The sequence below is a fragment of the Leguminivora glycinivorella genome, chromosome 13 (assembly GCF_023078275.1).
Source record: "Leguminivora glycinivorella isolate SPB_JAAS2020 chromosome 13, LegGlyc_1.1, whole genome shotgun sequence".
Taxonomy (NCBI): Eukaryota; Metazoa; Arthropoda; class Insecta; order Lepidoptera; family Tortricidae; genus Leguminivora; species Leguminivora glycinivorella.
Window position 1 is genome coordinate 8920196 of NC_062983.1, and position 72089 is coordinate 8992284.

At 38.8% G+C, this 72089-nt stretch overlaps 2 protein-coding genes and 5 non-coding genes across 8 annotated transcripts; 2 read left to right on the forward strand and 5 right to left on the reverse strand.

The window, feature by feature from the left end:
• Window positions 1–13406: 13406 nt before the first annotated feature.
• LOC125233022 lies at window positions 13407–13525 on the reverse strand. Its single transcript, XR_007177818.1, has one exon. It is a non-coding gene; the product is annotated as a 5S ribosomal RNA (ribosomal RNA).
• Window positions 13526–13860: 335 nt separating this feature from the next.
• On the reverse strand, window positions 13861–13979 carry LOC125233014. Its single transcript, XR_007177813.1, has one exon. It is a non-coding gene; the product is annotated as a 5S ribosomal RNA (ribosomal RNA).
• Window positions 13980–14618: 639 nt separating this feature from the next.
• LOC125233018 lies at window positions 14619–14737 on the reverse strand. Its single transcript, XR_007177815.1, has one exon. It is a non-coding gene; the product is annotated as a 5S ribosomal RNA (ribosomal RNA).
• Window positions 14738–15773: 1036 nt separating this feature from the next.
• LOC125233019 lies at window positions 15774–15892 on the reverse strand. Its single transcript, XR_007177816.1, has one exon. It is a non-coding gene; the product is annotated as a 5S ribosomal RNA (ribosomal RNA).
• A 537-nt stretch (window positions 15893–16429) lies between these two features.
• Window positions 16430–16548, forward strand: LOC125233020. Its single transcript, XR_007177817.1, has one exon. It is a non-coding gene; the product is annotated as a 5S ribosomal RNA (ribosomal RNA).
• A 12333-nt stretch (window positions 16549–28881) lies between these two features.
• Window positions 28882–54483, reverse strand: LOC125232858 (chromosome-associated kinesin KIF4-like). 2 transcript variants are annotated; one of them, XM_048138659.1, is made up of 20 exons: window positions 54364–54483; window positions 53833–54216; window positions 53109–53210; window positions 52252–52443; window positions 51160–51319; window positions 50494–50705; window positions 48210–48372; window positions 46636–47146; window positions 45869–46057; window positions 45045–45218; window positions 41399–41602; window positions 40117–40271; window positions 39270–39418; window positions 38604–38848; window positions 37615–37737; window positions 36342–36536; window positions 31923–32195; window positions 31303–31349; window positions 30068–30137; window positions 28882–29042 (listed from the first exon to the last, which is right to left on the reverse strand). In XM_048138659.1, exons 2-19 carry the CDS (start codon window positions 54074–54076, stop codon window positions 30068–30070), a joined length of 3408 nt encoding a protein of 1135 aa, XP_047994616.1. In that variant the 5' UTR covers window positions 54077–54216; window positions 54364–54483; the 3' UTR covers window positions 28882–29042. The 2 variants fall into 2 exon arrangements, with proteins under 2 accessions (XP_047994616.1, XP_047994615.1); XM_048138658.1 differs by lacking the exons at window positions 28882–29042; window positions 30068–30137 and adding exons at window positions 30310–30427; window positions 31131–31235.
• Window positions 54484–54928: 445 nt separating this feature from the next.
• Window positions 54929–59171, forward strand: LOC125232848 (nucleolar protein dao-5-like). Its single transcript, XM_048138641.1, has 3 exons — window positions 54929–57633; window positions 58262–58462; window positions 58962–59171. Exons 1-3 carry the CDS (start codon window positions 55102–55104, stop codon window positions 59040–59042), a joined length of 2814 nt encoding a protein of 937 aa, XP_047994598.1. The 5' UTR covers window positions 54929–55101; the 3' UTR covers window positions 59043–59171.
• Window positions 59172–72089: the final 12918 nt, after the last annotated feature.

Genomic DNA, 72089 nt, shown 5'->3' on the forward strand with positions numbered 1-72089 from the left:
TCTACCAATCAACAACCATTTTGCCTTTGACAACCTTTGGTATGCTCCCATCCAATCAAAAATTTGTCATAATGGTACTAATTAGATACTAACTTAGTAATCATGATACATAGATTTTGAAGCTTGACGACCGGTCTGGCTCAGTCGGTAGTGACCCTGCCTGCTATGCCGTGATCCTGGGTTCGAATCCCGGTAAGGGCATTTATTTGTGTGAGTCATGGATGTTTTCTATGTATATAAGTATGTATTTATCTATTTAAGTATGTAAATCGTCGCTTAGCACCCATAGTACAAGATTTGCTTAGTTTGGGGCTAAGTTGATCTGTGTAAGGTGTCCCCAATATTTATTTATTTTATTTTATTTAATATACTTATAATATGTAACGAAACATTTTTAAATTCACAACTTTTCTTTGCTATTTCCACAACTCAAATTGAAAGACTAAATATTTTAGCAAGTTAGTTGGTATTTTAGCAAGGTAGTAGATACTCAACTCAACTAAAGTATTAACAAGATGTATGAAGTAAAGTTTTTGTCGTATTTGAAGAGAATGAAACAGGACATGCGTGGAAAATGCCATGGATTTCAAAGCTTCAAGATCGATTCAAGATCGACAAAAAAGAGCAAAGACTAGTCTAACTCTGCACGCACTCGACTGTTTTTCTAAGAAACATCTTAATGCCATAGGCTTTCTTTTAGTTGAGACAAGTCGATGATTTATTATTTATTAGCTTTTGCCCGCGGCTTCACTCGCGTTAGAAAGAGACAAAAAGTAGCCTATATCACTCTTCATCCCCTCAACTATCTCCACTTAAAAAATCACGTCAATACGTCGCTCCGTTTTGCCGTGAAAGATTTTAAATCTCTCAATGTCTCAACTCTTGGTTTAAAAAGATTACAGTGAGCTGGAAATATAATACATGCAGGAAGTGATTTCCTTTTACATGTTCTACCGTTTATCATGTTTTTAAATAAAGGCAGCCTCCCAAATGTGGCATTTTCGAGTAAGGTGAGGCTGACGTCAGTTTACAAATTGAGAAAGGCAGAGCGTATCTTAAGACGCTACAGGAGCGAAAATGCTAAAATGGAAAGGAGCCCCCCTTTCAATTTGGTAATTTTAGTTAAATATACTAGTGTTATTAACTAGATTTATCGAAAAATAATATCCATTCAGAACAACTCGGTTAAAACATATTGTGAAAAAATCGAGGTTCCGCTCTCGACTGTTTCTTCCTTCAACACTTAATCAATCGTATCAAAATATGAGAATTTGAATAATAATGAAATAATCTGTGTCGGACCGTTTAGTTTTTTTTGAATAATTTGTTACTAATTTTGAATACCACACCTTTTTGGGCCATAATCAATAAGGCCGTTTTTGGAAATTTTTGATGGGATCTGACTCATCTAGCGTCTTTTAAAATAAGAATATCAAAAAAATCAAAACGGTCAAACACAGATAAAAATAATAATAATCTGTGTTGAAAAATTCGTTGCTCTATCTTCAAAAACCGGGGAGGAAATAGTCGAGAGCGTTTGTATGGAGAATTGACCCCTCCTGTATCGTCTTAAGGTGCCAAGTCTCAGGTAATAAACGTAGTAAATGGCCTTAGCCTTTTGGAATCATCTAAAGCTTTGCATGGATTTATGTGGGTTTGACTTTAACATGGTTAATATTTCTCGATCCAACAATGATTGATGTCTTCGAGTCTTACCTTTTCTTAGTTAATAATCTGGTTCGTATAATAAAGTGGTATTAAATAGAAAGTATAATATAATATCGACTTATAAGTACTTAGTTATGTTATAATTTTATTATACGGATCATAAAATTTAAAAGCAGAGGCAAACAACAGATGGTATTATTTCTAAAAATATGGTATTTGAGACAACCTTTACCGGTACGAGTATATTTCAATAATTTCAGATATGTTATGGAATTTATGGATAACTTTATTGGTCCATCATTGAACCTATTTAGAATCGACATTAAAGTAGGGGGCATTGATATATAAATTAGGTTTATTAACCTACATAAACTTATGTAAATCGTAATCAATTACTTATATCCCTCTCTCTTTTAGTGCCTCTCACTTAGGGTAATAAAAAGCGATGGTAAATAAATACATAGGAACACTCTTCAAAAACATCATAATTCAATATTATTATTGTAAACAGGTAAAATTAAATGGGCAGTAATGCCAGTAATGTAACTCTACCTTCGCCACATAACTTCAGATCTTCGTGGTAAGTAGTTACTTAGCATCCCAAGTTCTAAAGTAGAGGTTGTATTACAAATATTACAAGAGCTAAACATAGCAAACGATCAAAACTTAAAGTACTTAATTAAAATAAACTAAAATACATGCGTACCTATTTGTGATGTTTGTATATTGTGATGCCTCCGATATTGGTCAAAGTGAAGCGTTGAACTCTATTACACCGCGGCTCGCATCGCCCGAAGTTTTTTACCAAAACCTTTTCAAACTAACGGCTCCCTAACAACACAAGGTCCATCCACAAACTTTGAGTCATATAACTGGAGTACCGAATCAGTGGCTTTTAAAAATGGAACGCAGCAAAAGCACTTAAAAATCCTGGAGTTCACTCACAAACAAAACACTACACTACCGGGAACGCGTGCGAAGCGTGGCTCGAATACGGCGCGGGCCGCGAGACTGGCGCGACCGGTCTCTGGCAGAGATTTCTCCCCGTAAACATCGAAAGCGAGCCTTTCCTCGACTCGTGGCGAAACGCAGGTGTGAGCGGTACTATGGGTACTCGATTGGGAGGTAAGAAAAGGTTAAGGTGAGACCACGTGAGAAGACGGAGTCTGTACAAAGAAATGTACCTAGAGTTTTGATTCCAGCAAGTATGTTTGACTTCTGTTTATACATGGGCATGTATGTATTATTTGAGTGTACGTGTATATTTGTTGGTGCTGCGTACGCAGTAGTTTCTTAATATTATCTCATCTGTAACTCACTACCTCTCTCTCACCCTAACATTATGGTTCACTGTGAGGACAAAATAGAATAGAATTTTTATAAAGCGTAACTGAAAAGGTGTCAGCTTCATGTTAAGGGACCCTGACACTGGTCTTCTATTTCTTTATCAGTGCCTCTTTTTCTTTGTAATCCCATGGTTGTCGTGATAATGCCAATCCATAGGGGATTATTGACCCCGTTTTCATTGAGTAGTTAGAAATTGGATAAATGAGAAATCAATCAAACTAATTTTTATTTGTAGATAAAACATAATACAATGCATGCAAGCATAGTTGTATGGAACATTACATCACTGGTAATGTCAAAATAATAATTAATAATTTTTAAGAAAAAAAAACCGCCGCCTTTGGGGTTCTGGTGAAAGCTACTTGCGAATGTTGGATTACATATTTCGGTTCTGACCATCACCAACAGTTCCACTGCACCAAATGTCACTATTCTGGACGTAAGTGCATGCTGTTCTTATAAAAATACCAAAGTCACTATAAACGTGCCGTTCAGATTTGAGGAGTTCGGTTCTGACCATCATCAGCACCTCCACTGCACCAAATGTCGCTGTTCTGGACGTAAGTGCATGCTGTTCTTATAAAAATACCAAAGTCACTATAAGCGTGCCGTTCAGATTTGAGGAGTTCCGTTCTGATCATCATCAGGAGTTCCACTGCACCAAATGTCACTGTTCTGGACGTAAGGGCATGCTGTTCTTATAAAAATACCAAAGTCACTATAAGCGTGCCGTTCAGATTTGTGGAGTTCCGTTCTGACCGTCATCAGGAGTTCCACTGCACCAAATGTCACTGTTCCATACGTAAATTCATGCTGTTCCTTTAAAAATACAAAAATCACCATATGTATGCCTTTCAGATTTGAGGAGTTCCCTCGATTTCTCCAGGATCCCATCATCAGAACTGGATTCTTAGAAAAATGGGACCAATCTGTATGCATACACATTCAATCAAAAAAAAAATTTCAAAATCGGTCCAGTAACGACGGAGATATCGAGGAACAAACATTAAAAAAAAAAACATACAGACGACTTGATAACCGTCCTTCTTAAGACATATGAGGCGACGGTTAATAATAATTTTTAAGAAAAAAAAACCGTCGCCTTTCGGGTTCTGGTGAAAGTTACTTGCGAATGTTGGATTATGTAGAAATGTGTAGGTATTTTTTAAAACTGCTTTTAATGCTTTAATTATTAGATGGCAACATAAATGAATATACGTATAACGTTAAGGTTTGAGGAGTTTCCTCAATTCCTCATGAATCCGATTTTTTTTTTTTTTTTGGAAAGCAAACAGAAATAAACGAGCAGGAGACAATGTTTCAAACACACAGTAAAACGTTCGCTTATTTCCTAAACAGCTCTCACTAAAAACATTTAAGTATAATGGAACTACTACACTTACTAAACTTAGGGTAACTAATTACTAACATTAAATGCTAAACTTTTACAAGAAGAAACAAAGAACTAACTACAACTATGCAAAATACATATAATAAAGTGTTAAATGTAATAAAGTGTGCCTATCTTAGAGAGTAGAGTCGATAATGTAGATTATATTATGCATCTCATATTAATTATCCATTGCCAATTTCAGTACATTTTTCTTAAATTGACTTTTACTGTCATTAAATATGTCGACTGAAACCCAAAGTTTATTGTACTCATCACAAATTCGGTGTAAAGGTGCGCGCAAGCCAGCGTGGCTCGAGGACAGCGGGACGGCGAACGAGAGGCAAGGGATCGCAGTGAGCGCACACCGCGTGTAGGGACTCTAAAATTCAATTGTTCAAGAAGTTCAGAACTGTTGTAACAACCCGTACAAATATTAAACAGCGTTGTCGCGTCAGCCAGTTTACGCCGAGCCTCAAGGGTTGGAAGGTTATACGTTTTAAGAAGACCCATATATGTCATCTTTTTACCTGTCAATCTACGGTGCATTGACCGTAGGAACCGCTTTTGCACCATTTCGATAGCGTTGGAGTATTTTTTATATTTCGGATTCCATATTACAGAAGCGTATTCAAGGTATGGTCTTACGAGTGCCTTATATAACATTAGATAAGACGAGGCAGTCTTAAAAGGTTTTGTGGAACGAAGAACAAATCCCAGCATACGCATTGCTTTGGAGACAATATTATCAACATGCACATCAAAATGAAGCTTATCGTCATATAGTACGCCCAAATCACGACATTGGTTTACCCTCTTAATGGTACTGTTCCCAATATTGTAATTAGATTTGACAATATTTTTGCAGTTCTTAGTGAAGGTTATTTGCATGCATATGTCAACTGCAAGTTGTAATTTGTTACGCTGACAGTAGTTGAAAAATGAGTTTAAATCACTTTGCAACGCTGAGGAATCATTTTTACTTTTGATGGCTTTATAAATTTTTAAGTCATCAGCAAACAAAACAAAGCTACTATTTTGGAAGCAAAGAGAGATATCATTGATGAATATATATTATATTATAAGAAATCGAAGCTTGACAAACTTTGACTTGAAAACTCAATATGCTTAACAAACATAACTAAATAAATAAATGTCACTGTTCTGAACTTAAATGCATGCTTTTCTTGCAAAAATACCAAAGTCACTTATGAGTGTGCCGTTCAGATTTGAGGAGTACGGTTCTGACTATCATCAGCAGTTCCACTGCACCAAATGTCACTGTTCTGGACGCAAGTGCATGCTGTTCTTATAAAAATACCAAAGTCACTATAAGCGTGCCGTTCAGATTTGAGGAGTTCGGTTCTGACCATCAGCAGTTCCACTGTACCAAATGTCACTGTTCTAGACGTAAGCGCATGCTGTTCTTATAAAAATGGCAAAGTCACTATAAGCGTGCCGTTCAGATTTGAGGAGTTCGGTTCTGACCATCATCAGCAATTCCGCTGCACCAAATGTCACTGTTCTGGATGAAAGTGCATGCTGTTCTTATAAAAATACCAAAGTCACTATAAGCGTGCCGTTCAGATTTGAAGAGTTCTATTCTGGCCATCATCAGCAGTTCCACTGCACCAAATGTCACTGTTCCGTACCTAAATGCATGCTGTTCCTTTAAAAACACAAAAATCACTATATGTATGCCTTTCAGATTCGAGGAGTTCCCTCGATTTCTCCAGGATCCCATCATCAGAACTGGGTTCTGAGAAAAATGGGACCAATCTGTATGCATATACATTCAATTAAAAAAAAAAATTTCAAAATCGGTCCAGTAACGACGGAGATATCGAGGAACAAACATTAAAAAAAATAAAATAAAAAAAAAAAAACATACAGACGACTTGATAACCGTCCTTCTTGAGATATGAGGCGACGGTTAAGACTCCTTATTCCTTAGAGCGCTCATCAATTTCACGAAACGGCCATCGATAGATGGCGTTGGCGCTCGGTACGCGAGCACCTGCAACTCAACGCGCGTTTCAACGCCGACACAAATAATCTTGATAGTTTTGAATTAAATTGGTAATAACATAATTTTCAATTTTATACGGGGAATTTCCTGTTCATGGTATGGTAGTAGTAAATAAGGTGTATGAATGTAGTAAAAGTATAGTAGTCTACATATACATATATAAATACAGGTTTCCTAATTGATTGATTCAACAACCAACACCGCTGAGCCGAAACTACGAAAGCTAGAAAGTCGAAATTTGTATAGATTGCATTAACAAAATTTCGAAGAGATAAGAATCGATTATGAAAATTTACACCCCTAGTAGAGGGAAAAAGGGGGTGAAAGTTTGTATCGGGATCAATTTGTTTTTTTTTTATTAGGAAAATTCTAGTTAGGAACTTGAAATTAGAGAATAGTTTAATAGTGATTTCTGTTTTTTATTGAATGTATATGCATACTGATTGGTCCCATTTTTATCAGAACCCAGTTCTGATGATGGGATCCTGGAGAAATCCAGGGAACTCCTCAAGTCTGAAAGGCATACATATAGCGATTTTTGTGTTTTTATATGAATAGCATGCATTTACGTACGGAACAATGACATTTGGTGCAGTGGAACTGTTGATGATGGTCAGACCGGAACTCCCTAAATCTAAACGGCACAGTTATAGTGACTTTCATATTTTTATAAGAACAGCATGCACTTACGTCCAGAATAGTGACATTTGGTGCAGTACGAGTAAGTAGCTTTCATCAGAACCCAAAAGGCGGCGGTTTTTTTTTCTTAAAAATTATTAAACGTTTTTTTGGGATAGGAGGCAAACGAGCAGACAAGTTGCCTGATGGTAAGCGATCACTGCCGGCTATGGACACCCGAAGCACCAGAAGTGTTGGTGCGTTGCCGACCTTTAAGATGGATGTACGTTCTTTTCTTGAAGGTTTGAAGGTCGCATCGGTCCGGAAATACCGCTGGCAACAATTCATTCCACAGTTTAACTGTGCATGACGTGACCTGTGCAAAACATTGCGTCTTAGAAACATTTGAAAGGGTGAAAATCAAATTATGTACATGTTCGTTCTAAAAGTAGCTGATCAAACATCGTCGGTTTGGAAAACCTGCGGTTAAATTTTTGCTCCTTCCTTACTATACATATTTTATTTAGAGGGTTTTGAGATTTAGGTAATAAAACAACGCTTCATTAGGTTTAATAGCATTATGTAAAGTATAATGTCAATGTAAGTGCAAGCAGTCTTATGAATAGAATAGCAGTTCTGTTGACCACCTCCTGACTCCATCATGAGACCTTGGACCTCATCTAGTTCGATGGTGCTCGTCGGCCCAAATCTAATGAGCCCAAACATGATGGGGTTATAATGAGGAGAATAGCAGTTCTGTTGACCACCTCCTGACTCCATCATGAGACCTTGGACTTCGTCTAGATCGATGGTGCTCGTCAGCCCAAATCTAATGAGCCCAAACATGATGGGGTTATGATGAGGAGAATAGCAGTTCTGTTGACCACCTCCTGACTCCATCATGAGACCTTGGACCTCATCTAGTTCGATGGTGCTCGTCGGCCCAAATCTAATGAGCCCAAACATGATGGGGTTATGATGAGGAGAATAGCAGTTCTGTTGACCACCTCCTGACTCCATCATGAGACCTTGGACTTCGTCTAGATCGATGGTGCTCGTCGGCCCAAATCTAATGAGCCCAAACATGATGTGGTTATGATGAGGAGAATAGCAGTTCTGTTGACCACCTCCTGACTCCATCATGAGACCTTGGACCTCATCTAGTTCGATGGTGCTCGTCGGCCCAAATCTAATGAGCCTAAACATGATGGGGTTATGATGAGGAGAATAGCAGTTCTGTTGACCACCTCCTGACTCCATCATGAGACCTTGGACCTCATCTAGTTCGATGGTGCTCGTCGGCCCAAATCTAATGAGCCCAAACATGGTGGAGTTATGATAAGTAGAATAGCAGTTCTGTTGAACATCTCCTGCCTGACTCCATCATCATGAGAACCAGAACCTCATCCTGGTCCCAAAATATAATAATAATTCAAACTCTCAACAAACTTCACGTATAACTTAAAATCCAAAATCATATCGAATGCTAAAATTGCATAAGGTGTAAAAAGGATCAAGATTTGTTTAGTCGCAGTTTACGGCACTTCTCGGAACTATCGCGCTGCTTACGAAAGCTAGGTGCGCCGGACGATCAAACGCAGATCCGTTGTCTTCGAGCGCTCGGCGCAGACTGAGCGGGCTCGCGTTAGCACAGTGTCTTTTATTCGAATTTTAGGTGTTTTAAAAACATATCTATCGACAGAAAGGTATGTCTTATATGTATGATTTTTTTCTTATAGGTCAATAAGAAGTTCTAGTTTAGGATAATATTATTTAAGAGTTACAAAAAATGCAGGAATCGCAGGAAAAATACATAATGTAAACCTCTTTTTATCGAAAAAATGGGGAGGATACGGAAGGTTATTTATCCACCATTTCAAGTAAATCTTAAAATGTCAAAGTATTAGCTAACTCGTACAGGATATAACAAATAGGATTGTGATCATTTATTACCCCAAATAACATTTTTAACAGCACAATCACGATTCTAAACGAGCTATTCCACTACGAAATTTGAAAACGTCTTCCGAAAAAACTGATTTTTCGGAAGTATAAAAAGACATATTTTAAAGTAGTACCAATTGACTTTCTAGCTTAAGATATGTACTTTTAGGAACATTATCATTTTTTTAATAATCATTTATAGTTTCTTTATAATTTTGAATGAAAAAGGTTCTATTTTGCAAAAAACGCTCGTCTTTAGGAATAAGGCCTCTTAAAAATAGAAATTAGTCATCATAACTATTTTTATTGTTATATCTACCCAAGAATTGAGAAAATAACACGGGGACGAAACAGGTTCATTAGCGGTAAACGCCAACAGTAAAAACTAAACAATATAATTGTTTTATGGCTCCTCTTAGCATCCATTGTGTTTAGAGTGCTGTTTTTCAAATTTCTTCGAACTTAATTCTTGACTAAAGTGCGGCAACCATTAAGGAATATTCGGAAGATCTCGTTCGAATTCTTATAATTAAATTATATTAAGATAAGGCTAATTTTAAAGAACCGAATTATCAATTCTTAGCCTATTTAAACTTATACAATACGGTCTATAGTATGTCCTTCAAATGTATCAAGTATTGAGATAAAACATAATTTAGGGTCAAATAACAATATATACAAAAATTACAATCCCAACATTAAAATAAAAACGGTACCTACTTAACACTATTCCCCAATGAGGATATCCGCGACAGGCTTAGTCATATTCATATGTAAAATAATAACTCTAAGCTAAGTAAAACCGACCTGAATCGTACCTGGTTCAAATGTCCCCATCACAACGGCAGCATTACCACGTTAAATAGCCAATGAGATCTGTTGGACCAGACCCTTTAGCACAATTTGCCTTGTCGCGCGCGAGTCCATACATCAAGCGCGACTTCAAGTATGGACACGACAAGGTAAGTTATGCTAGAGGGGCAGGTACGATCCGGCCCGAGGGTCACACCCCTTGTCCCTTAGCCGCCGACCTAAATCCCTTATAAACTCCTTATTATAAAGATTATAATTATAATACAGAGTGTAACAAAGATGGTGGTGATCCGTTTAAGGGCGTACTCAGTATCGTATTCTTATCAGGGTGGCTAGCCGAATGGCACAATCGCTCACGAAACGCTCACGAAACGAAGCGCTAGTAGATATCTATCTCTATCGCGCTTGCGTATTGGCGCGACAGAGCCAGCGGCGTATCGCTTTCGTTTGGCGTCGGAGAAATGCCATTCGGCTACGGGGCCAGGAAAAAGTAGAAGAAAATTTTTTTTTCGCTAAAAAAATTTTCACTTTTGTATGAGCCGGGCCGCGCGAATCGGTCGAATCTCCATAGTCCATACAAAGATAAAAAAAATTTTTGCGAAAAAAAATTTTTATCCTACTTTTTCCTGATGAGAATACGATACTGAATACGCCCTTAAACGGATCACCACCATTTTTGTTACACCCTGTATGTACTACATACTTATAATATGTATACAATTGTCACTGTCATGATTGTCTTCCTTCCTAACGTATACCATTTTCGTCTTCTCACTTTCACAGAGTTGAAGGTTCGTTTCTTCTTCATTGTTCGATATCACCATCTGTATTTCTTGGTGAATTGTTATGACAATTATGGAGATTAGCTATTGACATTTGCCGACCCACTAAGGGTTAAAGTCAACTTTGGTATCGACATACGTGCGAGAACCGGTGGTAACATTGTTTGGGGCTTTCGTTTGACTCACATAGCGTTCGATGACGCTGGGCAGGATGTTCGCAATCGGTCAAGGTGGGCTTTTAAAGGACTGACGCAAAAAAAACACTATGCGAGTGACATAGAATGCATCTCGGAATTCCTATTGATCGTTGGGAAACTTTGATTTATTCTGGTGCAATGCCGGATGGCGTCCGGTTCGAAGGACCACTTAAATGGTTGAAGTATTAGAGTAAAATAAATAAATAAAAAGGGACACCTTACACAGATCAACTTAGCCCCAAACTAAGCAAAGCTTGTACTATGGGTGCTAAGCGACGATATACATACTTAAATAGATAAATACACGCTTATATACATAGAAAACATCCATGACTCAGGAACAAATATCTGTGTTCATCAATCTCACAAATAGAGGTATATGCCCTTACCGGGATTCGAACCTAGGACCGCGGCTTAGCAGGCAGGGTCACTATCACTACCGACTGAGCCAGACCAGTCGTCCAGATTATATGTGGGTAAGCCTTCTTGACGACTGTTTTTTTGAAGGCTTACAAAAAAAAAAAACAGTCGTCATATGCAAGCTGGACCCGTCGTCAAAGTGGTAAATGGTAAACTGGTCATACGCTTACACTACGTGGCGAACTATGTACCTATACGCGACTCTCTCTATCGCTTTTTAGGGTTCCGTACCAAAATGGTACAAAAGGAACCCTTATGGTGCGATTCTGTTCCTCTGTCACAATACTAATTGTCTCGATAACTACATACTTATGCTATCGATTTGATCTGTATGTAGTGTGCGAAAGAGAATAATGGCTATCCTTGCCACTTGTCTTTGGACAGTACAGTACGGACTCTGTTTGAAATAATAAAACGCTAGGCAAATTTTTAGAACTAAACTAAAAAAAATGTAGAATCTCAAAACATAAAGTTGTCATCAAAAAGGTTGTAATTTGTAATATATTTAATTTTTTCTGCATTAATGACTGGTTTTTAAAGGACAAATATAACCCCAGGTACTTTATAAATAAAAGCAGGTAGAGTCAGATCAAGCTAAGTTGGCCACGATTCTGACAGCCCCGCCTGTGCAAGGGTTAAGTAAACGTCATAACCAGAAGTTTGATGCTTAAAAAAAATCATAAGGTGTTACATTAAAATAATGAACATATTTACATATATGTTTTTTTGTTCAGGTATGCTATCCATACTAATATTATAAATGGGAAAGTGAGTGTGTCTGTTTGTTTGTCCGTTTTTCACGGCAAAACGACGAATTGACGTGATTTTTTAAATGGAGATAGTTGTAGGGATGGAGAGTGACATAGGCTACATTTTGTCTCTTTCTAACGCGAGCGAAGCTGCGGGCAAAAGCTAGTTGATAACAATACATAATAGACTAACTGGATTTTTAAAGGATCAGTTACTATCAAGGATTATTTATCTAGGATTTACAATCTTCATACTAAGAATCGTACCTCCATTTTTTAGCGCCACCTATTAAATACTACATTGATGATGCCTAAAAATTTATATTTTTCAAAATTTGTATTGACATGATATCATGATATTAAAATAAAGAAATATGTCATTTGTTCTTGTAAAAACACGCAAAAATATTTAGGAAAAATATGATTTTGGCCACTTCCAGGCTGCGAAAGAGCGCCATCTAGTTTTAAGCCTAAAAAGCCCATATATTTCAGCGGTACGCTTTTTTGTTGTATAAGCTTTGTCAGTCCCGTATTAAATCGTTCTTGGTCACTATACTCGAAATGGTCCCGTGACATGACCATAATTGTGCAATTTCCGTTTAGTTTGTACATTTGGATCACGTCTCCGATTTTGATAAAAATTGGTAGGCTGATAGAGTCCATGATGCTGAGCAAGATCCACTAGGTTTCCCAAAATGTCCTATGTAGTTTGTATGAAACCTTCCTTTTTTGTTACCAGATTTCTATACATTTTCGGTAACAAAAAAGGAAAGTTTCATACAATCGACCTAGGACATTTTGGGAAACCTAGTGGATCTTGCTCAGCATCATGGACTCTATCAGCCTACCAATTTATAATTATCAATTGCTTAATTATCAATTTCGCAACCTTTGAAACAATATTGTTAGCTTTAATGAAACACTACACTGTAAAGTAAACCACAACATAAGCACATGCCTTACGAATTGTTTCAACAATGTTTAGTAACCGACTATCGAAGTGAATGCGTAAGCATTCGGAAACAATCATGTGACATTTTTGAGATGAAGAGCATTGCTTGTAAACACGATTGTAATCTCAATCTGTAATGGAATTTCAACTCGGTCCAATGTAAAATTATGAAATTTATAAAACAAAGTCTATAGATATTCGATATTTTTTTTATAGATACTCGCGATAAATTCAAAAACTACTGCAACACAGCTATTACAGTTTGTAGTATATTCATGAATGCACTAAGGTTATGACAGACGGCGCCACCTTATTAGTCTATTGCACAGATAAAGAATTTCATACGTGAGAGCGAGATGATATATTTTTTTTCTATCTCACACATGAATGACAGTGATATGCCTAGGCACTTGCACAGGCTCCGCCTGGCGGATTAAAATATCAGGGAGTCCAGGAATTCCGGGAGCAAAAGTTGTGACAAAAGGAAGTAAAAAAAAAGCCAATGACACGAGGTGTTCCCAGGCGGTCACCCATCCAAGTACTGACCTCGCCCGACATTGCTTAACTTCGGTGATCGGACGAGAACCGGTGTATTCAATGTGGTATGGACGTTGGCGACTGAGACAGCAAATAATACATCCATAAATAAAACGAAAGTTCCTTCTTACCTAACCCTTTAGCGCGCGAGTTCATACTTGAAGCCGCGCTTGATGTAGTATGGACTATGGACTCGCACGCGACAAGGAAAGTTGTGCTAAAGGGGCAGATGTCACTACGCAACAACTGCTGCTTTGCTTGCTGAAAGTTGCTGAAAGTAAGAATTAATAATATTATGAGTCATTCGTAAATATTAAACTAGTGAATGCCCCGACAATTCTGGTTTCTCATTTTGTATAGAAAAAAAAATCGAAATCCAGTATTCTGTCACTCATGTCCAAAAAAAGCAAAATAAGCCAACGACACGAGGTGTTCCCAGGCGGTCACCCATCCAAGTACTGACCTCGCCCGACGTTGCTTAACTTCGGTGATCGGACGAGAACCGGTGTATTCAACGTGGTATGGACGTTGGCGACTAATTCAGCAAATAATCCATTCACAAATTATACGTGTCGTGTGCGGTACGGCTCAGCCACGACATTGGTCTAAGCGCGACAGCGGTAAGCGGCGGTCATACATTGGAGCGAGACACAACGATGGGACTTTTCATTCGCACGTATGGCTGCCGCTCACCGCTGCCGCGCTTAGACCAATGTCGTGGCTGGGCCTGTACAATGACCGCACATACAGAATAGTTGTTGCGTCACTGACACTGCTGATTGTAATGAATACAACCGAAATACTAAAATTATGTGGTAAGTCAGGTTGTTCAAGATTGTTCAATGTTCGTCAGATTTTACAGTATTATCATTGAATGCCTGACAGCCGAACAACTGTACGATTTTTTTTGCTCCTAAAGAAAATAATTTAGCCTCAAATCTCAATAAGGTGGCAACATAGATTTAGAGATGGTGGCAACGATATGTCGTCAATATTATTTTCACTACACCAACTGGCAAAGGTTCTCTTGATTGCTCGAAAAACTGTGTAAAGTGCAAACTTGCAAAGTAACGTGATACAAATTTTTACTTGATGTCTTAAACTGTTGGACTTTACCTAAAAATTATGATTTTGAATCATAAATATTTAATCTTTGTGACAAAAAAGCAAAAAGCCAACGACACGAGGTGTTCCCAGGCGGTCACCCATCCAAGTACTGACCTCGCCCGACGTTGCTTAACTTCGGTGATCGGACGAGAACCGGTGTATTCAACGTGGTATGGACGTTGGCGACCAAGAGTACAAAAATTGTGATTATTTAAAAAAAGTGCAGAAAATTTTATGACGTCAAACACGTAACATCTACCAACCAACATATACTCAATTATCATAGTCATCACTTTGAATAACTTGCAAAAAAAAAACTGTAAAATGCTACATATATTACTTTGTCGTTCTATGGCGATAACATTTATCTATTGTACGATCGGTTTGGTAGCGTAAAGTTATAAAAGCAGATTTGACACAAGCTAAGTAACCCAATGTAATGTAACGATTGATTAAGAGGGCTTTCGTGTTAAAAATAGTGAAATCGCAACCGAGCGCTCGATCATACCGTGTGTGGTATCAAATTAAAGGGCTTTGCGAGTAGTTTATAAATATATATCACATTATAGGACTTTTCTACTTGGTCTAACAAAATATGAGAAAATGTCCAAAAGTGGTAATAATTGTACCGGTGAAGGCTCGTTTTCAAAAAATTGGCAAAAATCAATAATAGCAATGTATAATCACTAAGGCATAACAGCAATTGAAGTAAACGTTGCAGATTAATTTAGTACAAAACTTACTTCGATGTGATGTAGATTTTCAAAGAAATTGTCACTTAATTTTAGGTAATTTCTGAAAAAAATTGAATTCGCCTTAGGCTAGTTTACTCTTTTTCAAAAACTTAAAATAAAAATCTAGTCTGAAATGATTGTGGTACAGGATATACGAATTATAAATTTACCCGTTTTAATATTCAAAATTGTCCAAATTTTACAAATAAGATCGACTGATTCAGCTCTATACGTGCGTTTTTCTAAACGTGCATTAGAGAAAAATTCATAATTAATTTAGTGAGTTAGTTTTCAAAAATCCAGTCTTATAAAAATCAAGATAATAAGATGCTCTAACTGGAACTTGAATTAAATAAATCTATTGGATAACGGAAAGTGTAGTATTTCACCGACTAAAAATATCAATTTTACATTATTTTGACGTTTTTTTTGAAAGCAGCCTTAAGTAAAACAAAGAAATAGTATATTCACATAAAAGAAGCAAAAAGCCAACGACACGAGGTGTTCCCAGGCGGTCACCCATCCAAGTACTGACCTCGCCCGACGTTGCTTAACTTCGGTGATCGGACGAGAACCGGTGTATTCAACGTGGTATGGACGTTGGCAAACATGTGTGTAAAATTACTGTTCGGTAGCGTTTAAATTTCTATTGTGATGCACCATTTACACAGATGTCGCCACTGATACTCTACTTCGTAATCATGTGAAGAAGCCATCTAGCAGCCTTTCCTGGTACTATCAATAAACGCGGGAAGAACACTGTCTGCTTTTGTGATAAGTTTGTACAACGTGACATAGATGGCGCTTTAGTGTACACTGCAACCGCTCTTGGTCTGCCCCATAAGAGTGTATTGTTAGTATTGTTTTTATAACAATAAGTTTAATATAGGTTTATTCTAACCCTTTTAATATAATTATAATTAAATCTTGCGATTTTTTATGTCCTTGATCTGGAAATATAAGTACGTACTTATATGCAAATGACATGAGATGAGAATTAGACGCAGATAAGTGGTTGCTGTTGTTAAATAACAACATGGATGATATCTTGGAAAAGTACAGTCAGCAATAAAAGCATGTGTATGTAAATATCATGTTTATAATTTTAGAACTTTCAGAACACACTTTTTGGCCTCTTGATCGCCAACGTCCATACCACGTTGAATACACCGGTTCTCGTCCGATCACCGAAGTTAAGCAACGTCGGGCGAGGTCAGTACTTGGATGGGTGACCGCCTGGGAACACCTCGTGTCGTTGGCTTTTTTGCTTTTGGAACCAGTCAAATATAACCATACAGTACGATTTACTCCATTAGCCGTTTCTGCGCGGAAGGCACGCCTGACGTGTCATCAGGGTTTCATACGTGTGGCGTATGATGCGCCAGGCGTTTCATTTTAATGGCGCTCGGTACGCGAGCACCGGCAACTCAACGCGCGTTTCAACGCAGACACGAATAATCTTGATAGTTTTGAATTAAATTGCTAATAACATAATTTTCAATTTTATATGGGGACTCTTTATTTAATTTCATATTCATGGTATGGTAGTAGTAAATAAGGTATAGGAATGTAGTAAAAGTATAGTATTAGTCTACATGTACATATATAAATTCAGGTTTCCTAATTGATTGATTCAACAACCAACACCGCTGAGCCGAAACTACGAAAGCTAGAAAGTCGAAATTTGTATAGATTGCATTAACAAAATTTCGAAGAGATAAGAATCGATTATGAAAATTTACACCCCTAGTAGAGGGAAAAAGGGGGTGAAAGTTTGTAGCGGGATCAATTTGTTTTTTTTTATTAGGAAAATTTTAGTTAGGAACTTGAAATTAGAGAATAGTTTAATAGTGATTTCTGTTTTTTAGGGTTCCGTAGTCAACTAGGAACTCTTATAGTTTCGCCATGTCTGTCTGTCCATCCGTCCGTCCGTCCGTCCGTCCGTCCGTCCGTCCGTCCGCGGATAATCTCAGTAACCGTAAGCACTAGAAAGCTGAAATTTAGTAACAATATGTATATCAATCACGTCAACAAAGTGCAAAAATGAAAAATGGAAAAAAATGGTTTATTAGTGTAAAGTGGGGGCTGATTTTTTTTTTCATTCCAACCCCAACGTGTGATATATTTTTGGATAGGTATTTAAAAATGAATAAGGGTTTACTAAGATCGTTTTTTGATAATATTAATATTTTCGGAAATTATCACAGTTATACTGACTTTCATATTTTTATAAGAACAGCATGCACTTACGTCCAGAACAGTGATATTTGGTGCATTGGAACTGCTCATGATGTGTCACTTTTTAACCGTCGCCTCAAATCTGAGAGATTTGAGGCGAGGTTCTCAATTCGTCTGTATGTTTATTTATTTTTTTTCATTTTTTTATGTTTGTTCCTCGATATCTCCGTTGTTACTGGACCGATTAAAAAAAAAATATTGAATGTATATGAATACAGATTGGTCCCATTTTTCTCAGAACCCAGTTCTGATGATGGGATCCTGGAGTAATCGAGGGAACTCCTCGAATCTGAAAGGCATACGTATGGTGATTTTTGTGTTTTTAAAGGAACAGCATGCATTTAGGTACGGAACAGTGACATTTGGTGCAGTGGAACTGCTGATGATGGCCAGAACGGAACTTCTCAAATCTGAACGGCACGCTTATAGTGACTTTGGTATTTTTATAAGAACAGCATGCACTTTCGTCCAGAACAGTGACATTTGGTGCAGTGGAACTGCTGATGATGGTCAGATCAGAACCGATCTTCTCAAATCTGAACGGAACACTTATAGTGACTTTGGTATTCTTATAAGAACATCATGCACTTACGTCCAGTCCAGAACAGTGATATTTGGTGCAGTGGAACTGCTGATGATGGTCAGAACACTCAGAACCAAACTCTTCAAATCTGAACGGCACGCTTATAGTGACTTTGGTATTTTTATAAGAACAGCATGCACTTACGTCCGGAACAGTGACATTTGGTGCAGTGGAACTGCTGATGATGGTCAGAACCGAACTCCTCAAATCTGAACGGCACACTCATAGTGACTTTGGTATTTTTGTAAGAAAAGCATGCATTTAAGTTCAGAACAGTGACATTTATTTAGTTATGTTTGTTAAGCATAGTTATTGAGTTTTCAAGTCAAAGTTTGTCAAGCTTCGATTTCTTATAATCGGATTCATGAGGAATTGAGAAACTCTCAAACCTTAGCGTTATACGTATATTGATTTGTGTTGCCATCAAATAATTAAAGCATTAAAAGCAGTTTTAAAAAATACCTACACATTTCTACATAATCCAACATTCGCAAGCAGCTTTCACCACAACCCGAAAGGCGGCGGTTTTTTTTTCTTAAAAAATATTAAACGTTTTTTTATGGGATAGGAGGCAAACGAGCAGATAGGCTGCCTGATGGTAAGCGATCACTGCCGCCCATGGACACCAGAAGCACCAGAAGTGTTGGAGGTGCGTTGCCGGCCTTTAAGATGGATGTACGCTCTTTTCTTGAAGGTTTGATGGTCGCATTGGTCCGGAAATACCGCTGGCGACAATTCATTCCACAGTTTAACTGTGCATGACGTGACCAAATTTGCAAAACGTTGCGTCTTAGAAACATTTTAAAGGGTGAAAATCAAAATATGTACACCGTGTCCAATAAGTTTGAATACAGCACAAATAGCCAATAAAACAAAATGAACAAATAGTTACTACATTATTATTATATTTTATGAATGGCACTCTTATTTACTACATTCACAACAAATGTTTTGGAATAACTCCAGCATTAACTTGTTTACCAGCCTCAAACGCTTCTCAAACGGATCACACGCGGCACGCACCGTTTTCTTCACATTTCATCCCAAATACTCTCAATAATCTTTTTGAAATGATCTAGGTTTATGATTTTATAAAAATTTAGTCTTCAAAGCATGTATGACCATACAAAGTAGTCTAATACGCCTAAACCTGGAGGCCTGGGTGGCCACTCATGTTTCGGATAAAAAACTGCCAAATTAGTCTGAAACTACGCTAGAATACCATTTGCCGAATGTGCTGGAGGTGCGTCTTGTTGGGACCCATGATACTCATTCCCAAGCATCCTTTTTAACTTTAAGGCATTTTTTTCTCCAAAATCTTGGTTTTAAAGAAAAAAACGTTGATTTTAACGCTTTTATCTGTAAGTACTGAAGGTAGTTTACCTCGCTTACATATTTTGGACACGTGGCGTCTGTTTTATCACATACAGATTCTGCTTATAAAAAATATTTTGCAAGTATTTTGTTGGCACTTTACCTCTTTGTTTTTCTTAGACACTTCGGAAATTTCATGAACTTTGTGCTTGTATTTTATTAAAAGGAATATACTCTTCAGTTTAAATAAGAATTTGATGGCCTGTGATCCCTATATCTTTAGAACTGAGGTAAAATGTGAGTATTCGGACTTATTGGACACGGTGTACATGTTCGTTCTAAAAGTAGCTGATCAAGCATCGTCGGTTTGGAAAGCCTGCGGTAAAATTTTTGCTCATTACTATACATATTCGATTTAAAGGGTTTTGAGATTTAGGAAATAAAACAACGCTTCATTAGATTTAATTTAATAGCATTATGTAATTATAATCTCAATGTAAGTGCAAGCAGTCTTATTTACAATAAACTTAAAAGCGGAAACAAATATATGCAGAAAGAAAAAAAAAGAAGCTGTCAATACTGAATCCCCTAGGGTGACTATGTATGAATAGCACAGAAAAGTATTAAAATAAAATAAAAACCGGCCAAAAGCGTGTCGGGCCACGCTCAGTGTAGGTTTCCGTTTTCCGTATTTTTCTCAAAAACTAACCTATAAAGTTCAAAACAAATTTTCAACGAAAGTCTTTGTAAAGTTCTACTTTTGTGATTTTTTTCATATTTTTAAACATATGGTTCAAAAGTTATAGCGATTATTTCCGAAAATATGAAAATTATCAAAAATCGATCTTAGTAAAACCTAATTCATTTTTAAATACCTATCTAACAATATATAACACGTTGGGGTTGAAATGAAAAAAAATATCTGCCCCCTCTTTACATGTAGGGGTACCCTAATAAAACATTTATTATTATTAACGACCTTCCACATATTTATAATGAGCCCAAACATGATGGGGTTATGATGAGGAGAATAGCAGTTCTGTTGGCCACCTCCTGACTCCATCATGAGACCCTGGACGTAATCTAGTTCGATGGTGCTCGTCAGCCCAAATCTAATGAGCCCAAACATGATGGGGTTATGATGAGGAGAATAGCAGTTCTGTTGACCACCTCCTGACTCCATCATGAGACCTTGGACCTCATCTAGTTCGATGGTGCTCGTCAGCCCAAATCTAATGAGCCCGAACATGATGGGGTTATGATGAGGAGAATAGCAGTTCTGTTGGCCACCTCCTGACCCCGTCATAAGACCTTGGACCTCATCTAGTTCGGTGGTGCTCGTCAGCCCAAATCTAATGAGCCCAAACATGATGGGGTTATGATGAGGAGAATAGCAGTTCTGTTGACCACCTCCTGACTCCATCATGAGACCCTGGACCTCATCTAGTTCGATGGTGCTCGTCAGCCCAAATCTAATGAGCCCAAACATGATGGGGTTATGATGAGGAGAATAGCAGTTCTGTTGACCACCTCCTGACTCCATCATGAGACCTTGGACCTCATCTAGTTCGATGGTGCTCGTCAGCCCAAATCTAATAAGCCCGAACATGATGGGGTTATGATGAGGAGAATAGCAGTTCTGTTGGCCACCTCCTGACCCCGTCATGAGACCTTGGACCTCATCTAGTTCGATGGTGCTCGTCAGCCCAAATCTAATGAGCCCAAACATGATGGGGTTATGATGAGGAGAATAGCAGTTCTGTTGACCACCTCCTGACTCCATCATGAGACCTTGGACCTCATCTAGATCGATGGTGCTCATCAGCCCAAATCTAATGAGCCCAAACATGGTGGAGTTATGATAAGTAGAATAGCAGTTCTGTTGAACATCTCCTGCCTGACTCCATCATCATGAGAACCAGAACCTCATCCTGGTCCCAAAATATAATAATAATTCAAACTCTCAACAAACTTCACGTATAACTTAAAATCCAAAATCATATGAAAAGCATGTCGAATGCTAAAATTGCATAAGGTGTAAAAAGGATCAAGATTTGTTTAGTCGCAGTTTACGGCACTTCTCGGAACTATTGAGCTGCTTACGAAAGCTAGGTGCGCCGGACGATCAAACGCAGGTCCGTTGTCTTCGAGCGCTCGGCGCAGACTGAGCGGGCTCGCGTTAGCACAGTGTCTTTTATTCGAATTTTAGGTGTTTTAAAAACATATCTATCGACAGAAAGGTATGTCTTATATGTATGATTTTTTTCTTATAGGTCAATAAGAAGTTCTAGTTTAGGATAATATTATTTAAGAGTTACAAAAAATGCAGGAATCGCAGGAAAAATACATAATGTAAACCTCTTTTTATCGAAAAAATGGGGAGGATACGGAAGGTTATTTATCCACCATTTCAAGTAAATCTTAAAATGTCAAAGTATTAGCTAACTCGTACAGGATATAACAAATAGAATTGTGATCATTTATTACCCCAAATAACATTTTTAACAGCACAATCACGATTCAGACACAGAAACACACACACACACACACACACACACACACACACACACACACACACACACACACACACACACACACACACACACACACACACACACACACACACACACACACACACACACACACACACACACACACACACACACACACACACACACACACACACACACACACACACACACACACACACACACACACACACACACACACACACACACACACACACACACACACACACACACACACAGAGACACACGCGCGCGAGGGAGTTTGTTTTGCTTGGTTTTATGTGTTAATGATAAATTGTGAATGCTTGTATATAATTCTATCTCAATGTTTATACATTTTAAAATAAAGTAGCACCTAATAGTTTACAATACGAAATTCGAATGTATTTAGTAGCACAATTGTTGTAACATTCTTCAGAAATGGAAGAGCGGTACCTCCTGGCACAGGCTATATTAAAGCTTAAAAGGAGGTTCCAATCACTAGCTTTAGGATGAATATTGTGAAAGTATAATAAACATTTTTCATTTTCATTTTTCATTTCATTCTAAACGAGCTATCCCACTATGAAAATTGAAAACGTCTTCCGAAAAAACTGATTTTTCGGAAGTATAAAAAGACATATTTTAAAGTAGTACCAATTGACTTTCTAGCTTAAGATATGTACTTTTAGGAACATTATCATTTTTTTAATAATCATTTATAGTTTCTTTATAATTTTGAATGAAAAAGGTTCTATTTTGCAAAAAACGCTCGTCTTTAGGAATAAGGCCTCTTAATATGACAAAATTTGGTAGCCGTCACAACGTAAAGTTTTCGAAAATGGAACACGCAACGAATCGATTAATCGCAGCTTATTCTACCGTGTTAGTGTAACCTTACAATAAAGGTCACATTTTTATAGAAATTTGATTCGATACTTTGTACATTCTTCAGAGTTTTGTACTTACTAACCAGCTCCAGTGTCTAGCGACATACAGGATGTCCTGTAAAGGATGCTCCACAGTGACATAGGATAACTAGACGTAAACCAGGGTAAAACTAAGGGCCTGGCCACATGGGCGCGTTGCGGCGACGCACCGCAAAAATTCTGCGTTGCGTTGCCGCGCCGCCAGTTTTTGCGGCAGGAAATCTGCGGCGCGGCACCGCGACGCAAGAACTCGCGGTGCGTCGACGCACCGCCAAAACTCGCGGCGCGGCACCGCAACGCAGAATTTTTGCGGCGCGTCGCCGCGCCGCCAAAACTGGCGGTGCGTTACCGCTGCTCGCAATTGTGAACTGTTGTGTTCGAATTAAACTTCGTGTCGTTTATATTTAACCCTTCTTTACTTGGTGATGGATTTTTTTCCAAGCATCACGAAAATTGAATCAATAGTAGATTTAGTACAGTTTTTCACGATAAAATACTAAGCAATATTCGAATTTTTCAATATGCTATTAAAAATCATCTTTTTTAGTTACGTTGTTTCATATTAAAAAAATGGTGATAGATTTTTTCATTATTTTTCCAGTGCTCAGCATATATACCACCATGGTGTCATATATATATCTGTAAATTGTTAAATGCCTCTCTAATTTATATTTCCGCAATGGGTACATCGATGGGTAGATTTAAATAATAACATTTTTAACCCCCGACGCAAAAAACGAAGGGGTGTTATAAGTTTGACGTGTCTGTCTGTCTGTCTGTCTGTCTGTCTGTTTGTCTGTCTGTCTGTCTGTCTGTCTGTCTGTGTGTGTGTCTGTCTGTGGCATCGTAGCTCCCAAACGGATGAACCGATTTAGATTGATTTTTTTTGTCTGAAAGCTGAGTTAGTCGGGAGTGTTCTTAGCAATGTTTCATGAAAATCGGTCCACTATGTCGGGGTCGGGGTTTTTTCAAAATTTAATTAAATAAATAATTTTATGACTTTTATGTAATTCCCAAAAGATTTGACAATTTGTAAATACATAGGTAAAGAAAATATTCGTTCTATCTGAATATGACGATAGGTACCTACGTTAAAAATAGAGCGCTTTCGAACTACGTCCGAACCGAATCCGATAAATTCGTGAAAATAAAATTACGCACTATTATGGACTATGGACGGAAATCTGGCAGGATTTTGGAGTAGGCCCTTGAGGCAACCTGCTAAGATGCTTCTCTTATCATAGTCAACCTCAGGTCCGCAAGCTGGCAGCTGGGGAGCGGGGCTAATTCGACAATCGATTATATTTTTAAGACGATACAGGACAGGACGGTTCAATTTCCATACCAACGCTCTCGACTATTTGCTCCCTGGTTTTTGAAGGTAGACTGATTTTTTCAACACAGATTATTCTATAAATTGAAATAGACATCATACACGAAAGAAAAAACGACAAGGCCCAAGGCAACAATTAGTGCTTGCACCTCCTATCTCCTTTGCAGCATTACGATATAGCGAAAGACTATTTTTAACCCCCGACGCAAAAACGAAAGGGTGTTATAAGTTTGACGTGTCTGTCTTTCTATTTGTCTGTTTGTCTGTCTGTGTGTGTGTGTGTGTGTCTGTGGCATCGTAGTTCCCGAACGGATGAACCGATTTAAATTTAGTTTTTTTGTCTGAAAGCTGAGTTAGTCGGGAGTGTTCTTAGCCATGTTTCATGAAAATCGGTCCACTATGTCGCGGTCGGGAGTTTTTTCAAAATTTTAATTTTATTGTTAGGTTATTAAATAACAAATCAAAAAAATATTCAATAAAATAATTTGATTTGTTCCCAGTCAGATTGTTATTAATTATTAATCTTATCTGTGTTGGAACGTTTTGATATTTTTATTTTTAAAGACGCTCGAGTCAATCAAAAAACTGCCTTTTTCATTATGGCGCAAAAAAAGTGATACTCAAGATTGGTAACAATTAGCCAAAAAACCAAAACGGTACGATATAAATTTGATGAAAAACGTGTGACCTGTGCCTTTAAAAAGTAAAACAGAAAAACGTACGTCGTTTTCGTACGTGTTTTCACTACGATCAATATGCAAATGGATAATTTAGTAGGCAAGTTTTATTTAAATCGATTAAATCGTAAATAGTGGTTTGCAGCTAAAAATAATGTTCAACTGGAAAAACCTAGGTACGTTTTTTCGCTAGAATCTACATTTTAGTAGGAAATTTTCTTAAAAATAGATTAAAATTAAACTGGTACAGATTTTTTTAATTAGCCCGTTATAGTGCCCTACTGCTGGGCAAAGCCCTCTCCCCTTGATTTCCGCAACTACTTTAATATGTACAGATCATTTCTGTCGTAGATCAATTTTAGCTGTAGACCACCGTTAACGACTAACTTACGAAAAACTAAAAAATGTTTACAACATGTCGGTGTGTACCTTAAACAAACCATGAAAAAAAACCGCTTCCTAAAAATAAGCGCGTTAGAAAACACGGAGAAAAAAGAAAAAAATAATTTTACATTGCAATAATATTGATGATTAGATTTCCTACCTAAACCTTTGAAATCAGATTTCTTAAGACGATACGATACAGGTCAGTTCTCCATACAAACGCTCTCGACTATTTCCTCCTTGGTTTTTGAAGATAGAGCAATGATTTTTTCGACACAGATTATTATTATTTTTTCTGAGTCGGACCGTTTTGATATTTTTTGCTATTCTTATTTTAAAAGATGCTAGATCCAATCAAAAATTTCTAAAAACGGCATTTTTCAATATGGCTCGAAAAAGGGATACTCAAGATCGGTAACAATTGTCCAAAAAATCTAAACGGTCCGACACAGATTATTTCATTTTAAATTATTCAGATTCTCAAATTTCGTTCCGTTTAAATAAGTTTTGAAGGAGGAAAAGAGAGCGGAACCTCGATTTCAAAGATTTTTTCGCAATATCTTTTAACTGAGTTGTTCTTAATGGAAATTTTTTTTTTGATAAATCTAGTTAATAAAACTAGTATATTTAACTAAAATTCCCAAATTGAAAGGGGGACTCCTTTCCATTTTAGCATTTTCGCTCCCGTAGCGTCTTAATGTATTGCAATAATCTAAACATCCAAATTATAGACTAATCAATTATTTTTGTTAGTAATTAAATTCCGTTAGGCCGTTTTCACATTATCCGATCCGATATCGGATGTCATAAGGATTTCAATGGAAAAAATACAAGATGGCGCCTGTAATGTATGGGATATCGGAAACAGTCGAGAGCGGAACCTCGATTTTAAAGAATTTTTCGCAATATCTTTTAACTGAGTTGTTCTGGATGGACAATTTTTTTCGATAAATCTAGTTAATAACACTAGTATATTTAACTAAAATTCCCAAATTGAAAGGGCCCCCTTTCCTTTCCATTTTCGCTCCTGTAGCGTCTTAAATACCTAAAAGTACTTAAACACCTAAAATACTTAAATACCTAAAAGAACAACCAGCGAATCGTGTCATCACGCACGCACACAAGGGTAGCTTAGCTAACAACTGCGACACGGCCGGCCGCCGCGGCACGTTGCTGTATCGTACAAATGCCACATTGAGCGGTGTAGGCCGTTTTCACATTATCCGATCCGATATCGGGTGTCGGACCGACATCCTACATCCGATAAACGCTTCCGATAGTGTCGGATGTCGGTCCGATAAAACGCATTGTTCCACATCAATGAAGTATGATTTTGTATCAAAAAATATTTTTAAAAAGTTTTATATTTTATTGTAAAATTAAAATAACGAGCATAAAAATACTCAAGAGCGGCAAGTAAAATAAATACTTATAATTTCACATTTAACTATATCTACTAAAAGATGAAAAAATTAGTATCCGCAATTCGGACCGATGAATTACAATCTTTTTGTTTTCAACAGAAATTCATCATTAACAGCAGCTGTTTAATAGACGCCATTTTTGTCACTCACACTACTACAAACGTATACCTACATTATATACGCACACACACAAATATTATCGGCCGACAGCTGGCGGGGGGTCCGGCATGCCAAAAATGTCGGAAGCGTCCTGCCAATATCGGCAGTTCGGTGGTGCCTCGGACAAAAACTGTTCTAGGAGAGTGCCATCTGCATTAAATCCGCAATTTTTGCGTTTTGTATCGTTTTTTTTTTAGTAATAATAATCTATTAAATACATAAATAAAAACCTGGAAGCGCATAAATCTTACATTTTACATCCTTCCTATATCCGATATCGGATCGGATAATGTGAAAACGGCCTAGGGTTGCCAACCGTAGGTAGTATACACAAAGACAGGAAAAATGCTCTGAGGAAAATGATATGATATATAGTACATACATACATACAATCACGCCTGTATCCCATAAAGGGGTAGGCAGAACACATGAAACTACTAAAGCTTCAGTGCCACTCTTGGCAAATAAGGAGTTGAAAGAAAACGAAACTGTGACATTGCAGTGACAGGTTGCCAGCCTCTCGCCTACGCCACAATTTAACCCATATCCCATAGTCGCCTTCTACGACACCCACGGGAAGAAAGGAGGTGGTGAAATTCTTAACCCGTCACCACACAGGCCTGATATATAGTATTGTAAGTAATATATTATTTTGGTTCAGCGTACCTACTGTAATTATTTTTAATTTCTGTACCATTTTTTTTGTAGGTACTGTACTGCACACAATTACACCGTCATATTTAAAATAGATACCTAACTTGGATAAGTACTCGACACCGATAGCAATAAGAAGTTGCAGGGCAATCATGGTCGCGCGATAAATGATAAAACATCGGGGCGTCCCTAGTCCCTATCGCACTTACAAATAGTGCGATAGGGACGGCCTGATATTTTTATCATTTATCGCGCGACCATAATTGCCTGCCTGCTGTCTATAAGGCTGTCCTTTCGTCCTTTGTCCACATTAGAGATGGGCCGAATATTCGGTAAATATTCGGTATTCGGCATATTTAGTTAATCTCAGCATCTCCAGAGGTCCGACAGGTTTTCTAAATATATATTGTATTTTTATTCGAGGTGAGATTTTAAAGACCAGTTCTTCGAAACTTGCTATTGTCATTCTGAAATATTCTTTGAACTTCACTTGTCTTTAATGCCGCATATTTCCTTTCAAAATGAGTTCCGTCATTATTCATTTTATATATATATGGGTTGACCGAGCATCTTCTTTTCGTCTCCTTTTTTTTAAGCGCCTCCGTAATACGTGCAAGAGCAGAATGCGCGTAATGGGATCCATGTCTGGATTAAGACTGATCGTGAAGTTCTGCACTGTGTATAGTTATCGAGGCGCGGCAACGCACCGCCAGTTTTGGCGGCGCGGCGACGCGCCGCAAAAATTCTGCGTTGCGGTGCCGCGCCGCGAGTTTTTGCGGTGCGTCGACGCACCGCGAGTTCTTGCGTCGCGGTGCCGCGCCGCAGATTTCCTGCCGCAAAAACTGGCGGCGCGGCAACGCAACGCAGAATTTTCGCGGTGCGTCGCCGCAACGCGCCCATGTGGCCAGGCCCATACTCAACTTAATAACATGTCCCCAGTTTCAAGATGTTTCTCATAAAATTTGAATGTTTGTAACATTGTTAACACCAAGGGTCCATTTCTCGAAGCTACAAGTTCAAATTCCAATTTCTATTTAACAGGTCAGGTAGATATGTATAAAGTAACTGAGTTGACCGTGACGTCACTCAATTCGATTTCATATAAATTCCATGAAGCTGATTTGACTAGGAGGCAAGTAGCCTATTTACAGGTGGTTGTCAATGTCTAATATGACAAGTTGGAAAGAGACTTCCGCTTGTAACGTGTAACTTTTAGTTTTGAGAAATGGGCCCCAAGTTGTTATATATGTATTTTTTTTACTTATTTACTATTTTACTATTTGGGACTACAAACAAGAAAACTGCGCCTAAACAATTTACACACAGCATTTGCGAAAGTACATGCAAAGACCACCAAACTAACATGCAATCTAAAAATGAAACAACACTACATAATAAATACAAGTTTATTTTGTTATAACCTCCTAAATTTCATAAATTCGAAGAATCATCGTCATTCGGCGGAGCGTACAAGTTAATTTGTAAAGGAATATATATTTTAAGCACATTATGGGTAATTATAAATACTATGCGGCATCCAGGGGATTGTCAGTCTGAAAAAGAAAATTTTACGTGTGAGTAGAAGGAACAATTAACCCTTTCAACGCCACGGCTATCTGCGCGGAGACATCGTAAACCTATTGTCTCAGAGCTGTAAGAACCTCTTTTTGACACATGACAGCGTCCACAAAACGTAAACTCGCGCAACCTAATGAAATTTTAAATAAAATCCTGTAATAATATTTAAAAAAAATCAAGTACTTAAAAACAATATTTAGCTTACTTTAAACATAATCTAACACATGTTACATTTTTGCGGATCTTCGTTAGTGAGTATTTTACGATATTAATTTATCACGCAGGATTTACTTATTATGTCATTTATCATTCATTTTCTTCGGGACAATAGTCGGATTGTACGAAGCTCGATATTCGACTGTAGACATGATCGCGCTTGTTGGCGAACAAACGGCAATGTTGGACTTCTCATTGACGTTATGTTTAATAATTATTGAATGGTAACAACGAATTGTAAAATACTTTGGTTGTATCAGGAATTTGGTAGGACTTAGACGCTTGATTTTTTTTTATTTGAATTACCCACAAATGTCATATATACCATAATTCAAGCAAACGTATCTACTTAGCGCGTCAAATGAACTCAGTAAAATCCACTGAGTTGTCCGTCTTTAATCGCAGCTCGCAGCTTTCGCGCGTCAATTTTTGGAAGTCGAAGTAAAAAAAAACATTAAAAAAGCCTCGTTACGTGATATTTAATTGCAACAACACAAAAATTATGAACACTCAAGGGTCTGAGACATATTTAAAATCACAGGCAAGTAACAACTTCAGTACAAAATCTGACACGCTCGGCCGCCGCGCCGTACAAATAGATGAACTTTGCTTTATACCTTTTGCTTTAAAGTTGGTCAAAATATCGGAAATATCGGAATTAAATTGACAAAACAATACTTTTAACTAAATAATACTTTAGGACATCACATCACTAACGAAAATCTATCTACTGACTATCGAAGCTAAACTACTTACTATTCATGATGCAAAATAGCTGTCTTACCTAAGATTCGTCGTTAGCGAAAAAGTAACTCCTCTGTCTTTTCTTGACAAACGTTAGATTAGGGTGACTTCTGCAAAAAAAAAAACAAGACATTAGTATATTATTTAGACAAATTCAATGTCTAGAATTTACATAAAAATACTACTCAAGATACATAGTTCTGCATAGCAATTATTACAAATAAAATTATTCTAAAAGCTCTAACCTATGCCTAGGTTAAATATATTAGACAAACTCTACAAATATGCTTTGCAGAACTATGCACTTACTGAGGGCAAACTTTTGGTGCCACCATCCTTCTTTTTAAATATGTGCCAAATCCCAGACAAGTTTTTGTAAAACGAATATTTCTCGTTTCTCCTTTAAAAAGCAGAAAATATGTGTATGAATTTGGTGTTCTGTGCACTAGACAATATTTAAAATACTGGCTTGTTTTTAAATAATAAATAAAACGTGCTGCAATGGTAATAGACCAAAATATACTGTATCCAAGAAAATACAAACATACGGTATAAAAAATATGTCAATATAAGGGTATCTTCTCAACACTAAGTTTCCTATCATTGTATTCCTTCAATGTAAAGATTTTTTTAAAGCTTAGTGAATTCACACAAACTGTTGCATATAAACTTCTATTGTAATTGATATTATTATTCGCGAGGGCATGACAATGATAGCATATACAGGCTATAATGTTTAGTGATCATTTATTAAACATTATGTATATGTTGCTATCATTACTGTTAAATACGCGGGACCCATTTTATCAAAATTGCGCTTGATTAAAGACGAGAAGCATTTAGGCGTAATGCGCCTCCGATAAAATACATATAAAAAAAGTTATTTTTGTCAAGTACACAGAAAATCCATCAACCATGGTCATCTATCAGTAAGAGCATAGTTCCCAAAACTTAAAATGATCAATGTAACCTCCCGCATCAGTAGTTTGACTACATTCGCAAGCACGTTATATTTGGCTACGTCCATGCCGTATTGTACGATATTGTTAGCGCAGTACGAAGACATCGGCGCCAGGCAAGTGTTGTATACTAGTAATGCGAACATCCATTTCTGCGTCTGGTTGCTTCCGAGACTTCGGTTTGAGAGCGGCCGTTCTTTCTTGGGCGTCAGCTGCGGTAGGGTTAGCTCTGAGCTGGTCGGGCGCAGGCTAGGGAAAGGGTTAGGGTTAGTAAAGGGAAAGAGGGATGTGAAAGGGTTGAGGGACTGATACTTACTTGGAGCCGAAGTATGAGGGCGGTGTTGTGTCCAGCACACTGGTTGGCTGTAATGAGAAAATTCAGAATTTGAGTATTTTCAAGTAAATTGTACGTTTATTTATTTCTGTATTTGTAAATTTATTATTTTTATTGTTGTTTCATATTTCGTAGAACCAAACAATCAAATTATTTAGACAGAAAAGAAGGTCCCGCATATATTAGCAGCCTTGACCAAATCTCGGACACTGGCGATCAAATATATGAAAGAGGCGCGTTCCTAGCACACAGTCTAAGCTCGTGTAGGTGAACGCGTACTATGCGTGTTAATGAGTGAGACATGACAGGTCGACTGTTCGCGTTTTTGACAGGAGGTAACTGTGAGGTAACCGAGAGGTGGGCGGCACTTTCAGCGGGGAGCGGGAGTGGCCATACTGTACGATAGTACTATTTATTATACTGTGCCTTGTTTTCCTCCTCCTTACATTCCGACGCGTTAGAAGAAAGGTTCTTTCTAGTATTCTTGCACAGAACCGGCTGGCACCTGCACCCATTGCTCGCCTTCACACAGCCGCACATCTTAGTAGAACAAGACCCTTACAGATATAGTGCTGCTTCCCTAGTCTCTAAAGACTACTCACCGTATTCTCTTTCTCTTCGCTATCAGACGCGTTGGTAGACGACAGCTTTTTGTTTTTGCACAGCACAGGCTGGCACCTGCAGCCGCTGTCGCACCCGTTGCCCGCCTTCACACAGCCGCACATCTTGGTGGAGCAAGAGCCGCGACAGGTGCAATGCGTGGAGCCGCCGCTGTCCCGCTTGACGGCACGCGAAGGGTCGCGCTCGCGGAGTCGCTCGTTGGAGTTGTTAGCGTTTTCCGCGGTGAAGTTGTTGGTTAGGCGGGAGCGGTGCGACTGTACGGGAAATAGCATATTAAAATTATAATAAAGAATTTATGAGAATTAGTACTATGAGATCGAGGCTGAGATTACTATTATTCTGAGTTCATACTTTTGACAGTAAACGTAAGTTGTACACCGACATCTAGCTCATCGCCTACATCACAATTGAACCGAAATCTCACAGTAGACTTTTACGAAACTCACGGGAAGGAAGAGGGTGATGAAATTCTTAACACGTCACCACACGGGGTTCATCACCCCTCCAGACAAAATTTTAGCTGATGATCACAAATCGGGACTTTAAGAGGCCTTATTCCTAAAGACGAGCGTTTTTTGCAAAATAGAACCTTTTTCATTCAAAATTATAAAGAAACTATAAATGATTATTAAAAAAATGATAATGTTCCTAAAAGTACATATCTTAAGCTAGAAAGTCAATTGGTACTACTTTAAAATATGTCTTTTTATACTTCCGAAAAATCAGTTTTTTCGGAAGACGTTTTCAAATTTCGTAGTGGAATAGCTCGTTTAGAATCGTGATTGTGCTGTTAAAAATGTTATTTGGGGTAATAAATGATCACAATCCTATTTGTTATATCCTGTACGAGTTAGCTAATACTTTGACATTTTAAGATTTACTTGAAATGGTGGATAAATAACCTTCCGTATCCTCCCCATTTTTTCGATAAAAAGAGGTTTACATTATGTATTTTTCCTGCGATTCCTGCATTTTTTGTAACTCTTAAATAATATTATCCTAAACTAGAACTTCTTATTGACCTATAAGAAAAAAATCATACATATAAGACATACCTTTCTGTCGATAGATATGTTTTTAAAACACCTAAAATTCGAATAAAAGACACTGTGCTAACGCGAGCCCGCTCAGTCTGCGCCGAGCGCTCGAAGACAACGGATCTGCGTTTGATCGTCCGGCGCACCTAGCTTTCGTAAGCAGCGCGATAGTTCCGAGAAGTGCCGTAAACTGCGACTAAACAAATCTTGATCCTTTTTACACCTTATGCAATTTTAGCATTCGATATGATTTTGGATTTTAAGTTATACGTGAAGTTTGTTGAGAGTTTGAATTATTATTATATTTTGGGACCAGGATGAGGTTCTGGTTCTCATGATGATGGAGTCAGGCAGGAGATGTTCAACAGAACTGCTATTCTACTTATCATAACTCCACCATGTTTGGGCTCATTAGATTTGGGCCGACGAGCACCATCGAACTAGATGAGGTCCAAGGTCTCATGATGGAGTCAGGAGGTGGTCAACAGAACTGCTATTCTCCTCATCATAACCCCATCATGTTTAGGCTCATTAGATTTGGGCCGACGAGCACCATCGAACTAGATGAGGTCCAAGGTCTCATGATGGAGTCAGGAGGTGGTCAACAGAACTGCTATTCTCCTCATCATAACCACATCATGTTTGGGCTCATTAGATTTGGGCCGACGAGCACCATCGATCTAGACGAAGTCCAAGGTCTCATGATGGAGTCAGGAGGTGGTCAACAGAACTGCTATTCTCCTCATCATAACCCCATCATGTTTGGGCTCATTAGATTTGGGCCGACGAGCACCATCGAACTAGATGAGGTCCAAGGTCTCATGATGGAGTCAGGAGGTGGTCAACAGAACTGCTATTCTCCTCATCATAACCCCATCATGTTTGGGCTCATTAGATTTGGGCTGACGAGCACCATCGATCTAGACGAAGTCCAAGGTCTCATGATGGAGTCAGGAGGTGGTCAACAGAACTGCTATTCTCCTCATTATAACCCCATCATGTTTGGGCTCATTAGATTTGGGCCGACGAGCACCATCGAACTAGATGAGGTCCAAGGTCTCATGATGGAGTCAGGAGGTGGTCAACAGAACTGCTATTCTATTCATAAGACTGCTTGCACTTACATTGACATTATACTTTACATAATGCTATTAAACCTAATGAAGCGTTGTTTTATTACCTAAATCTCAAAACCCTCTAAATAAAATATGTATAGTAAGGAAGGAGCAAAAATTTAACCGCAGGTTTTCCAAACCGACGATGTTTGATCAGCTACTTTTAGAACGAACATGTACATAATTTGATTTTCACCCTTTCAAATGTTTCTAAGACGCAATGTTTTGCACAGGTCACGTCATGCACAGTTAAACTGTGGAATGAATTGTTGCCAGCGGTATTTCCGGACCGATGCGACCTTCAAACCTTCAAGAAAAGAACGTACATCCATCTTAAAGGTCGGCAACGCACCAACACTTCTGGTGCTTCGGGTGTCCATAGCCGGCAGTGATCGCTTACCATCAGGCAACTTGTCTGCTCGTTTGCCTCCTATCCCATAAAAAAACGTTTAATAATTTTTAAGAAAAAAAAACCGCCGCCTTTTGGGTTCTGATGAAAGCTACTTACTCGTACTGCACCAAATGTCACTATTCTGGACGTAAGTGCATGCTGTTCTTATAAAAATATGAAAGTCACTATAACTGTGCCGTTTAGATTTAGGGAGTTCCGGTCTGACCATCATCAACAGTTCCACTGCACCAAATGTCATTGTTCCGTACGTAAATGCATGCTATTCATATAAAAACACAAAAATCGCTATATGTATGCCTTTCAGACTTGAGGAGTTCCCTGGATTTCTCCAGGATCCCATCATCAGAACTGGGTTCTGATAAAAATGGGACCAATCAGTATGCATATACATTCAATAAAAAACAGAAATCACTATTAAACTATTCTCTAATTTCAAGTTCCTAACTAGAATTTTCCTAATAAAAAAAAAACAAATTGATCCCGATACAAACTTTCACCCCCTTTTTCCTCTACTAGGGGTGTAAATTTTCATAATCGATTCTTATCTCTTCGAAATTTTATCGACTCATCGCGTTTTAGTCGTTCGCCTCTGCTAATGGAATGTTTACATACCTCACCTTTGTCCTGCCGGCTTTGAATTAAAAAAATCTACTCAGCTGATAAAATTAGCAATGTAATCGTATCTCGTACCTGTATAGTTGTATACGCTTATATAGTATATTATATAACGGTAACGTTATGAAGGCTATAAAAGTTGAGTACCGCGGTTAGGCCACGAAGGCTTGCCGAGTGGCCTAAGTAAGGTACGAGACTTTTATAGCCTTCATAATGTTACGATTGTATACTATACTTTTTCTACGACAGCCACATACATACCTATTCGAGAATAATAAAATGGGTTAGTTACTTACTTCATGTAATGAATGGGAATATTTGTGTGGATCGTCGTAGCATTGAGTATTCTGTCCACAATGTTGATGGCGAGAACTTGTTGCACAATTCTTCAAAATATGCCAACAACGCCGTTTCAGAGAAAGTTGAAACATTTTTTTGCAATTTCCATGTCAAAACAATCATAACATTTTTGGTACGCTTTGATCTGACTTTTCATGTAACAAATTGTCAGTCACTTTGAGCGCCCATAGCCTTGATTTCTTCGGAAGTGAATTTTTCACCAGAATCACTCATAATTACTTATGTTTTTGCACAATAACGTCGAATTAAAACAAACTACACACCACCGAAATAGTTCAAATAGTTTCGTGATAAGTTTACAAATGTCAAACATACCATAGACAAGAGAAATAGAAAATAAGCCGGTTCTCAATTACGAAAAATGTGGTTGCGTTCAAGAATATTTAAATGTCGAATGTAAAATTATTGGATAAACTTATGATTTTTACCTTTGTTTTGCAATATCTAATATGTAAAACGCATTTAAGCTTATTTTTTCATCTTGATTTAAATTATGAACCTAAATATTATATTATTTATTAAAAGTTACTTATTACTGTAAATGAAAACATACCTGATAAATGGAAGTTGTGCTTTTAAAAAAAAATTAACAGAACTCCTATATTCATATGATTACTGCTAGCAGTAATCCTATGAACCCATAGACAAATAGACTTTCTCATCGTTACTCAAATGAACTTAATTTGAATACCGCTGACAATAATCTAATTGACAGATTTAAGTGCTGGAGTAGAAAAAAGCTATAATAGCTCTCCAATCGAGCTCGTCATCATCATTATCTCCATCCTCTTCTTCCTTTTCAAAAAGTTCTACATATTAATCTCCCTTTTCTCTCTAACTCTAACAGTATGAACATCGTACCTGTATACGCTTATAAAGCGGAGTAGCCCTCCAATCGGGATCGTCCTCGTCATTATCTCTGTCCTCTTCTTCCTCCTCGGAAAGCTCAATGTGTTCAGTCTTCTTCTCTCCTTCTTTCTTGCCCTTCTTAGTTTTCTTGGCGTTCCCGTTTGTGGACGCCGTGCGGAGCTGCTCTAGCTCGTCTGATAGCTTTTTCTGTAAATTTGTTAAGAATAAAAGGTAAGTAAAAATTCAGTGACTTTGTTATATTATGCAAAAACTATGCTGTATTAACCTGATGAGATGTTGAACGCAGAAACCAGGAAATGCAGGGAAAATGTGACCTCAATAGTTCGCAATGTGTCTAAATGAGCTTTAAGACAACCATGCACTTAAAAGTTAGTATTTTTATAAAACTTAAGATATACAAAAATGTTAACCTCGCTATTGATACCTAAATTTGAATCTCAATTTCATTACATCGCCTATTACATTTTTTGATGTTGTCATTTTAATTTGAGCTTCTAAAAAAATTTCTACCTAAACCCTAATTGTGATTAAGAAAGAGTAACGACTCATCTATCTACAAAAACACGTAATCACATACATTTTCAGCTTCAATTTGGTCCAACTTTTCTCGCTGATACTGAATCACGATCTGCAGATGTTATTCCACATTAATCTAAACTCTGACTCAAAAAAAAGGCTATCTCTTCCTACCGAAAGAAAAAAGGGAACTCACAAAAAAGGCTATAATCTCTCTTCCTACCTACAGAAAAAATACACAGATATGAGCACTATGGTTGCAAAACTTTAAAACAGACGAGCCGCCTGATGGGAAGCAGTCATCATCGCCCATGGATGTAAGCAACATCAGGGGAGCTTAGTTTATTCGTTGCCGATCTTTGAGAACCCTAAATACCTGCATCATGAAGAACCCCATGTCATATCCTAGCGCAAGAAAACACCACAGAAGGTAGCTCATTCCACAGCTCGCACGTTCTGGGCAAAAACGAGCGAGAGGCCAGTTCGTTCTTGGTTTGTCACGTGGCGAGAAAGTGAGGATGAACTTTGTTTCTTTGGCGGGAAGTGCGGCGATAAAGCGACAAATGATCTTGAGAACATTAGTCGTTGGATCTCACGGATCCAAAACTTGTCAATATTTTCATAGCTTTGAGTTCTCTATATCTACTTGGAAGTTTTGTCAAAGTTTTGTAGCCATAGTGCCTGTAGATAATCTACAATAAAACGTGTGGAACCAATAAGGATAGTATATTTTGAGCAGACTACATACATTCTCGGCCTCGACTTGGTCCAGTTTCTCTTGCTGGTATTGAATGACGTTCTGGAGGTGTTGGCAGGCTTGACTCTTGTTGCCTCCTACTACTCCGCGTTGAAGGGCGACTAGCGCCGTTAGCTGAAATGGAGAGAACATTCTGGTTATCTTTATGGTCCGATTGGTTTGTTCTATCGTAGATCGATTAGTAACGCCCTTACAATGATGGCTTACGGCCCAGCCACGACATTGGTCTAAGCGCGGCAGCGGCGAGCGGCAGCCATACGTGCGAATGAAAAGTCCCATCGCTGTGTCTCGCTTCAATGTATGGCCGCCGCTCGCCGCTGTCGCACTTAGACCAATGTCGTGGCTAAGCCGTTATAGTCGTGACATTTGAAACTGGTTCGCCGTGGTGGAGCGGCCTAAGGTTTCATGCCCTTGATCACTGGAGTGCTTAGCCACTTTTTCTTCAGAATAAACAAAACTAAAATGTCAATGACGTTTGGATAGCGCACAGTTAGGTACAATCATTCGTTATGGGCTATAACTTCAGAGCAGAGACACATTAAAATGAGCAATGTATAACATATACTCGTACTATACCAGACACATTTATACGCCGTCTCATGCTCTATCGAGTACAATACTTTATCTGGTGAAGCAACAAATAAGACTGTGAGAAAAATACTATGTCCATTATGAATTTGCATACTGCCATTATGAATGATGTATTATAATTTGCTCAATGGTTAGCTGTCAACAGTGGGCTTTAGCTGTAACAGAATTGCCACTGTCTGTAAAAAGTCAGGTTTTTGAAGAAATTCCTATTCTTTCTCGTAATCTTGGCACGGAAGCCCAAAACAGTTCAGTGACAGAAAACAACAACCAGGCAGGCAATTATGGTCGCGCGATAAATGATAAAATAGCAGGCCGTCCCTATCGCACTATTTGTAAGTGCGATAGGGACGGCCCGATGTTTTATCATCTATCGCGCATATATGAATTACCTTCTGCTCGCTTTGTAGCTTGTGCTGCGCGAGTTTCTGCTCCAGCTCCGCCCTACAGCTGTCGAACTCGACCTGCAGCCTGTCGTGGGCCTCCTTGATCTCTTCATAACGCGCCTGGTAACCCTTCTCACTCTGGTTCGCGAGCTCTTTCTTCGCTTCTACTAGTAGGTCGAAGAGGCATTTCAAGGCGACTTTGGCTTCGAGCATGGATTGAACGTTGTCCCATTGGGTGCGGGATTTGTTTTCTGAAAAAGAAATATAATAAGTATTCAAGTGACCGAAAGCGTAGTACCTAACTGACGCGCGGGGCTACATTTCAGTTGCAGATCAGATATCAATCAACCTGCCGAATCCTACACCGAGTCAGACGACGCAACGGAGCCACGCTGTTACGTCGTCGCCCAAATCTAATGTTTAATTTGTATTCTTTTTTGTAATATTTATCGTTTATGTCTTGTTTTGTATTTTGTAGTTTCACAGTGCCTTAGTGTAAACTGTAATGCTGTGTTACTTTTTTGATTAAATAAAATAAAATAAAATAAATATCTGTGCCTTGAGGAGCGCCATGTTAACTTCGAGCAACGCAATCATCTACTTGTTTCCTTCACTGTCAGAACCCTTACTTATATAAAAGTGTAGAAGTTACATTGTCAGGTAAACACTTACCCTGGTCAGCAGTAAGGATCTTCTGTTGCAGATCAGATATCTGTGCCTTGCGGAGCGCCAGGTTGTCTTCCAGCTTGGCGATCTTCTGCTGATTTTCCTCAGAGTCAGTGCTGTTACGAAGGACTTCGATCTGTTCCGTTATCCACGCTCTGAAAGGTATTATCAGGTATTACATAAGGAAGGGGGAGGCCTTAGCCCAGCAGTGGGACAGAATAGGCTCATAAAAATAATTACTTAAGTGATCAAAGCGCGCCCTTACGAACGGCAAAGAGGATGAAACGCCGGAGTGGGTTTAGTGGGTAGAGCCAAGTTTACCCCCTCTCGCTAGGAGAGTGGAAAGAAACGGCAAGTCCCACACATCGTGTGTAACTGCATTCCCACTCCGTCAAAAAAGTATTACATACGTTTATTTTATACACAATGTACCCACATTAATTGTCGTGTTGTTTTACTTTGAATGCGCTGGCTCCACAGAAAACCAGCGCCGTTGACCACGCTAGCCGTGTCAGCTTCTATGCTGAGTGGAGACCATTTCGGCCTCACATCTTCATTACTACTTTTTATTATTTATTTGCCTTATGTTATTTGTATCACTGAATATAATTATAATAGTACAAGTATTTGTGTGTAAGTGTTGTAATACTGCCTGAATAAATGATTTCTATTCTAAATGTGGAATGATGTAACGGTAGAGAAAAATCGAGGAAAGGGCGGATAGACGGTGTGAAAGATGAATGGTAAGCAAGTTAATAATGAGACGACGTGCCATAAAGGTACGTTAGAGGATGACATGCTGCGCTGACCCCAAATAACCCGTCATTTGGAGGAATGAAGGATGAAAAGATACCTGTACTCCATGAGCTCTTCAAGTGACTTCTCGGCTTCTACAATGCTAAGATGCACTTCCAATTCCTGCTCAATGTATTGCTGTACCGCACTAGCTTTAACATTGCCTTTGGCGCTGCGCTTCATTTGGGTCTGCTTCTGTCTGTCCAGAGCTTCCTGAAATACCAAAATAATGCTTAAGAATAATTCTTGTACCAGATTTTAACTTTTTGACTAGCGTAGAAACGTCCGCAATCGATGCAATTAAGCTTGGAATAAATTTAAAAGCGGAAAATGTCTGTCTTGGATGAGACTTGAACTCACGGCTTCTGGTTTCTTGTACCAGGGGCCCGTTTCTCGAAGTGTACAAGCCTAGTATTACAAGTGCGTGAACTGTCAAATCGTATGGGTTGTCCTGGAAACACACTTGTAATAAGGCTTGTACCTTTCGAGAAACGGGCCACAGGTGTAGCACAATGGAATTTTTCAGAGGCAGTGCATAGTTGTCGGGTTCCATTTACGGAACTTCTCGCTGTAAAACCTCACTGTCTTATAAAACTATCTTACTTTCAGACTCTTGTTGACAGCGACAGCTTCCTCTTGAGCACGTTCTGTTGTTTAGCGTGCCGAGACTTTATTTTAGTAGTCTTCGTTTCACAGTCTGGTTGTACATCCATTTACGGAACTCGCTGTAAAACCTCATTGTCTTATAGAACATCTTACCTTCAGCCTCTTGTTGACAGCCACAGCTTTCTCCATCTTCCTATTGAGCACGTTCTGCTGTTTAGCGTGGAGAGACTCCATCTTAGCCATAGCATTAGCTCGTTTGCGTTCTGTAGTCCGAGCATGGCGCGCTCGCTGTACATCAATTTACGGAACTCGCTGTAAATCCTCATTGTCTTATAGAACTATCTTACCTTCAGCCTCTTGTTGACAGCGACGGCTTCCTCAATCTTCCTCTTGAGCACATTCTGCTGTTTAGCGTGGAGAGACTCCATCTTAGCCATAGCATTAGCTCGTTTGCGTTCTGTATTCCGAGCACGGCGCGCTCGCTGTACATCAATTTACGGAACTCGCTGTAAAACCTCATTGTCTTATAGAACATCTTACCTTCAGCCTCTTGTTGACAGCCACAGCTTTCTCCATCTTCCTCTTGAGCACGTTCTGCTGTTTAGCGTGGAGAGACTCCATCTTAGCCATAGCATTAGCTCGTTTGCGTTCTGTAGTCCGAGCATGGCGCGCTCGCTGTACATCAATTTACGGAACTCGCTGTAAATCCTCATTGTCTTATAGAACTATTTTACCTTCAGCCTCTTGTTGACAGCGACGGCTTCCTCCATCTTCCTCTTGAGCACATTCTGCTGTTTAGCGTGGAGAGACTCCATCTTGGCCATGGCGTTAGCTCGCTTGCGGTCCTCGTTCCGTAGTCGGAGCATAGCGCGCTCGTTATCCGCCTTCCATTTACGGAACTTCTCGCTTTCTTCGCGCATTTGACGGATTATTTTCACCTGTGAAGGATTTTAGAAACTTGTAATAATAGAACACGAAAATGTAACATTAAATAATTAACCTTTCAAGCCCCGCCGGCTCCCCAAGGAGCCAGCGTAAAAATCTCAATGACACATTAAGAGGGCTTTCGTGTGAAAAACAGTGAAATCGCAACCGAGCGCTTGATCATACCGTATGTGGTATCAAATTAAAGGGCTGAGTGGGGGTGAGTTAGTTTTCAAAATTCCAGTCTTATAAAAATCAAGATAATAAGATGCTCTAACTGAAACTTGAATTAAATAAATGTATTGGATAACGGAAAGTGTAGTATTTCACCGACTAAAACTATCAATATTACATTCTTTTGACGTTTTTTTGAAAGCATGGTTAATACCTTTTCGCCTAAATTAAAACTATCGGGCATATACTAATATAATATATGATATCTATACAGTTCCTATAGGTGTTTATGAAATGGACGTAATCTCATAATCGACGAGTCCCATATAACCATAATCGGTCGCCGTTCCTACGCAAATCCTCCTATTTTGTGTACACACAGGACGTCAAAGTAAAAAAGAAATAAAACCATTTGACATTAAAATGTAATGGCGTAAGAATTTGTTAAAGATAAATATTGTTTGCATTTGTAATATAATGTGGGCTAATTACCATGGCCAATTAAATTGCTCGAGTGATTTCATAAAATAAGTCTAAATTTATCAACGCGCCATCAATTTACCTCAGTTTAACCAGTAATAATATTATTGACTACTCGGTGTTTGCGTGTTATGTATATTGATTGGTGAAGTTTTAGTGCTCCGGTGCATATACTATACTGAAATATTAAAAATAATGCCTAGAAAACCAATAAAGTTGTTAAAATATGGATTAAGACGGTAATATTCCATGTAAAAAACAGTCGCCAAACGGTCACCAAACGGTCGCCAAACGGTCGCAAAATGGTCGCAGCGTACACGCGTGACCGAAAGCTATTTTCAAAATGGCTTAATTCTTGTATTAATTTTTTCCAGGTATCCTCAAACTTTATAAACAATTAAATATGCCGTCGTACTCAGTTGCCCTCACTAAAGAAGATAAAAAAAATGTAACGTGCGTACCGAGCTGCTGGGTTGTAAAGGATCGGGGATCATATTATTTTATGGTCTTCTATAGAGCAACTAGTATTTTGCGGCATTTCACAATTGACACTTGTTGAAGTAGTCGTCAATAATATTACTATCAACATTAATTTCAGCGATCTGTACTTCTTGTCAAGATTTTTGTATAGATAAGTGTCTACAAATTCGTAATGTTAAAGAGACATCAATAAAACGTAGTAGAGTAAATAATGTGTTTTTTTTTGTAACCCAAACAAAATACTTGTAAGTAGATTAGTAGATACGAGTGCGGAAAAGAGGAAAATCGATACGAGTAGCGATAAATTAATACACGAACGAAGGGAGTGTTTTAAATCGATACGAGTTGTGAATGTCCTTTTCGCACGTGTATCGTATGACGATTTTCAGTACCTAAATCTAAGCTAAGAGTTTCGACCAGACAAGAAATGAATCATTGCTGGATTTGCTCGCACTACTGTGTGTAAAAAGCAGCATCTGTACTGAAAAAAACTATCATTGCGCAACAGAAATTCTATTAATATCACAGTAAATACTCTATTTCATTTGATTCCTACTTTTATTGTGTAAAGCAACACTGCACTTCATTTTTATCAATAAGAATTAAAAATTATATATTTAATACATTAAGTAACTATAAAGTGCTTATCTATTTGTATTATCATTCTGCACTTTTCTTAACTTTCCCACATTTCTATAAAATGTCGAAGAGTGCTTAAATGGTCGTCGTCGTTTATTATTATTTAATTCGCTCATATTTAAATGATTCAAAGCAACCAGTCCACAACTTCACAAGAAAGTTTGAGAAACCTTCGTATTTCAGATTGTCATTTGCGGTTACAGTGGTTTAGGAGCAGTTCGGTAATCAGACCTACACATGTGTGTACAAATTCTGTCAATGTCACTGTCAGAAACCGTTCTGACAGTGACAATGACAGCCACAAATTCGTCCACATGTTGTTACCGTTATGTGTGCAAACGTCGACTAATAAAGTGTCGTTAAAAGTCATTCTGACAGTGACATTGACAGCCACAAATTCGTACACATTTTGTTACCGTAACGAGTGCACACGACGACTACATTTTGTTATTGTAACAATACGGTCGCATTGTTTGCACGACGTTACCACGCGTTATGTCACATTTGACAGTTAGTTACTGATTTGAAGATTTTGCGACTGAAATGGTTGTATGGGGTGTGGAGTAAGGTTTGCGCTAAATGATGACTATGCTATAGATACAGTTTGACCAAAAAGAGAAATTAAAATTGGCAAAATCGTAGTGTCGTCCCGTTTTCTCACACATTGATTTGAAAGGGATGCCACTACAATGTTACCACTTTTTAATTACTACTCTTTTTGGTCAAACTGTATGTAGGGTCTTTTTGTATAAAATGAAAAAAAAACTTTCCAAAGTACATACTCGTACTATCTCTCTTTCCATGGGAATTTTAACGTAATCGATAATAAACTTCTTTTCAAAATCCTCCAGCCACTGTCCTCGATCATGCGACAGTCCATCTCCAATCTCTCTCTCATACAGAACTAAATAAAAAGAGAGACTATACTTAACACCTTGTGTCTTGAGAGATAAATGAGATAATCATATTTCAGATATTAGGGAGCCCTAAAATGATCTGCCATTAGACTCGTGGTCACTTGGCAAACGATGCGCGTAGACGTGCTTCGGCTAACAAAAACTGCCTCGCAATGCCTCGTACGAGGCAGGCGCACTGCCTAGTCTGTCAGTCGTTTAACGTACTAGGACATCTGGCTCGCTTTGTGTGCGCCTATTGTACGTAGGTACCTACTGCTCGTAGGTACATATATCTCGTAAACGCATACCTATGTCAGCGAAATTGTCAAGTTCTACTAAATAAGTTATCGACGTCTAAGTGGCATAGGAAGGACGCGCAAGGGACGTCGCCTGGGGGCACGTCTTATACAATATGTACTGAGGAGACGTTTTTTAAATTACATTCGGGCGGCGTGGCGCTGACGTCCGTTCCGCGTCTCAGGACATGCATCGCCTGTGTGTGGATGGTCCCTAAGATGGCCCATAGTTATTTTGCTTTCACTATTCGCATGCTTAAATACTGTCGTGCGTTAATGCGCGAATGTATATAGCCATCCATTTCTGACGTCACAAGACCAGCCAGCGTAGCCGAATGGCAATCGTCGATGCCAGACGCCGACAGAAATGCAGTCTGGCTCTGTCGCGCCAATACGTAAGAGCGATAGAGATAGATAGCTACGAAAGATATACTATCGTGAGCGTTTGTGCATTGGGCTACGCACACTGAACCTATGATTTTATTTCTTACCTTAGTAGCCTTCATGGCCTTCAACTCAGCGTTAAGCGAAGCGATCTTAGCCTCGTTCTTCTCCTTATTCTTGATGATGGAGGCTTGCTGCTGGCATTTCTTCTTGAGATCGCTGATTTCGGCTTCCAAAGTCTGCACTTTGGTGCGGCGTTCTTCGTGAGATGGATCCTTGCTCTAAGTACCGAAAAAACACATTTGAGATTTAGTTTTTAAGTTTATAAGTATGTATATTTCTGTCACAATCATCACAATAGTCACAATATTAAAGAGCTTCAATGGGTATTTCTCTAATTCACCATTACGGCTCAGACACGACATTGGTCTTAGCGAGGTCTAAGCGCGACAGCGGTGAGCGGCGGCCATACATTAGAGCGAGACACAGCGATGAGACTTTTCATTCGCACGTATGGCTGTCGCGCTTAGACCAATGTCGTGGCTGGGCCGTTAAGACATCATAAATAGGAATAAAAGTTAAGTTTGGTTTCGAAAGAAATCTATCTATTGTTATTTTTATTTTTTACTGCAAATTTTAAGAAAGAATAAAGAATTAACTATGCATTGCTTTTGCTTAGCAGATAAATCAAATATGTAGATAGCTACGGTTTGATAGCCATTGCGCTACTATTTACTATCGCCAATAATGTGACCAATCTACCTTACTATTCCTGAATTGCTTTTAAAGTGCTTATCCTTTCTTCATTCTCCTTGAGATTGTTGTGGTTGTCCAGCATATCCTTGTTGTTGCCCAAGATAGCTTGAACCACGGAAGCTTTGATAGATTTACCATAGCTTTGCCAGTTACTACAGAATATTAGTTAACCTACCTTACTATTCCTTAATTGCTGCACTAACTCTTCCTTCTCCTTTTCCAAGAGCGCTATCCTTTCTTCGTTCTCCTTAATATTGGTGTGGCTGTCCAGCATATCTTTATTGTTGGCCAGGATAGCTTGAACCACGGACGCTTTGATGGCCATGGCGTGGTTAAGCTCTTGTAGTTCTTGGTTTAGTGCAACCTGGAATATAGTTGTTACTCAGTAAGTCAACACTAGGAGTGACGTGACGCGATTTTGATCACACGGTTTCTAAAAATAATTAGATAAACTAGTAGCCAATCTCGCTCAATATTGATTGTCGAATGGAGCGTTTTGAGGTACACTCGTGCTAGGAGTGGTGAAACCAAACTTAAACGCTTTCTACGTAATTCAACAGACGATAGAATCGCATATAGGTTTGTTTTAACACATTCACTGTTTTTGACTGGCAGTGAATGTGTTGAAGAACGACATTTGTTCACCTCGCACATGGCGACCCTGTGAAAATCCATACTACGATTATAATTGGAAAAGTGTGTGTCTGTTTCTTTGACCGTATTTCACGGCAACGGAGAAACAAATTGACGTGATTTTTTTGAGTGAAGATAGTTGAAGGGATGGAGAATCACATAGGCTAATTTTGTGTCTCATTATAACCCCTGCTTCCTTAAAGTGGGGTGTAGAAGTTTGTATGGAGCATTCCGCAATTTTCGAATTTAACGCGAGCGAAGCCGCGGACAAAAAATAGTATATGAATACGAGTATAAGCAGACCCTTACCTGTCCCATAGCCCTCTTTTCCTCTTCAAGCACCGCCTGATCTTCGCTCAATACCACATCCTCCCCTTCTTCGCCCTCATCCTTCGTAAACGACGATTTTATTTCGTAATCTATCAACTCCTCGTTCGTCTTAAAGTTCACCGACTGCAAATCTTCTAACCTATTCTTGATCTCCTTAATATAATCCAGCACCGTCGTCCTATTCTTCTCATCATCTTTGCTTTCATTCAGATTGTCTATGGTCTGGTTGCATTGCTCTGTGAGCTCATTTAGTTTCTGCTCTATTTTGTCTTTGGCAGCTTCGGCTAAAAGCGCCTTCTCACATAATTTTGTGTTTTCAATAAGCATGTTTCCGAGGTGTTCGGTGACTTGTTTGTGTTTTTTCAGTAGCTCGGCGTATTTGGCTTTTTCGCGCTCGATTTCTTCTAGAAGTTTCTCGTTGTTTTGCTCGCTGTCAGTGGGCGCTTTGCCAATCAGTTGCAGTCTTAACTCGTTTACTAAGTTGTTTAGCCTGTAACAAGTTTATAGGCGGTTAAAAAGAGGAGTTCGTTGGATATTACAGAAATCAAAAAATTAAGGATCTAATGATGAGTCAGAAAGCTTTGAACGATAGAATCAGGAAGCAAACTGACATAAATAACTCCAGAGCGCACAGAAGCGTACCGAATATTGAAGGAGGCCTATATTTGACGAGTTATTTTATTTATTTATCGTATGGCATATACCGTTTCTCTACTTTTAAATGTTTAAAAAGTCAGACTGCAGATACTCGATTGCAGTCGTCGACAAGGTCTTAAGATCTGCCAATTCTCCGCTAAATTTGGTGATGGGGCACTCAAAGAGAATGTGGTGTACTGTCTGGTCCGGGTCGCCACATTGGCATTCCGATGACTCGCGCCACCCCCATTTACACCACAGCGACGCGCAGTTACCGACGCCTGTCCTAATCCGATCGAGTAGAGACGAGCTAAAGACAGAAAATTACTTGACGATCTCGGCACAGCCTTAGCGTTTTGGTTGACTATTACCTTATTATTATTATTATTGACCTTGTTTTGCTTGTTACATCGCGCTCGGTCGGCATAACGGAGACAAGGAGAGAGAGAGAGAGTTACCTATCGATCTCAGCTGCCTTAGCAACCAGGTTGATGATAGGCGAGGACTCTCAGGTTGTCCGCTGGGCTGACGCACGCCACCATTAGAGTCACAGAGTTCACGACCGCTAATTGAAGCGCCAGGTCGTACAGAGCTGAGTAATGCATATTGAAAGAAGCCTATAGCATAAGACGAGCTAAAGAGAGAAAGAGTTATGTCCAGATTGTAGTCCGCTGGGCTGATGCACGCCACTTTTAGAGCCACAGAGTTCACGGCCGCTAAGTGTAGCCACAGGTCGCACGGAGCTGAGTCGTGCAATGTTGAAGGAAGCCTATACCTTAATGGTGCTCCCACACTGGGCTGTTATAAATCCGGAGCCATCGCGCTGTCCCTGTCACACCATGTTATATAACATTCATAACAGCCAGTGTGGGAGCACCATAAGATGGGCTAAAGAGAAAGAGAGAGGTAACTCTTACCTGACAATTTCAGCAGCTTTAGCGTCCTGGTTGATGATAGGCTTGTTGCGAATGCGTCGCGCTCGGTCGGCGTATCGCAGCGTGGAGACCGTCTCGTCTAAATTGTAGTCGGCTGGGCTGACGCACGCCACCATTAGTGTTAGAGAGTTGCCGCCGAGACTGTCTGTTGAAACACAAAGAATTTATTGACTTCATTTTTTTTACATATGTTAACTTTCATTTGAGGAAATATCAGTATAAGCAGGGGCGGCTCACTCCGCAATTCTATCGCCGCGCTACAAGTACATGCTGGCGGCCGCGAGTTCGCGGCCTAATCAGGGGTGGCGCGCGTTCTCACGGAACGCACGTTCGTACTTTCCATTGTTACTTTACGTCGCAAATACTTTTTTAAGGTTCATATGGGATGTCCGCGTGTGGAATGGCTAATAATGCTTAGTTAAATAGCCATCATGAATAAAATAGGACAATCTTACACAGATCTACTATTGATTGTCCCATTGAAAAGTTCAATAAGGCTTGCGATGTTGGGACTTAAACAAAAATATATGAATACTGTTTATATACCTAGAGAGTACCCAAAACTTTACTATAATAGTATAACATTTTATCTGAGTATGAATTCCTTTTAATCCATAGGCAACCCTATCGTCCGACGCTGCGCACGTGCGGCTCGTTTCTTTGTTAGAATTTTGTAGGCATTTAAAAAGGCGGCATTTTGTGAACATCAAAACAGTGGGCATTCTGTACTTGTACTATTATATATTCTGTGGTATAAGACACTGGTTCCACCAAAAGCGATGCGATGATAGCGCGGGCGAGTTATAGTTCGTAGCCGAGCTATGAACTACAAATTGTTTGCTCTCTCTTTTATTTACACTGGAGAGACTATCTTTTGTTAAGGCTCCAGTACACAATGGCCTGTGATGGGCCACACTTTGCAATGCACAATTGTAGGCCACGATCACTTGATGTTCACACAGTGGCGCATGTCTCATTGCTGGCTGGCAAACCACTTGCGATGGACATAGAAGTAATTACGGCTGCGGCTATTTATTTATAAACTGTTTACAAGTATTACAGGCTCAGATTGATATAAATCAATAAACTTTAAAAGTTTCTTCATTGCTCCACGGTACTGATATTTTGGGCGATCAAAAATTCTAGTTCTAGCAACAAAAAAGTGCACTATCCCGGTCAGGCGGTCGGTGACAAACTAAACAATGGCCGATTGTGTGAACACCACAGGCCACGCTACGCCACGATTCCTTTGAAGTGTGCCCAAAAAACCGACAACTCCCCGATTGCGCACCACGATTGACAATTGTCCGCCATCATACACCATTACCCCCTGTACACAATGGCGATGGCCTGTAGTGGGCCAGCATGGGCCATTGTGTACGGGAGCCTTTATTTTTTATAGCCGATAGCTCATAGCTTAAGGCTCCAGTACACAATGGCCCATGCTGGCCCACTACAGGCCTTCGCCATTGTGTACAGGGGGTAATGGTGTATGATGGCGGACGATTGTCAATCGTGGTGCGCAATCGGGGCTTCAAAGGAATCGTGGCGTAGCGTGGCCTGTGGTGTTCACACAATCGGCCATTGTTTAGTTTGTCACCGACCGCCTGACCGGGATTGTGCACTTTTTTGTTGCTAGAACTAGAATTTTTGATCGCCCAAGATATCAGTACCGTGGAGCAATGAAGAAACTTTTAAAGTTTATTGATTTATATCAATCTGAGCCTGTAATACTTGTAAACAGTTTATAAATAATTACTTCTATGTCCATCGCAAGTGGTTTGCCAGCCAGCAATGAGACATGCGCCACTGTGTGAATGTGAACACCAAGTGATCGTGGCCTACAATTGTGCATTGCAAAGCGTGGCCCATCACAGGCCATTGTGTACTGGAGCCTTTACTCGCTTTTGGCAGGACCAGTGCCTAAGGTCAGTTAGAAAGAGTCAGCATGTCAGTACTGAACATGAGACACCTAGAAATTTACAAGCAGGTAAGTAAAGCTACCTAATACTCGTATTGCTAACGACATGGTAGGTATTTGAAATTATGCAAAACTAACTTTCAGAAACTGCCTGCATTCTTTCAAGATTGTTGTATTTAAAAAAATCTGGTCAGCTTGCTATCCCTATAACTAATATAGCTCCTGTTGGTCCCATCCCCAAGAGCTAAGATCACATTGCCACGAGCCAGAAGACCATGGTTTATTTTGGCACCTTAGAATACATGGCTGAAATAAATATCAAGTAACCCTAATAATTTCACTTACCCTGCAGTAACCTGGTCAGCTTGCTATCCCTATAACTAATATAGCTCCTGTTGGTGCCATCCCCAAGAGCTGAGATCACATTGCCAAGAGCCAGAAGGCCCTGGTTAATTTTGACTCCTTCCTTTAGCCGCTCGCCGCTGGCTTTCGTCTTTTTAATGCGCTCTGAACCGGCCAGATCGACTAGGTGGAACTTTGATGTGGTAGCCAGGTTTCTGAGGAAAACAAATATTGCTTTATTATTTCTAATTTTCTAAAAAATAATATTAAACGACGAATCTTGTAAGGACTGTGACACCAGCGGGCGTAGCAAACTAGTTGGATAAACTTTATCGCATTGGTGCATCCCTATCGCACTTACAAATAGTGCGTAAAGGACGGCCCGACATTATGTCGTTTATCACGCGACCGTGCTTGCCTTCCAGGTGTGTTTAGACTTGCATGTGCGAGTAGTAATATACCTACAGATCCTCATGTTAGAAGGCACACCTCTTGCGTGACATGTGCATGCGCGACTCGAACATTTTAGTGCATGCGTGCTTGGTTAGCAAAAGTATGCAATATTGAGTAGTAGAGCCTAAAATAATGATAATGCGACCAACAACTTTTTAGAAGACAGTGATGTTTTGAGCTTGACTTATAAAAAAAAAGTACAAAATGTTAACTTACTTGTCAGTCCGACTCTCTTTAGAGATGATAATGGTGAAGACAGCATGACTCCGGCTAGAAGCTTGGTTCATGGCAGTGGAGCCTGTCACTCTGCCAGAGGAACCCTGTTCCAGTACCATCATTGTCTCCATAGTTGATGTCACGGTCAGTTCCGTTATGCCTAAAAGTAAAATTTGTGTTAATCTTAATAATTGCGTGTTCGAATAATTCGTGTGCCTATGCCTATCCTACCTTGAATTCGAGGATTTTCAGTGGTATGGTAACTCAGCAAAGACGGTCTTAGCCATTACTTCGCCAGATGTGCATGCGTAGCCAAAATGCTAAACATTTATACTCAGTTTTGGAAACAAAACTCAACTGTCACTGTTTCACTAATATGTGAGTGAGACATAGTGTTCAGAAAGTGATTGTCACGTTGGCTAGGCACTCTGGACAGACACCAATTTACGAGTTCGAGTACAAGGTGCCTGGGATCTGCCAGATAAAACTGATCCAAAGAATAAGTATGGCCTAGAGATGGGCCGAATACGAATATTCGGCCGAACATTCGGTTCAGCTCTTACCGAACCGAACATTCGGCCGAATATTCGATTACGTCATATTTTTAAAGAGGAAGTTCATTAAAACTATTAAATGATTGATAATGGTTACATATGTTACTACAACTATGTTTTTATGATTTAGTGGATAACTAAAACATAGTTAAAACAACTCTGAACTCTTCTCAACTCTTAAAATGCGGTTTTTTTAACTTTTTTACAAAACAATTGTATTTATATTTTGACATTTTTGACGCATAGGTTTCTCTCTTTTTAGCAGTTCCTTGAAAAGCTACTAAAATAGGAGCTTATTATCCAATGGAAAACGTAAGATCTTCATTAGTTATTTCATTTGTTTATTCGGTAAATATTCGGCAATGCAACCGAATTATTCGGCCGAATACGAATATTGAAAAACTTGCCGAATATGCCGAATACCGAATATTTCGGCCTATCTCTAGTACCTATGGCTACTATATTTTGTAATGCTATCTTTCTAAATCAAATGCCTTATTGTTTGTTGTATTTATTTATCTAGATTTTCATTACAAACCTGGCAGAATAACTCCCTTATTGATGTCCTCCCTAATCTCAATGATAGAATGCCCTCTCTCTTTTCCCGAGAGGAGATCGTAGCACTGCTCCTGATACAGTTCCATGAAGGAAACATTCACTTTGAAGATGAACTTGTCCTCATGGGTCTCTATGAAGTCAAATATATCTGCTACTGCTTGAGGAATTACACCTGTCGAAAAATTATGTTTTAGTTACTATATGTTTATTTTTTTCTTACACGGACATATTGCATAGAGTTTGCGCCCAATAATTTTTATAGGTACTAAACTATTCCTGAGACCAGAAGATACCGGGCGTATAAGCATGGTCGCGCGATATTTGATAAAACATCAGACTGTCCCTATCACACTTACAAATAGTGTGATAGGGGCGGCCTGATGTTTTATCATCATCGCGCGACCATGCTTGCCTGCCAGATCTTGGTATCACTACACAGAATTTAACTTAACTTGTAATCAATAATTAATCATATTGTAGAGCTCACAAAAAAACCCATCTGAGAGGGCTCCAAATTACCATTCAAAATTCTTACAAGATATATATACTTCATTTGGTATATATAAATATTATGTGAGATTTTTTTACAGCTCTATCACAAAAGCCTTAGGAACCTATCTCTTCCTTAAATTATGCTTGTGTTCAGGGTATACTAAAAGACATATTAACAATATATACATAGAAACAAATAATTTTGATGAGTAAGCCAAATTATAATTAAAAAAAATATACACAACAGCTTTGGGCTTCAGCTTTGTTACCAGGATTCAAACCTTGGACTAGCTGCTATACCTGCACTACTGATTAGGCAAAAAAAACAGTAGTAAGACTACATACCTAGTTTAGTATAATCTCCATCAGAGCCCGAATAATTTGTGCCCATTGTGTAAGTTTTCCCTGACCCTGTCTGTCCGTAAGCCAAAATAGTGACATTGTAACCTGGAACAAAAATTAATTTGTTTTAATATATTATGATATTATAAGCGTATTATATGCTTTTCACTCTCGCACGTTAATTGTCAAAGAACTCCTATTTTTAACAATCTTCAAAAAAAGTGGAGGTTCTCAATTTGACGGAATTTTATTGTAATGCCATGATCTCCACTATCAGGCGGTCCAGCCTGGGAACCAAACCATAAACTACTCGATAGTAGTGTTTTTGGTACTTACAATAAGGCCTTGTTTGTTGTGTGAGGTTACAACACATGCAAACTGATTATTTATAAATGACAAGCTCCTAAGCTTAGAGTAATCCATACTAATATTATAAATGGGAAAGTGTCTGTGTCTGTTTGTTTTTCCGTTTTTCGCGGCAAAACAGAGCGACGAATTGACGTGATTTTTTAGGTGGAGATAGTTGAAGGGATGGAGAGTGACATAGGCTACTTTTCATATCTTTCTAACATGAGCGAAGCCACAGGCAAAAGCTAGTATATTATGAACAACAATTCTAAGATACTAATAACTCTACATTATAAAAGAATTATTACATACGCACATATATGCTAAACATCTCATCCAATCAGCTAATAATGTAGGTACAAAAAAATATAATGATTACCTTGAAACAGCTTCCCAATAAGTCCTTTTACAGCTGTATCATAAAACTCTTGTTGTGTTATGTGTTGTGGGAAAACATGATTGTATGTAAACGCCAGGTCCTTGATCTGAACTTGGTTTTGGCCGGGCACAGCTTCTATACATTCTTCACAGCCCCTGTCAGTCTCCTGCTGCATCAGAGGCCTAATACGAAGGGCCACCTGGACCGTATCTATCGTCCCTTTGCTATTTTCTCCGTCAACCATGTTGACTTCGGTTCAGATTGTCGAACAAACCAAGTTATACCGCAAATGCGGTCATGGATGGTCAGAAATCCTTTGTTGGTATGTCAATGTTTATAACTGGACAGCTTCTGCCAGTTGAGTATTTTATGCCAATTATAAGGCTGTAAAAAGGTCGAAGTAAACAAGATTAATGAAATTCGCTTTGCTGACAAATAAAAATAGGTGTTTTCGTAAAAAGGTTACACTAATAAGTATGGATATGAAAAGAAAGGTTTAATAAGTAGAATATTAGGTCCAAGTATACTTACCCTACTTTAACTTAATAATAGCTCGTTTTAAAAACAACAAACACTATTTCTACGCACCATATCCCATCAGAACATTTGCAATTTTCAAATTCAGAGGCACAACGGTTGGGCTGATTTGAGTTACTTTAGATCAAATCAAACCGACGTTATTTTTGAATCATTATGTTGCCATATGCGTATGCGACTTCAATACGCTTCATGTTAAACAGCGGCATCTGTCGGCGAATAGATTTGCCGTGTTTTAGTGCCACAATAACAAACAAAAAGTAAAGCTAGCCATACATGTGGCATTTGTAAACATAGTCTGGTAAATACTATTGGCAGTTCAGGACAACAAAAGTGAACAAAAGACAATAATATGTTAATCTTTGTCTGTTTCTGAAATATCTCGCTTGTATACACGCTTGTCTAATTACTTCACCGCTTTCACCGCACCATGACCTTCTCAGCACGGTACGACAGCTTATAATGTCTATAATTGTACCGGCCGAGAGTTACTGGCAACTTTATAGCCATTTGAAAAAAAAATATCTTACTCTATAGTCTATGGTGATGTGCTGTCAAAAGTTGGAAAAACGAGCGAAAATCGTGAGATGTTATGTTTACGAGTATGTTTTAAGTCGTAAAACCGCTTATCGTAGAAATAAAAGAGTGAATTATAATCAACAGTGACATAATCATAGATTACAACAACTAAAAGCCATATTTTTACCAGTGAGATGTGTTAACTTCAGCATAATGCCTCCTAGGACTCGGGCAATTAGAGCGCCAAAAGCGTCTAAAGAGAATGTAGACAATCTGGTCAAAGCGAAGGCGAAAAACACAGGACAAGCCACAAAACCAGCACGTAAACCTTTAGCGGACAAAACAAATTCAGCCTCAGATGAAAATAGTAGTCCAGAGCCCATCAAAAAGGTTATTAAGAAGTCGAACAAACCAATACAAAAACCTAGTTCAACAGTGCCTTTGCAAGTAGCAAATAATAAACCAGCAGTCTCAACAGTGCCTGTCGCTAAGGAAGAAAATAGGCCACGTCGAAATAGGCGTCTGCCGCCTCGATATGTTGAAAACGAAGTATTGAACAGTCTGTCTAACAATAAAGAAAATGCAGTATCTCCTGCCAAGGCACTTAACAAAACCCCTGTTAAAAGCACTGTGAATGTGGAATCACCATTCAAAACTCCAACTACAGTGCTAGATAATAGTCTTCTTGCAAACAGACCGAAGAGAGTCAGCAGGTTACCTTCTAAATTTGATGAAAATTCAAGTCCAAACAAGTTTGTTCCGACTCATTGCTATACTAGCACACCATTGGTGTCTAAACCACATGAAAATACTAAAGATGTCCGAAAAGCGGTTGTTGGTAAACAGAAACAGGTCCAACAAGAAAAAAATAAAAATGTACCATCACAAATAACACCTCAAAGAGTTTCACCAAGAAAAGGTACAGTTCAGAATGTAGCACCACAAAATATTTCATCAGAAAAATCTACCTCACAGAAAAGATCTCAAAAACAAACACCCAAGAAAGACACACCACAAAATACTAAGGTCCCTCAGAAAAATCTGGTTCAAAGGAAATTAACTGAAGTTGTGAAAAATAACACTAATTCTAAATTAAATAACAAACAAGACAGGGTAAGACGGTTAAGAAAACAAGTAGAATATAAAGAGGATACCCTAAGCCCTAAAGTACGGAGTACTGAAGAGAAATCAACAAACACTGAAGACTGGAACATTTTAAAAGCAAATTCTTCATTTAGAGTTTTTGAAGAGAAAAAATCGAAAAATGGTGATCAAGACATTTACGAATTTACATTTGATCCAACTGAAGAACCAGCACCTCAAAAGAAGAAAAAGAAGAGAGTTGTTACTAAAAAAACAACTCAACCGAGAAAAAGATTTTTTAATAATAATTATGAAAAGAACATTGCAAGGGCTTTGGCAGACTTAAAAAATGTAGTGAAACAAAAACCAGACAGTCAAAAGGTCACAAATGGCCCAAATATTGTGCAATCAGGCAACAATATTGTGCAACCGGGCAAAAATTCTGTGCAACCGAACAACAATGTTGTTCAGCAAGCTAGTAATGAAACAGCAGTCTCCGCTCCTAATCCATATTCAATACTGATAAGCACAGTTGCAGAGATACACCCTGATCCAGCCCAAAACACTTCCATAAGAAGCAATACTTCTACGAAACATGTTTCATACAGAGTTGAAGATATTGCTGCAGACTTTGATGCTTCCATGGATCATGAAATTAACTATTCTCCAGTGAATTCACCTCATAGAATTGAGCCTGAACAGGAAACTTGTCCAACAAATCCTGAATACATAAGACCTGACGATCCTCTGAATTTACATAACAATTTAAGCTTCTTTGATGACCAACCAGTCGCTAACAGTAGTGTGAATACTCCGAAGAACCCAACTGCAACACCGTGGCGTGCAGAGTTCGAAAGTCTTCCCATTAAATGGCAAGCTGACACATATGTCAAACCAGACATGACACCAGCTTTAGAATGCTCTTTCGTCAACCATTTTGATGATAGCAAGAAGAAACATGTTTACACAAACATGATTACAGAATCTGATGATCTTTTACCAGAAATAGAAGATGAAGCTCCTAAGCTGAAGCAAACAAGTATAATTTCATTTATCAAAGAAGTTGTTGAAAAAAAATCTAATAGGAAAAAGAGGGGCGTCTCAGCCACCCCAACAAAGGCCAATTCTTTGTTTGATGTGTCTAATGTAACATCAAGAAGTGTAGTCACGCCAAGAAAAGATACATCTGGAGCTTCAAATAACAGTGCAGAGAATGAAGTTAGTGATAGCAATAAACCACAGAAGCGTAAAAATAATGTTGATAATAATCCAACTCCAGCAAAACTACCTCGTAAAGATAATGAAAATACACTTTTCGGTTTTGACGACAGTGAGAATCAGGAGAATGTTTCACCAGTAAAAGTTACCAATAATAGACTACGAAGCCTCAGGTCCCGGTCAGGAGCTGTGCTCAAGGAAATAAATAAGCAAACGGGACCTATGAGGGCTGAATTGCCTGCGGCAATGAAAGTTAAGTTGGCCCCAAGCTCGGAGGTAGTAGAGCAGATCTATGATCAGATGAAGTCTGCCGCTGATGCCCCTGTATTGCTGGATAAGCAGGGAGACGCGGCCGTTACAGATGTTGAGATGGCTGATGGCTTGGAAGATGATAACCAATCAGTGCATTTGTTTGAAGATATTGAATTAGTTCATCACCTGAAGGTACAAACTTTTTATTCTTATTCGATTTAGATCAGAAGCCGTAACTAAAGTAGGCAGTAAGTATTGCATTTACTAGAAAATGCTTTGTTTCTACAAGGTAAAGAAGACCTATTTTTTCTACCTTACTACTTCTTTTACCTATTCTCCAGATGTCTCTTGAATCTCTGCTGCATTTTAAACGGATGTTGGTCCCAGAAACCCTTAGAGACTTGTGTTGGCCACCAGGTCCACGCAGCGAGGCTTGTCACGAGGCGGAGTGCTCGCGCGGCAAACGTCCAATGTACGTAGGACATGCCTCGGCCGAGGCCAGGTTGCTCTGCCGAGCAAAATGCGCGGGTTTCCTTAGCCGATGCACGTCTAAACTACATAGTATGTTTGCCGCGCGACGAAATTTACTCGCAACATGCCTCGCTCCGTGTGGACCCGGCTAATAACAAATTTTTATTAGTTATGGTGTGTGTGTGGAATGTGTTCCTGTTACCACTAATTATGAAATCTTACAGTCCAGTTTTGTTTGATTTGAGTACCACTTTCTTTCTTCATGTTCCAAACAACCAACTGTAATATTTATACAAATGTCAACCAGAAACCTTTTATCATAATAACCAATTCATTGTCTAATTTCCAGCCAACACGTAAGAGCTACGGCAAAGCCAAAAAGGTGGCGTTCCAAAACACATCCGACAGTCCATCCGAGAATGAGGCTCGGGATCAGTCAAGTGATGATGAAGACAATCTTGAAGACCTTAGCTTCCATCTGCCGCAGGTTAAGGCTAAGAAGGCTCCTAAGAAGAAAAAATCTAAGAAACAGATGCTGTCAATGAAAGAGGTATGTTTCAAAGTTATTTGTTACCTTAATAATGTAAATTTATCAATTTCCGCTACCTTAAGTTTGTCTGGAAGAAATCGCTCTTTAGCCATATGACCACCTGTTGTTTACCTTTGTTCGTGTTGCTTTTTTTGTATTTTATGAAGGTGTGCAATAAAGAGTATTTTATATTGTATTGTATTGTAAAAGTGAGGATTTTTTTGTCTCTCTGTACCAATGTATTTGGTGGTTACCGCCATAGTTAGACCCTAGCATAGAGCAATGATTTTTATTTCCTGCCTAATTTATATTTATTTATTCATACAACATACAAGCTTACAGTATTAAAACCAAGAGCAATGATTTTACGTCAACCTGATTTGATTTAGAAGTGACTGATGAATATAAATATAAAGATTGTACAAAGATCATAAACTTTGTTAAAGTGCATTATTTTATTATACTCTACTATTTCTTTCATATAGCTTGCAGAATTCCTATAAGACTTTTTTTTTTTCAGAAAGCTGAGGCGGATGCCTGGGCAGCATCATTCAACTCGATGTGCGATGATATTGAAGAATTTGACTTGGTGGTTGAGTAGATCTGTAAATATATCAAACAAATCATGGAACACTCATAGAGCTCTTTAGTTTAGTGCATGAACAATGAAAGTGGGATGAAATTTCATGGAGAATGTATCATTTTCATTGCTTTTGTACTATTTTCATGTAGCTATAATAGAAGATTACTTCAGTCAGACTTTTTTATTAGAGTAGGTATATTTGATTAAAAATCATTTCTATTTTTGAGGAAAATAGCTGTAAAATTAAACTTGCTTTTGAAAATGTTTTCGTCCTAAAAATATCGGGTTTTTTGTCAAACGGTATTGACTTTTCTATGTAAATACACTTGAGATACACTTTAAGTCAGACCAAGCTAACTTGACAGCGATTTTGATAGTACATACAGACCGAGCAGACATTATTTAAAACATCATATTATCATTAGTATTATTTAGAGCCCACTGCGACCCACTAGTGGGCAAAGGCCTCTCGTCTCTTTCAGTCATCCTGTTTAGAACAATATCTGGCCAGTCTTTCAAAAAGGACTAAAAGTTATCCCGCCATCGCCGACGTGGTCTGCCGTGTGATACTATACAGCACGACCACGGATGATTTTACTAATTCTGTTGCGGTACAAATTCACGAAAAAAAATGTACTTTTTTGTACTTACGTTTAAAAAAAATGTACCTTTATGGTTTCGGAGTTTCGACATAGGGGCCGTGGTCGTGCTAGGTAGGTACTCCCTGGCACGACCACACTATATTTAATGATCTTTTAAATTTCTGTTGTGGTACAAATTCACGAAAAAAAATGTACTTTTTTGTACTTACCTTTTTTTAAAAAAATCCCGCATGGTTACGGAGTTTCGACATGGGTTGTGGTCGTGCTAGGATAGGTACTACCTGGCACGACCACAATAAGTTTTTGAAGTAATTTACAAAGTACAATTTCTAAACATTTGTTTAACATTCATTTGACCATCAAATTAAACATAAATATAGTGTGGTCGTGCCAGGAAGTACTTATCTAGCACGACCACAACCCATGTCAAAACTCCGAAACCATGCGAGTTTTTTTTTTAAAAGGTAAGTACAAAAAAGTACATTTTTTTTCGTGAATTTGTACTGCAACAGAAATTTAAAAACTCATTAAATATAGTGTGGTCGTGCCAGGAAGTACCTACCTAGCACGACCACGGCCCCTATGTCAAAACTCCAAAACCATAAAGGTACATTTTTTTTAAACGTAGGTACAAAAAAGTACATTTTTATTCGTGAATTTGTACCGCAACAGAATTAATAAAATCATCCGTGGTCGTGCTGTATAGTATCACACGGTCTGCCAGATCCCTGGCTTGACTCGTAGGGCTCCCACTCCGTGGTTAACTTGGCACACAAGTCGTAAAATCATAGACACCAATCATAAATATGACGTTTCCTTTATAATTACATTGGCTGCGCTGACAAAATCGCTGCCATTTTAGTTTGGTCTGACGATTGGAAAATTCTTATGTTTATTTAAACTTTTACTCCATAATACTCTTTATCCTCTCACAAATAGCAGGTATGATCGCGTGTATAAATTACTCTATTATAAGTTTATCATGTCATAACTTAATTTTTAGTTTTAAAAAATGAAGAGATTTATGTTACATAAGTTTGGCCATATTTAATATTTGCCATTTACGAGTACAAAATTCGTAGCAATGTTGCTAAATCATGACAGCGCGTTTTTTTTTTTAAATTAAGTTTTATATTTTTAGTTTTAAAGTCTTATCAGCGGAGACTAGGAATGTACATTTGACCAATTCATCTTTGACGTCATATTTTATCATCTTGAAAAAATAATTAAAAACAAACCTTAATGTGGCTTTTCAATAGAGAATCATCCTTATTCTTAATGCGAAGGACCTTTTTATTAACCCTTTCATTGGTAGCGGCAAAATACCTTGCCATCATACCTAAAACAAAAACGAATCTATATATTATTATTATTTTTTTTTTATTATAAACTGGCCAGTGATTGACCTTAGTTCAAAATCGAATGAGTAGAACAAACGTCAAAATGGTTTAAGGGTTAAAATTTCTGTAAAATGTCATATGGATGTTTTTTTACATTTGAAGTTTTTTTTACTTACCATGAATATAATTTTATATAAGTATCATGTCTTTCAGCTACCACATTCCTTACAAATTAACAATATTTGTAAAGTCAGGCTAAGATAAGTGATTTTGACAGAATGACAGCCTCTTTGGTGCAATAGCACAGAATATATAATAGTACAAGTACAGAAGGCTCACTCCTTTGATGTTCACAAAATGCCGCTATTCTAAATTTTTACCTACATTAACAAACGGACCGCACGCGAGCAGCCAACATTGAGTTTTATTGCGCCGCGCGAAGGTCGTCGCCAATGAATGGGCCGCGAACTCGCGGCCGCTGACATGTACTTGTAGCGCGGCGATAGAATCGCGGAGTGAGCCGCCCCTGGCAATAGTAGATAACATTCTAAATACATACAATCTCAGATCACATGTAAGTAATTGTCCGCCGAGGCGGAGCAGAGTGTGAACATGTGATCTAAGGCTTTCCTGGGCAAGGTGTGTTGGGTCAATCCGCGGCAAGAGTAACATGAGTTACGATTTTATGGCATGTTCTATTTATTCACGACGCAAGTTCAAGTGATAATCTATCTCTAAATAAGTGTTACTTTCCCTTAGTGTGTTTGTAGCCGTAGTTCAAATAAACACGCAAAGAAGTCGTGACTCACGTTACTTTTACGTGGATTCACCATGATTTAAACTTTTTTTTTTATACTACGTCGGTGGCAAACAAGTATACGGCCCGCCTGATGTAAAGCGGTCACCGTAACCTATGGACGCCTGCAACTCAAACAGTGTCACATGCGCGTTGCCACCCCATTAGAAACTTGTACATTCCCTTTTGCTGTGTTAAGTACACAGCAAAAAGGAGTGTACAAGTTCCAAGGAGGGTTCGGGTTGCCGACGACTCAAAGGACAATAAACGGAACAAGTTAGTTCCGTAAGTCCTCCCGTCATCAGCACACCGCACCCTCGTTGAGCTCTGGCAGCCTTACTCACCGACAGGAACACAACACTATGAGTAGGGTCTAGTGCTATTTGGCTGCGGTCTTCTGTAAGGCGGAGGTACTACCCCAGTTGGGCTCTGCTCTAGATTCGAGCGAGACGATATCCGCTGTGCTGTGCCCTACCACACAAAGCGGAATATCATTCGCTATGCCCTACCTCCTACTGGTAACTTTCACGATTATTACACATAATCATCCGAGACCACGGGGACAACGCCGTCCCTGAAACCTTGGAGGTCAGTTTAATATGTAGTCATACGTGATTAAGTCCCGATTTTAAAAATTATTATGTGGATTCACCCTGTTGTGTATACTACGTTTATGTTCGATGGAGCCCGGAAGTGGGAAGCGGTTAACGCAGCGGCCTGAAATTCGACGATTTCCGACCGAAAATCTAGGGTGAACAGGCATCTTCTGGGCGAGCTCACTCTATCGTAGGCCTCGTCTTTGCCTTTGGCTAGTCTGTAGCCAAGAGTAAGCCCATTTATAATTTTAAAAAATCCGACGAGCAAAGAAAACGTAATTGTAAACGCCAAACTTCGGTTAACGTATGACTTGACGACCGGCCTGGCTCAGTCGGTAGTGACCCTGCCTGCTAAACCGCGATCCTGGGTTCGAATCCCGGTAAGGGCATTTATTTGTGTGATGAGCACAGATTTGTTCCTGTGTCATGGATGTTTTCTATGTATATAAGTATGTATTTATCTATTTAAGTATGTATATAGTCGCTTAGCACCCATAGTACAAGCTTTGCTTAGTTTGGGGCTGAGTTGATCTGTGTAAGGTGCCCCCAATATTTATTTACCTATTTACTTTTACTCGACCCTTGCAGTGGCGGGGCAATCAAAATGACTGCCAACATATCTTAGCCTGACTCTAGCTTTCAACTGAAATTCGTTGCTAAGTTTAATCGTGCATTTAAATACTAGTTTAAGTTTGTTAAAGTGAAATCTAATATAATTGTGTGTGGTTATATTTATGAGATTTTAAGTTTTAAGTGGTAATCTTAATTAAGTTGACAGTTTGATGTGATCTGTATTGATCTTAATTTTAACATCTCGAATGTGGATATTTTAATGTGATTTGATTTTATTAACAATGCTGGGCATGGTGTTTTTAACGTTCCGTAAAACACCATATCTTCGCCTACTTTTTCTCATATATTTAAAGTTTCCTCTTTAACTGAATATTTTTTATGGTGACACTAGTGTCAAAATGATATATAATGTGGCAATACCTGAGCTTAATACAAAAACGATTCAATTGTATGTATATATATACCTTAAAATCGAGCCTAAAGTCAGTAGGCAAAGTTTTGGCTTTTTGCCTAACTTTGCCTACCCTAACAATTATGACTGAACAGAGGCACATGACATCAGATTTAAGTTCTACCCTCTATATGATTTACATAATTTATATTGTATCGTATGCAGGAGTTATTAAGGTACAAATAAGCACAAATGTTCATCATAGGCAAAGATAGGAAGGCATCCGGAGAGTTTTCATACAAAACACGTTGGTACTTCAGGGTTGTCAAAAATCATGTTACCTACCCAAATGTCTGAAACTAAAGATAATTTTTGGGGTTCATCTAAATACATGTATACAAGGTGCTCGCGAGGAACCCGCATAACTTGAACCACGCGTATCTGAGGCAAAAAGAAAGAAAAAATGTTATATGAATTTTAAAATTTTTCGCCAAAAAAAAAATTTTTTTTTGTTTTTTTTTTACTTTTTTGGACGTATTTTCACATAAAATTTTTTTTTTATCCATAAAGTTGGCAATTAAAATGAGTTCCTTCATTTATTTTTCTAAAAACCAAATTATTTGGAAGTTTTTCTTGTCACATTTTTCAATGACTACTGTGAGACTATGCTCCACAATTGCGCATCAGCGCCGTTAAGAAACCTTTTCTACTGAGTAACAATACGGAAATGTTTTTTTTAAATTGGCAATAACTCTGAAACTAGACGAAATCTAGAAAAGTTTATATGACATTTTAGTCTTAAAATGTGACCAAGAATATGCCGTTAAAGTTATTTGGGTTCCTCGCGAGCACCTTGTATAAAAGACATTTCAAAATCAACGTCAAAATATTTTTAATAAGTAATATTAATTGAATTTTCGACAGAAAAAATGGCTGATCTAAAGGTCGAAAATAGATAAATCAAGTTGCACAACTGTATGCGAAGTTTCCATGTTATATAATTTTTTGGCTCCAATTATACACTCCAATTCACATCGTTGCCACTCCTTATCCGTGAGACGTAATCCAACACGTTCGATTTTTCCTGGCTATTGTAGTAACTACATACCTCCCTATATATCAAGATTCATAGTATCACCACCTAATAGGTATCTTCTTCTTCTTTGCATCCTGTTACCCTCGATTTACGGCGGCATGGTTTGCGCTTTCAGGGTACATTCCAGGTGAGGGCCATTTTGGATAGGTGGGTATCAGGTTTTCTGAGGATGTGTCCAATCCAATGCCATTTCCGCGTCTGTATTTCTTCTTGTACGGGTGCTTGTCCAGTTATTCTCCATAAGTGGGCGTTTGTGATCCAGTTAGGCCAAAAGATACACAGGATCTGCCTCAAGCATTTGTTCACAAACACTTGGAGTTTTGACATTAGGTCTTTGCGGACAAACCAGGTCTCACACCCGTACAGTAATACGGCCTTTACATTGGAATTGAAAATCCTCAGTTTAGTTCTTCTAGTCAGGGTCGAGGAGCTCTACACCGGTTTAAGCTGACCGAAAGCGGCTCGGGCTTTGTTTATTCGAGATTCAATGTCAGCTTCAGTTCCTCCACTCTGGTCAACGATACTGCCCAGGTAGCAAAAGCTGGTCACTTTTTCGATTGGGTTCCGTTTGATTAGCATTGGAGTTGAATCGGTAGTATTTTGGCGCATTTCCTTTGTCTTGCGGTAGTTAATGCGCAGACCTTCCTTTTCATCCTCTTCTGCTAGTTCTTCTGCCTTGTTCTGGAGTTGCTCACGCGTGGTTGCTATAAGGCAAAGGTCATCTGCGAAGTCGATATCTTCTAGGTCCTTTTCAGATGTCCAAGGTAAACCTCTTTGTTCTCTGCTAGTGACCCTGCACATCACGTCGTCGAGCACCATTAAAAAAAGCAGAGGGGAAAGCAAACAACCTTGTTTGACGCCTGCCGTGACACTTATACTCTCGGTGAGTTTACTCTTGTGAAGCACTCTACACGATGATCCATGGTAGAGTGCTTTGATGATGTTGATTAGCTTGTCTGGCACGCCTTTGAGCTTCAGAACCCTCCATATGCTTGCCCATTTTACCCTATCGAAAGCTTTCTCAAAGTCTACGAATAGGGTAAAAACCTCACACTGCATCTCCTGATATTGTTCTAGGACCATTCGCAAAAGGTTTATCTGGTCCGCACAGGAACGCCCTGGTCTAAATCCCGCCTGTTCCTCCCTAAGCTTACTGTCAACTACTTTTGCCATCCTCGAGAGTAAGATCTTACACAGCACTTTTGAGCAAATGGGTAACAGATTGATACCCCTCCAGTTAGAGCATTGGGATAGGTCTCCTTTTTTGGGTAATTTTACGATGACGCCTTCCTTCCATGATGCTGGTACTTGTTCCTGTTTCCAAATGCGCGTCAATAGTGGCTCGAGAATGTCACCGGTCAGATGCACATCCGCTTTCAGAACTTCAGCCGTGATTCCGTCATTCCCTGGTGCCTTGCCAGACTTTAATGTTGCAACTGCTTTGATGCCTACCTAATAGGTATATATGTATATAGTGTCACGACACATTAAAATACTGCGTGTATTTACAAATACAAGATAGAACGATTATAATAAAAAATGACGACAAAAACATCACATGCCTCAGGTGCCACAACAATGGTTAGCAGGATGGCCGAATCACATCACGTGGTGATTTTGTTTCGGTGTATCTTGAATGGAATATACTACACTCGTATGTACCTACACAAATAATTAACAGCAATCTTTACTAGACACATACCAATGGTTACAGTCTTACATTTAAATAAAATAAAGTTAATCCAATATAATATTTGCAAGTTTTTTTACTGGAAAACTTGACTAGAACATAACTTCCGATTTCTACTGCATTTGTTGCATTGAGTGCAAGGTGACAAGAAAAACTTTAAAAAAATTGGTTTTAAAAAAATTAAGAAACTCATTTTAATAGACAGCTTTATGAATAAAATTTACTTTTTATGTAGAAATACGTCCAAAAAAGTAAAAAAAAAAAAATTTTGGTAAAATATTTTTAAATTCATAATTTTTTCTTTCTTTTGGCTTCAGAAACGCGTAGTTAAAGTTATGCGGGTTCCTTGGTGCACCTTGTAGATTACTAACAATATTGAAATATTAACTAGTAAAAAACACAGTCAAATTTTTCTATTCATCTAAGTGACAGCCCTAGGGGTAGGTGAAGTTTGGAAGGACGATGTCATTTTGACCTCGCTAGCGATATTTTATAAGATATCTCTTTAACTAACAGTGAAATGTGAAAACTAATGTTTTCACGTGAAATACCATTAAATTTCGATTACAGACTGATTAATTTTGTGGACTCACCTTTTTACCATGTGGCGCTGGGCACAAAAGTATTCGAGAGAATGAAAATATCTATCACACCCACCACTCTTTAAGGCACTATAAAGGTGAATAGGCGATAGGTAGACAAAAGTTTGTTGCAGGAATATTGCCACAAATAAATTTTGCAATAGATATGGTAGTTTAATATGTCACATTTGATACCAAGTATACTAGATAATTACATTTTTTAAATTTAGGCGAAGTTATGCTTGATAGGCGAGAATAGGGTGTTTTACGGTTATTATTTAAAGCTGGCTCCACACTGACAAATCAGCCTCTAGCCTCGCGCTCAAAAAGGTCCGTGCTGGTGCGCGCACGTTTGCCTCGCCCGAGACAATTTGCTCGGCAAGATGGCGGCCCAATTCAAAATAGTATCCAGTGTGGCGTTGTGGACCCGGCTAATAGATAAATGATATGTAAAATGTGAGACCACCGCAGATCCTCCACTAACGCACAATCTCTATGGCGTTATTTTTTCATATAATGAATTGTCAATGTTCAACATAGGACCCTTGCAGGGCTAACTATTACGCCGTGTCTTGCGTGGGCGACGGTCGCGCGACCGTCGCCGTCGCGTCTCATACTTCCATATCGATAAGGTTTGATTTCGTATGCGTCGCATCGCCGTCGCGCGACCATCGCGCGACCGTCGCCCACGCAAGCCACGGCATTAAACGAGGTTGTCTTATACTTTACATGATTACAATCAATAATTCATTGCAATTACCACAATAATGTGAAATATTCCCAATATTTTAACACATAATATTTCAATAGCTGGGTTCACACAGAGTGAAGCACATCTCGAGGCAATTTCCTCGCGCGGCAAACGTGCTTTGTAGACGTGCCTCGGTCGAGGCAACGTGTGTCGCTCTGTGTGGATTCGAGTAATAATTAACAAATTATGTACTTCATTTCAGTTTGCCAGTGTTTGACAATAATTTGATGTCGCATTTGCCTATTCCAGTTAATTTAATCTTGATGCAAGGCCGGCAACAGACAGTCTTGAATTTCATAATCTTAAAAGATCATAATTTTTTATAAAATCAGATCGACTGCCTTGCCACACAAATTCTTAAAATTCAGATTATTCGCATTCTGTCAGATCAATCTGAAAAAAATCATAGACTGTGTGTGGCAGTTGCGATATTGTATGGAAATCCGTGCACTCGATCTGATTTCATAAGATTATGAAATTTAAGACTCTCTTGCCGGCCTAAAATGTCTTCCCTGAAGGGACCAATAGATGTACCTACATTTTTTAACTAAATAAATAGGTATTTAATTATCAAGAATGGTTATTATTAGTGATGCTGATGAGTGAACTGGGGCCCATTTCTCGAACGACATTAGACTAATAATTATTATTAGTCCACGAACTGTCAAATCGTATGGGTTGCCATGACAACACACTAATATTATTAGACTAATAACTTTCGAGAAATAGGCCCCTGTTGCATTTAATTGGTATTTGATTGATTGAGAAAACATCAATACAATATAATTTGTATATAATTTTTCAGTACAGATGGTGTTTATTTTACGCACTAGTGCGAGAAGTGGTTCATTATATGCCAGGTCGAATCTTCGGAGGGCCATCTGTACTGAAAAAAGTCGTACGATACACGTGCGAAAAGAAAATACGTAACTCGTGTCGATTTAAAACACTCCCTTCGGTCGTGTTTTAATTTATCGCCACTCGTTTCGAACTTACTTTTTTCGCACTTGTATCGTAAGATCTCCGAAGTTTCGACCTGACATATAATGAACCACTTCTCGCACTAGTGCGTAAAAAAACACCATCAGGCGGGCAAGTATGGTCGCGCGATAAATGATAAAACATTTGGCCGTCCCTATCGCACTTACAAATAGTGCAATAGGGATGGCCAGATATTTTATCATTTATCGCGCGACCATACTTCCCTGCCTGTACTGAAAAGTAATTTAATGCACTAGTGCGAAAAAAGCACGACATGCACTAAAAATAACTATTTTGAAAAGAACCTGAACTAGCGCCGGAAGGAAACTAGCATACTAACTGCATATATGTACTAGGTGGCGCTGTAAGTTTAGTTTAGCAAAGAGGATTGGTTTTAGTGTTAGCTTCACTCAACAGATGGCGTTGTAGGCAATAGGTTAACATAAACCCATAGGGCCGCGAAAACGGGATAAATTGTTTGTTTTTAGGGTTCCGTAGTCAACTAGGAACCCTTATAGTTTCGCCATGTCTGTCTGTCCGTCCGTCCGCGGATAATCTCAGTAACCGTTAGCACTAAGCTGAAATTTGGTACCAATATGTATATCAATCACGCCAACTCAGTGTAAAAATAAAAAATGGAAAAAAATGTTTTATTAGGGTACACATTTTTAGTAAGATCCGGGACGGGATGGGACTTACACATTCACCAGGGGGCCGATTTTTGAGTCTCACAGAAAAGTTCGCTTGAGCATTTCAATACTAGGAAGATTGAGGGCCAATACAGACATTACAGACGAAATGTAAGTTGTATAGGATCTGCGCGCCTTTTTTTACGAGGGGAAATGCTTTACGTTTACGCATACCATCCCAGGCGCAGGGACCGGCCTGGAATGGTTATGTGGGACTCCCATATAGGCTAATGAGACCCATGGTTTACCCACTAAAACCCCTTGATTGCTGCCTCAGGGCTATAGGACGAGGTCGCAGGCACGTTTCGGCACTCCGCAACAGGATCGGCACGCCTACAGCAACATCAGCGTTCAGTTTCCATACAAATTGCAGATCTGTTTTAATCCGTGTGTATAGACCCTTAGTCTTCTTTATGATGAAACTAGCCTTTGCCCGCGGCTTCGCTCGCGTTAGAAAGAGACAAAAAGTAGCCTGTCACTCTCCATCCCTTTAACTATCTCCACTTAAAAAAATCACGTCAATTCGTCGCTCCGTTTAGCAGTGAAAGACAAACTAACAGACACACACACTTTCAAATCTATAATATTAGTATGGATACTCAAGATAGCGCTCTTAAACAAATGCACTGTATGATAGACATGTATAAAGTCAAACAATGTATTAAGTTCAATTACAAAACCTCCACCAGTATAATACCTCCACGAGAACGAAGAAAAACCATAATTAAAATTGCAAAAAGTAATCCACCGACGAAAGAACGTATCCGACCCTAATGTGATGCCTGACGATATTAAAATGATTGCTCTTTGGCAAATATGGCGGCCAGCTGAATTATACAGCGGAAGCAAATATTACCCCTGCAAACATTCCTCCCCGGAGAGCGAGCTAGTTCGCGCACTCAAAATTAAAAGCATACAATGAAAATACTGAGGGCCCCTACTCAGATGCGTGAGTCGCGAAAGTGAGTGCTCCCACTTATTGTAACATGCCATTGTTGTCAATGAAAACAATTGCCGAAGTGTAGTGTTTTTTGTTTTCACGGTGTTGCCACTTGAAAATAAATAGCGCGGGCAATATGCGGTAACAAGTTGGGACAATGTTTTGGTTGTCTGAATAGATCCTTTGTAAGGTGTGTGATAATGTAACAACACTGTGAATAGTGCAATCTTACATTACACTCGCTCCCAGTATGGGTTCCTAGTACCTTTTTGTCTTTATCGGTAGGGATCTGGGTAGACGTTAGGTGTATGTTCTAATGCAGATGACACCAGATCGTCTCAGTAGGCCTAGCACATGATGGCCGAGAGATTATGTCGCCGCGAGATAGAACACACGTCTTCTTCTAACTGTATAAATGACATAAGGACGGGCAGTCTATCTCGCGGCGACATACTCCCGCGGCAATCATGTGCTCACCTTGCTGGAACATAAATCTATGTCTGAAGACTCGGAAGTCAAATGTCGTTCTATCCATCGAGAACCACGCGTAGCAGCAACGCGAGCTACTTACTCAAATGGATTGGTGTATCCTCCAATGTTCAAGCCCGCCATTAATTTGTATAGCTAATATCCCTGTCCCAACTCGCGACTTAATAAATTAACAGTTAGAATATTTGAGTCATTTAATTACCGGCAGCCAGGTTGTCCGGGTCAGGAATATTAACCACAATTCTCGGTCAACATTCACAAAATTGACACGTCAAATATTTGTAACTTCGTCCTGGGACGTTCAACGGCAAACAGACTCGTGTCTAGTCCTCCCTTAATTTCCGATGTTTCTACTGGCGATTACTGCTTCTCCAGTTCAAATCTAAAGTTTATTATCTTTAGGTCGGGTTTCCTTCGGTTTAGAGGGAAACAAAATGGCGCTGACTGTTTGGTTTGGGCCGTAGGTATCAGTCGCAACGGAGATTCATTTTATCGCGTTGCTTAAGATCTTAGTAGTCTCCTACATATTGTCATTGTACACACGTCGAGTGTGTGCTGGCCTGTTAAGCTTGCATTTAAAGCTAGCTACAAATTTGTTGTTTCAGCACAAATACTATGATGATATTGTTTGCTGTTAGACTTTGAGTTCGATCGGAGAGTTTGTTTGGCGCGTAACAAGTCAACACTTATTATAAATTGATTGAGAAGGTCGTCCGCTCGCTTCCTTTGTTTGGTTGACAATGGCACTAAGTACGTAAATTAAGGGCCTTCATTAAGGGTTTATTTCGTGAAATTATTACGTTACCTATTCTTGGATATCGGGCAGCTGTTTGACAGTGTACCTATCTATGAATGTCTAACTAAAACTAGTATAGTCTACTATGAAAAGTACATACATACTTGTTGCGTATTGTTTTAAATAACGCCTTGTTAATTCAAGTGCAGACTGCAGGTGTCAATGTTTACAAATGTATATCGATAGGTTATAAAAGCAAGCAACAAATACTAGGTAACTCGGCCACGTCATAAACTACTGTACGTACCTATTACCCTACCCACATGTTGATTCTTATAACGGCAAGCTATCAGATAGAAGTTTTCATCTAAATTCTAAACGTATATGTAAATCTTTTAGTGCTATAATTTTGGTTTTCGACGCCAAAAGCTACTAGTTATAAAGGTTTTCGGCGTGACCGCCTGTCGTATAAAAGCCTCCAGTAACACCTTTTAGCTCTATAAGCTTATACCGCTAAAAGCTAGTTCTGCTAGGGTCAAATATGACTACTAGTATGCTTTGCGCTATTAAGTTTCTAAAAGGTGTTATTAGGCTGTAAACGTTTATATCAAGAGCCGCTTAGGCCTGGTCTATAACAGGATCAAATATGACTACTATAGAACAATATTATTATATAATGGTGTTAGTGTTAACCAGCGACATATCACCATTTTAGATGTCAATCAATTTGCGCTATTAAAGGTTCTATAGTTGATATACAGCTAAAAGGTGTCGTTTATATCACCATTTTATAGAGCCGCTATAGGCCTGGTCT

What these genes read in the sequence shown, in the direction of transcription:
- LOC125232858 (XM_048138658.1), bottom strand. Translation starts at nt 54,076, where the DNA reads ATGGTTGACGGAGAAAATAGCAAAGGGACGATAGATACGGTCCAGGTG. An exon ending in GCTGACCAGGTTACTGCAGG is followed by an intron (nt 48,373 to 50,493) that starts GTAAGTGAAATT and finishes GTGTTTCAACAG; the next exon opens with ACAGTCTCGGCGGCAACTCT. An exon ending in CTGTCAACAAGAGGCTGAAG is followed by an intron (nt 40,272 to 41,398) that starts GTAAAATAGTTC and finishes TTGGTATTTCAG; the next exon opens with GAAGCTCTGGACAGACAGAA.
- LOC125232848 (XM_048138641.1), top strand. Translation starts at nt 55,102, where the DNA reads ATGCCTCCTAGGACTCGGGCAATTAGAGCGCCAAAAGCGTCTAAAGAG. An exon ending in AATTAGTTCATCACCTGAAG is followed by an intron (nt 57,634 to 58,261) that starts GTACAAACTTTT and finishes TCTAATTTCCAG; the next exon opens with CCAACACGTAAGAGCTACGG. An exon ending in AGATGCTGTCAATGAAAGAG is followed by an intron (nt 58,463 to 58,961) that starts GTATGTTTCAAA and finishes TTTTTTTTTCAG; the next exon opens with AAAGCTGAGGCGGATGCCTG.